General features: G+C 32.6%; 3 protein-coding genes across 6 annotated transcripts in view; 1 reads left to right on the top strand and 2 right to left on the bottom strand.

Annotated features, from left to right (window-relative positions):
* LOC143047161 (uncharacterized) overlaps positions 1 to 4,689 on the top strand; it is an 18,947-nt gene extending 14,258 nt beyond the window's left edge. Inside the window, exons 7-9 of the mRNA XM_076220129.1 lie at positions 313 to 372; positions 1,064 to 1,948; positions 3,018 to 4,689. Of these exons, the coding sequence (XP_076076244.1) occupies positions 313 to 372; positions 1,064 to 1,092 (89 nt within the window). The 3' untranslated portion in view covers positions 1,093 to 1,948; positions 3,018 to 4,689. The remainder of the gene's footprint in view (positions 1 to 312; positions 373 to 1,063; positions 1,949 to 3,017) is intronic.
* A 6,731-nt stretch (positions 4,690 to 11,420) lies between these two features.
* LOC143047163 (uncharacterized) lies at positions 11,421 to 18,452 on the bottom strand. The gene is made up of 4 exons (XM_076220133.1): positions 18,366 to 18,452; positions 16,277 to 16,339; positions 15,298 to 15,482; positions 11,421 to 14,803 (listed from the first exon to the last, which is right to left on the bottom strand). Exons 2-4 carry the CDS (start codon positions 16,294 to 16,296, stop codon positions 14,505 to 14,507), a joined length of 504 nt encoding a protein of 167 aa, XP_076076248.1. The 5' UTR covers positions 16,297 to 16,339; positions 18,366 to 18,452; the 3' UTR covers positions 11,421 to 14,504.
* Positions 18,453 to 18,771: 319 nt separating this feature from the next.
* On the bottom strand, positions 18,772 to 51,985 carry LOC143047159 (uncharacterized). Of its 4 annotated transcripts, none has more exons than XM_076220125.1 (13): positions 51,859 to 51,985; positions 47,560 to 47,640; positions 44,245 to 44,309; positions 43,659 to 43,776; positions 42,589 to 42,729; positions 33,862 to 34,066; positions 33,046 to 33,314; positions 22,835 to 22,930; positions 22,395 to 22,630; positions 21,612 to 21,740; positions 20,063 to 20,168; positions 19,471 to 19,554; positions 18,772 to 18,824 (listed from the first exon to the last, which is right to left on the bottom strand). In XM_076220125.1, the coding sequence occupies exons 1-10, from the start codon at positions 51,940 to 51,942 to the stop codon at positions 21,671 to 21,673; spliced, it is 1,365 nt and encodes a 454-aa protein (XP_076076240.1). In that variant the 5' UTR covers positions 51,943 to 51,985; the 3' UTR covers positions 18,772 to 18,824; positions 19,471 to 19,554; positions 20,063 to 20,168; positions 21,612 to 21,670. The 4 variants fall into 4 exon arrangements, with proteins under 4 accessions (XP_076076240.1, XP_076076239.1, XP_076076243.1 ...); XM_076220124.1 differs by having other exon boundaries at positions 22,829 to 22,930; XM_076220128.1 differs by lacking the exon at positions 22,835 to 22,930.
* Positions 51,986 to 72,089: the final 20,104 nt, after the last annotated feature.

A 72,089-nucleotide genomic window follows, 5' to 3' on the forward strand; every position in this document is an offset into this window, starting at 1 on the left:
TATTATGAAACCTATACACAATGCTTATTACCACAAAATACAGATCAAGTTTGAATTTTGGAAGCGTCACTTTAACCATTCTACAATTATGCCTCTTTATAAATGGAAAAATTACAAAAATGTGAGTTTCCATTCTCTCATTTAAGTAACTTCCAAAATGTTTTCAGATGAAAATGCAACCACCTGTTAATTGTTAATGTCAGAGATTTGATTGAAACAATTATGACAGGTTGTCATGGGCATTATTTGTGTGCATGCAGTTTTATTGGAATTAAAACTTCTAGTTTATGTCTATTATCAATTATCTTTCAGCTATAGAAACAGAATTGAATGTGAAGGTGCAGAAGGCTGTTGAGGAGGATAACTTGATTGGTAGTAATTTTATTTAATTTAGTAATTAGTTAATACAATATGTTGAACATCTGTAAACATTAAAAATATTGAAGCAAATTTACAAAAAAATCTGCTAATCGGTTTTACATAATGGTGTTTTTATCAAATTTCATTCATTGCTATATATGTACCAAAATATATACATATTTTCCACAAAAATATATTTATTTCTTCATAAAACTGTTGTTAGATTATCAGAAGGTCAGTTTCTTTTTAAGTTAACAAAAAATAGCAGGACCTTAAGTTATAAATGTAATGAGTTTCTGGTCAAAAATTATGTTCATTCAGTTATCCAATGATGATACTTACCTATATACACTAACCTTATATGATCATATTTTAACCTTTTGATATCTTAACATACATCTATAAAGTGAAATTAACTTTTCTGATAAGCTCTGATCTAGTCTGATCCGTTTACATTGCTGAATAATTGACCTAAGTGTGTATGGAAAACACTCTTCACAAGTGTGATGATTGGGCTGTGTAATTTTATGATGTTTCTTGCACATTCCTGTTTGTTAACATTATAACCGTTTTCAACAATTTTGTGTATAAAAAAGTTGTCTTTCAGCATCCATAAATAGATAAGATTTAGAATTGATTTTGTTTTCCACATATATCACACAAGGTAAAAAATGTAATATATCATTAATTCTTTCATTTTCAGAAAGCACAGCAGATATTTTACAAGCATAATTTTTCCATCAAATACTACACCATTGACACACGCACTGACGAAACCTGTTACAGACGAACTGATAAGACCTTTCAGATACATATTGACAGCACCTGTGACAGACACTCTTACTGTTCTGATGACACATACAGAAACACACACAGTGACACAGACAGTACCTAAGACACACACAGTGACACAGACAGTACCTAAGACGCACACAGTGACCCAGACAGTACCTTAGACACACACAGTGACCCAGACAGTACCTAAGACACACACAGTGACCCAGACAGTACCTACGACACACACAGTGACCCAGACAGTACCTACGACACACACAGTGACACAGACAGTACCTAAGACACATACAGTGACCCAGACAGTACCTACGACACACACAGTGACCCAGACAGTACCTACGACACACACAGTGACACAGACAGTACCTAAGACACATACAGTGACCCAGACATTACCTACGACACACACAGTGACACAGACAGTACCTACGACACACACAGTGACACAGACAGTACCTAAGACACATACAGTGACCCAGACAGTACCTACGACACACACAGTGACACAGACAGTACCTACGACACACACAGTGACACAGACAGTACCTAAGACACACACAGTGACAGGACCTATGACACAGACAGAGACACACTCAGTGACACAGACAGTACCTAAGACACACACAGTGACAGTACCTTTTACACAGACAGAGACACACACAGTGACATAGACAGTAGCTAAGACATACACAGAGACATTACCTTTGACAAAGACACAGGCTGACTTATACTCACAAACAAACCTAAAAAGAAAGATTAACCAGCAGGCCAAGAAAACAAAAAGTATAAAAAGGTACTGTAGCTGAACTTTAATTTAATTTATGTGAACTTTAAACTACCGGTAGCAAGAAATTAACTAAAAATTAATTCAAACTTATGACCATTAGAATTATTAGAATGTAACCTCGTTTATTAATGGACTCGGGACATTTTAGCTAAAAAAAAAAAAGAACTACAAAGGGACATTTTAGCACCGACATAGCCCATTTTAGCGAAAACGTACAGGGTTGAATAATACACACCCTACTAGAACCAGTAATTTATACTGGTTTAATCTTTAAGTTATTTATATGTTCATCATGGAAATACAAGTTCTTGAAACAAACAGAGGGGGGGGAGTGTAATTTGTGACAGATACCGATATAGGATAGACAAAATACAGTATTGTACAGTGATTATATTAAGAGCCCATTATGTGCCTTTTCTAGGATATAAATTCAAGGGTAGAACGGACTTTTCTCATTTGATTTAACCTTTTAGACTTTTAGTCCTGTATTTTATCTAGGATAGAAACAATAACAGATGTTTTACATTTGATTGAATCTTTTAGACTTTTAATACTGTATTTTAATGGATAATATATGCTTTATATTGTGCTGTCTTGAGTCTATTAAAGTTTTTTTTTATTTTATATTATCCATGATAATGGGTTAAAAATATTTTGCTGAAATGGGCATTAATAGTTTGAAATTTCGCTAAAATGGGTTCTACTTTGACTTGGCTAAAACCACGAAATTAAATATACACGGATATGTAAGTTTTCCTGAAACCATGAAAATTGGTACCCACGAAAAAAAATTGAATCCACAGTATCTGTATTTTACATTATAAGTAATAGTTGAATAATAGATTTGCTATTAAAATTTACTACAAATATTTTATACTGTGATCTTTGTTAAAGTTTTATTTAAACATAGGTTTTTCTTATTTATTAGATTTAATATGTTGTAAACTATAGTCTGTATATCAAATAGGAGTTTTGAGCCTAAATCATGTTTGACTGTTTTTTTAATATAGTTGAAATATAATTTCATTTTTTTTTTTAATTCTGCAGCATAAATGTATAACTTGTATTTTTGTAGAGTTTAAAGAAGAAGAAACATGCTAAGAAGATGAAGAAGACATTTTTAAAGGATTTTCACAAGATTACTATTCTTGGGAATATGAAATCTATACCATCAAATTTATTAGTTCGACTATTTTTTGGCTAAGAAAATGAAAAATATTTAGTTTCTCTGTTGTCTTGCTCTAACTGAACTTTGCCTCATCTGAATGTAGTAAAAAAGTAACCAAAAGTTAGCGTGCATAACAATGATCTTAACGTAGATTCTACTAATGTCATAAATATGTTGTACTAGTATACCAAATAACCAGGCTGATTTAATTAATTTTGGCATATTATGAAATAACTATAATAGATGGAGAAAACATGTATGTAGCAAAATGGATCAGACAAACTTCTACAAATAAGTGAAAACTCACAAAATTCACAGTTTACTGTCCATGATGAAAAACTTTACCCTTTTTATATGATAGCCAAAAGCTTTTGAATATATTTTTTTAACAGTAAAAATTATCAGCTTGACAAGATATACAAATTACGCAGCAAAGCTAAGTTTAAGACTACACATCTTCAAGTTATTGACCTTGGATTGATTTGTAACTCCCTTTTTTAAATTTTGCCTCACTACAATAGGTAGAGAAAAGGGGACATAAAAAATATGAACTGCAAAACAAGATAAACAAGTAGATCTTGGTAATGAATTATTTTTTTACTGGGATAATTATTTATATTTTTGCATTTTAACTTTCTGTTTATACATATAGATGAAGTATCTTAAAATTCAACTTGTTTATTTTATTAGTGAGATGCTCATATTAAGGGCATTTGTGTCTTTGTCAAAGGTAAAAAGCTTTTACTAGGTTATGGTGTCTTATTATGTTAAAATTGAGAGTGAAGAGTATGTTTATTTGAAAACAGGAAATATATTTTTGCAACTAAAAATTAAACCATATTAAAACAAAATAGTTCGGTCACTACTCAATTAAGTTTGTCGATAACGTAGCTAATTTTGACGGTAAAGAAACACCAATTCGATCACTTCTCTGTTACGGGCTGTATCTTATGATCATAAATAAGCTTCTGTCCAAGTTTGGTACAAACCCAGGATAGTTTAAGAAAGTTATCAAAATTTTTTTAAACTTTAACCACAGAGTGAATGTAAATAATGTTTCCCCGCAGAAAAACTAAGTCCATTTAAAAGTAAAATACAGAAAAAATGGATTTATTTTTTTACAAAATTTACTTCTGGATACTATCTTATGATCATAAACAAGCTTCTGTCCAAGTTTGGTACAAAACCAGGATAGTTTAAGAAAGTTATTAAAATTCTAAAAACTTTAACCACAGAGTGAATGTTATGTTTCCCCGCAGAAAAAATTAAGTCCATTTATGAGTAAAATACGGAAAAAATGGAATTTTATTTTTACAAAATTTACTTCTGGATACTATCTTATGATCATAAACAAGCTTCTGTCCAAGTTTGGTAGAAATCCAGTATAGTTATTAAAATTTCAAAAGCTATAACCACAGAGTGAATATTTGTGGACGCCGCCGACGACGACGGAATGTAGAATCGCTTAGTCTCGCTTTTTCGACTAAAGTCGAAGGCTCGACAAAAATCAAAGAAGGAAAAATACTGGGGTGAACAATTATAAGAAATACAATGTAATGGACGTAAAAAAAATATCAAAGAAAATTACCAGCTTAGAATCATTAAAGAATACAGAAATACTTCACAACCAGACATCTATATCAGAGCAAACTTAGCATTAACTTTATTATTAACTCAGTTGGACATTTCTGCAAAACAGTTTATCCTACCTGTTTATATGTTTAAACCTGATGCATTTTATATGCATCTTTTGCAAGTCAAGAGCCTGTTGTTCAGTGAATATTGTTTGTTAGTGAATCTAATAGGTGTTTTTGGATTACCGTTTTGCAGTTTGCATATGGAATCAGAGGGTCTGTTTTTCGTTCTTGTATTGTTTTACACTGGTAGTTTTTTTGGTCCCTTTATAACAAAATAAACTAGAGTCTGTAAGTATTGTCTGTGGTTCTGAGAAACAGTTTGTAAGTATACTAGTCTGTGGTTCTTATATACAGTTTGTAAGTATTGTCTGAGGTTAAAACTAAAGAATAAACAACACTAACCCCACCAAAACCTAGGGGTGATCGCAGGTGCTCCGGAAGGGTAAGCAGATCCTGCTCCACTTGTGGCACCCGTTAGTATTGTCTGTAGTTCTTAAATACAGTCTGTAAGTATTGTCTGTAGTTCTTAAATACAGTCTGTAAGTATTGTCTGTAGTTCTTAAATAGTCTGTAAGTATTGTTTGCGGTTCTTAAATAGTCTGTAAGTATTGTCTGTAGTGCTTAGATACAGTCTGTAAGTATTGTCTGTAGTTCTTAGATACAGTCTGTAAGTATTGTCTGTAATTCTTAGATACAGTCTGTAAGTATTGTCTGTAGTGCTTAGATACAGTCTGTAAGTATTGTCTGTAGTTCTTAGATACAGTCTGTAAGTATTGTCTAAGGTTCTTAAATAGTCTGTAAGTATTGTCTGTAGTTCTAATAGATACAGTCTGTAAGTATTGTCTGTAGTTCTTAGATACAGTCTGTAAGTATTGTCTGCGGTTCTTAAATAGTCTGTAAGTATTGTCTGTAGTTCTTATATACAGTTTGTAAGTATTGTCTGAGGTTCTATATACAGTTGTAAGTTTTGTCTCAGATAATTAGATTCAGTCTGTAAGTATAGTCTGTGGTTCTTAGATAGTCTGTAAGTATTGTCTGTAGTTCTTAGATACAGTCTGTAAGTATTGTCTGAGGTTTTTATATACAATTGTAAAGTTTGTCCGAGGTTCTTTAGAGTTAGTCTGTAAGTAGTGTATGTAGTTCTTAGATACAGTCTGTAAGTATTGTCTGGGGTTCTTATATACAGTTTTTAAGTATTGTCTGAGGTTCCTATATACAGTTGTAAGTTTTGTCTCAGATAATTCGATTCAGTCTGTAAGTATAGTCTGCGGTTCTTAGATAGTCTGTAAGTATTGTCTGTAGTGCTTAGATACAGTATGTAAGTATCGTCTGGGGTTCTTATATATAATTGTAAGTTTTGTCCGAGGTTCTTAGAGTTAGTCTGTAGTTCTTAGATACAGTCTGTAAATATTGTCGAGGTTCTTATATAAAGTTTATAAATATAGTCTGCGGTTCTTAGATAGTCTGTAAGTATTGTCTGTAATTCTTAGATAGTCTGTAAGTATTGTCTGTAATTCTTAGATACAGTCTGTTAGTATTGTCTGAGGTTTTTATATACAATTGTAAAGTTTGTCCGAGGTTCTTTAGAGTAAGTCTGTAAGTAGTGTCTGTAGTTCTTAGATACGGTCTGTAAGTATTGTCTGGGGTTCTTATATACAGTTTGTAAGTATTGTCTGAGGTTCCTATATACAGTTGTAAGTTTTGTCTCAGATAATTAGATTCAGTGTGTAAGTACGTATAGTCTGCGGTTCTTAGATAGTCTGTAAGTATTGTCTGTAGTTCTTAGATACAGTCTGTAAGTATTGTCTGAGGTTCTTGTATACAATTGTAAGTTTTGTCCGAGGTTCTTAGAGTTAGTCTGTAAGTAGTGTCTGTAGTTCTTAGATACAGTCTGTAAGTATTGTCGAGGTTCTTATGCAAAGTTTATAAATATAGTCTGCGGTTCTTAGATAGTCTGTAAGTATTGTCTGTAATTCTTAGATACAGTTTGTAAGTATTGTGTGAGGTTCTTATATACAATTGTAAGTTTTGTCCGAGGTTCTTAGAGTTAGTCTGTAATTAGTGTCTGTAGTTCTTAAATACAGTCTGTAAGTATTGTCTGTAGTTCTTAGATACAGTCTGTAAGTATTGTCTGTGAGTCTTAAATACAGTCTGTAAGTATAGTCTGCGGTTCTTAGATAGTCTGTAAGCATTGTCTGTAATTCTTAGATACAGTTTGTAAGTATTGTGTGAGGTTCTTATATACAATTGTAAGTTTTGTCCGAGGTTCTTAGAGTTAGTCTGCAAGTAGTGTCTGTAGTTCTTAAATACAGTCTGTAAGTATTGTCTGTAGTTCTTAAATACAGTCTGTAAGTATAGTCTGCGGTTCTTAGATAGTCTGTAAGTATTGTCTGTAGTTCTTAGATACGGTCTGTAAGTATTGTCTAAGGTTCTTATATACAATTATAATTTTTGACCGAGGTTCTTAGAGTTAGTCTGTAAGTAGTGTCTGCAGTTCTTAGATACAGTCTGTACGTATACTAGTCTGTGGTTCTTATATACAGTTTGTAAGTATTGTCTGAGGTTCCTATATACAGTTGTACGTTTTTTTCTCAGATAATTAGATTCAGTCTTTACGTATATTCTGCGGTTCTTAGATAGTCTGTAAGTATTGTCTGTTATTCATCTTTAATATTATCTCGTCTTGAACATGAATGAAATATTTGCCACTGGACGTAAATAAATTGCTGGACAGACGTCTAGTGGTTACATGACCGAACTATTGTATTCATCATTAATATGATATCCGACGTCCTGAACATGAATGAAATATTTGTCGCTGGACGTACAACCAACATCAATCGATCAGTCTAGCGGTGATATTACCTAACTATTGTATTTATCTTTAATATGATCTCTTCCTGAACATGAATGAAATATTTGCTACTTGACGTAAATAGTTTGCTGGACAGGCGTCTAGTGGTTTCATGACCTAACTATTTTATTTATCTGTAATATGATATCTTTCCGCTGACCATGAATAAAATATTTGAACTCGGGACGTAAATAGTTTGCTGGACTGACGTCTAACGGTTACATGACTTCACTTTAGTTTACATCTTTGATATGGTCTCTTCCTGAACATGAATGAAATAGTTGCCACTGGACGTAAAGCCAACACCAATCAATCAGTCTAGCAGTAACATGACCTTACTATTGTATTCATCTTTAATATGATCTCTTCCTGAACATGAATGAAATATTTGCTACTTGACGTAAATAGTTTGCTGGACAGGCGTCTAGTGGTTACATGACCTAACTACTGTTTTCATCTTTAATATGGTCTCTTCCTGAACATGAATGAAATATTTGCCACTGGACGTAAATAAATTGCTGGACAGACGTCTAGCGGTTACATGACCGAACTATTGTATTCATCATTAATATGATATCCGACGTCCTGAACATGAATGAAATATTTGCTACTTGACGTAAATAGTTTGCTGGACAGGCGTCTAGCGGTTACATGACCTAACTATTGTATTTATCTTTAATATGGTGTCTTCCTGAACATGAATGAAATAGTTGTCACTGGAAGTACAGCAAACATCAAGCAATAAATCTAGCGGTTACAAGACCGGTAGAAAATCTGGTAATACGACACACTAAAAGACAACTGCAATTGAAATGCCAAATGAAATTCCCTTTTTCTACAGAGTTATTCGATTCGTATATGCTATATATAAAGTTCATACACCATTAACACCAATGAGACATATACTATTCCATGGATATAGACGCTATATATCGTCCATACACCAACAGACCAATGAGACATACAACAATGGAACATAATTATTTCAGAGCCACCGCGTTTGTTGTTTTTATTGAACCACTTGGACGATTGTAAAAAAAAATCACTTGGACGATTGTAAAAAAAATCACTTGGCTGATTGTTACTTTCTGGACGACCTTAATGATTTGTTACTTATGTGCTATACTTTGTCGACGTCCGTTTTTTTTAAAGAAATTTATTGCACAGTTCTACATAACATAAAATTATTTTGCTGAACAGTTGGGACAAATTCAAACTCAATCCCAGTCTTTCTTTTGTAATATGGAACCTTGTACAATTTTAGAGAGACCCATGCCATACACAAGTTATTGTCTGGAAACTAGAAAACTTGAAATGCTTGTTTTCGGACTTTTTTGCACCGAAATCCTGGCATGTTTGGGCCAATAATCCTCAAACTCAATCCCATTCTTCCCTTTGTGATAAGGAACCTTGTCGTACGATGTTAGCGAGATCCATACACACAAGTTATTTTTCGGAAACTACAAAAATGCTTGTTTTTGGTTCTTAATTTTTAATCTTTTGGCACCCTAACCACACAAAAAATCCCAACATTCCTTTTGTGGTCAAATTTCAGAGCAGTCAAATTACTTATTCCTAAAAGGTTAGGACCACAATCCAAACTTTTGTTGTATTGAACCTTCCTAAAAAAAATCAAAGATCAATTCACATAAAATAAAGTTATTGTCCGAGAAAATTTTGGCAGTTGCATAAAAATGCATGTATCAAGTCAGGAATGTGACGGTCAGTCGTGACAGTTGTTATCCATTCTTTTGATTAAGGACTTACCGTTTCAATTTTTCCTCGGACGGTTCACTATTTTTGAGTTATTTCTGTTTTTATGGATATTGTATATACAAGTACAATCTAAATATCATCATGCTATGCTGACAAAGACGAGTTATAAAAGATTAGAATTTGAATCAGATTTATATGGGAAACGACTTCTTTCTAGTGTGCTGGATAGGTGAAGCCAACTGCTGATGTTTTCAGATATAGTTCATGATATTATCTCTGGTTACTTATATAAATTTAAATTTTTAATTCTACTTTCCCTGTTCTTCTCATGTACAAGTCCCAGTTATTAATAGTAAGGTTTGTTTGATTGTTGTTATTAATCGAAAGAGTGAGTTTAAGAAGACAACTAAATTTTGCTGTCCTACACATACTTGATTCTACATTAATTGGACAATTACTTGTAAAAGAATTGTCTCCCTAGTAACATGAGGTACTGTTTAGATGGCGTGCAAGAAATGAAGTGATTTTTCAGGTTTTATTACAGTAATGTGGTTATGTTCCGGACCATATGAGTATTTGGACCATACGCGTATGGTCATGACCATATGCGTATACTCATATGGTCCGACCGTACGCGTATGGTCGGACCATATGAGTATGATACTCGTTTGGTTATTAACGGGCCCGACCATATGAGTAATTGGACCATATAGGTATTTGTTTTTCAATAATATGCATTAGAAAACTTTATATAAAACAATGATTTCTACATGCAATTGTATTATTTACAATTCAAATAGCATTAAATAGTTATGCCAAAGCTACTTTTCATCGCTAATGGTATTCTTGCTTGTATGCGTAGGGTGACATTTACTTCCATACGGTACCATAGCTTTCCTTGGGTCCTTGGTCATTCCAATTTGTCTACGATGTTTTTTAAAAAGCTCTAGATCTCCAATATAGTAACAAGGCTTAAGTGCATCATATCACCAGACAACTTAGAAAATTAAACTCGGGTCCTTGCCGGTTACATCATTCATTTTTAACAACCAAGCACGTATTAGTATAAAAATTCGGAATATTGCACTGCTAAATACATGCTAATTATATAAAGTTTCAAAAATAAGCAAATTATTAGACTCTTTATCCTGTCGACTTTTTTGTCAGTTTATAGTAAAACAATTGATTTCTTGTGTATCAGAGTTCATTAAGATATTTTTGGAAGTCATCTTCCCAGGTTGACGTTTTGCCATTCACTCGTAATAACATATCGAAAAATGAAAAAAAAAAAATGTTTTTACTGTAGTTTTGACTAGTGATGAAATTTACTGTGTGAAACTGCTTATTTCATTTTGTTAATCTTGTTATATTTTTTTTTTTATAGATCTATAATAAAGTTACCTTTGGTAGTGTCTTTTTAATGACGCGACAACTAGAAGTAAACCTGTTAATTACCCCGACCATATGAGTATCTACCCATATGGTCATGACCATACGCGTATGGTCCAATTACTCATATTGTCCGGAACAGTTATATCATATTGATTTAGATATACACATATTGTTAGGTGTAGGTCCAAGTCGTCGATTATGGAAATGAGATCTTAAGACTGGTTTCTTGAGTGATAATTATGGTATTTTAACTTTGGGTGTCCTTTTCCTTGTATTTACACCAATATTCAATATTCCAATTTATTACACATATATGAATGATAAACTATGCTGGTCTCTGCAAGTGGAGTCATGTGAGAGTTAAGCATGTTATTTCATGCTGGTTTCAGTTCATGAATTGGAAGATAAGTACATTATGTCTTTGACGAAGAGTTGCCTCAATATCACCCACACTTCATATTATTTTTATAGTCATTTATTGTGGTTCCATATTTTTCTCTTCCAAGATACCATAAGCAATTGTTGACATATTATATGTAGGAAATAATTGTATGGTGTCAGCTGTCGGAATTAGACCTTGACTCAAGATTCAAGTAACATTAGTCACTGGAACAATTTTCTTTGATATACACTAAAAGACGGGCAAAAAAAAATTTACCATCCTGTCTCAAGTCTGCATAATTACTATTCAATGTAAAGAACAACATTGGGTATAGGTTACATAAATTTATTTATAAAGATATTTAGGTTCCTTAAAGTTGTTAAACATCTGTACAATATCATTAAATCAAAAACAATCAAGCAATAAAAGTGTTAAAAAGCAGTTTGATTTGCAGCAGGCCAAGTTTACAGGCTTATTCCATCCATGCCAGGAACTTACAACCTTACGACCTTTCACATTGCGCCAGGGGGTTATATCCTGTTCTGCAAATCATTACATGCAATCCCCCTCCCAACTTTCATTAAATTTCTACCTGAAATATATTAACAGCAAGTTTTTTTACCAAAACAAACATCTCTATAGTCAAGAATGTTATTAGTTCTATATTAAACCAGATGCTCCGCAGGGCGCAGCTTTATACGACCGCAGAGGTTGAACCCTGAACAGTTGAGGAAAGTATGGACACAACATTCAAGCTGGATTCAGCTCTAAATTTGGATTGTGATTAAATAGTTGACACAGCATAGGTTTCTGTCACAGAATGAATGTGGTCTAATGAACTTAAAAAAAAAAAATTGCCTTTGAGCAATTCACTATGCTGTTGAATAATAATCCTCTCAAAAAATATTTGAAGAAATTTTATTTTTATTTATGAAATCTGAAATGAGAAAAACTTTCCCTTATTCCAAAACTGATCTCAATTCAAATTTCTAATGGAGTTTGCAACAATAACTGCTCATTTAAATACATCATACAATATTAAAATGTAAAAAAAAGTGCTTGTTATCACTGAATGGTAAAGATTGTTTTAATTTATGAGTTGGTAGTAATGGTGAAAATACATTGATTATTGTATAAAACAATGATTTAAGTTGATTCAACTACTATTCTGGACAAAGAAAGATAACTCAAATTTACAAAGAATATTGAAAATATCTTGTTATTGCACAAATATCTATTCTGGACAAAGAAAGATAACTCCAATTGAAAATTGCTTGCTATTGCACAATATTGTGAAATTAGATATTTCTTGCTATTGCGCAATACTGTCAATTGAAGATTTCTTGCTATTGAACAATACTGTGCAATTGAAAATTTCTTGCTATTGCACAATACTGTACAATTGAAGATTTCTTGCTACTGCTGAATACTGTGCAATTGAAAATTTCTTGCTATTGCACAATACTTAATAATTTTGAATCCTGATTTGGACCAACTTGAAAACTTTGCCCATAATCAAAAATCTAAGTACATATTTAGATTCAGCATATCAAAGAAGCCCAAGAATTTAATTTTTGTTAAAATCAAACTTAGTTTAATTTTGGACCCTTTGGACCTTAATGAAAACCAATTTGAAAACAGGACCAAAAATTAAGAATCTACTAACACAGTTAGATTTGGCATATCAAAGAACCCCAATTATTCAATTTTTGATGAAATCAAACAAAGTTTAATTTTGGACCCCGATTTGGACCAACTTGAAAACTGGGCCAATAATAAAAAATCTAAGTACATTTTTTAGATTCAGCATATCAAAGAACCCCAAAGATTAAATTTTTGTTAAAATTAAACTAAGTTTAATTTTGGACCCTTTAGACCTTAATGTAGACCAATTTGAAAACGGGACCAAAAATTAAAAATCTACATACACAGTTAGATTCGGCATATCAAAGAACCCCAATTATTCAATTTTTGATGAAATCAAACAAAGTTTAGTTTTGGACCCTTTGGGCCCCTTATTCCCAAACTGTTGGGACCAAAACTCCCAAAATCAATCCCAACCTTCCTTTTGTGTTCATAAACCTTGTGTTTAAATTTCATTGATTTCTATTCACTTATACTAAAGTTATTGTGTAAAAACCAAGAATAATGCTTATTTGGGCCCTTTTTTGGCCCCTTATTCCTAAACAGTTAGAACAAAAACTCCCAAAATCAATCCCAACCTTCCTTTTGTGGTAATAAACCTTGTGTCAAAATTTCATAGATTTCTATTTACTTAAACTAAAGTTATAGTGCGAAAACCAAGAAAATGCTTATTTGGGCCCTTTTTGGCCCCTTATTCCTAAAATATTGGGACCAAAACTCCCAAAATCAATCCCAGCCTTCCTTTTGTGGTCATAAACCTTGTGTTATAATTTCATAGATTTCTATTCACTTTTACTTAAGTTAGAGTGCGAAAACTAAAAGTATTCGGACGACGACGACGACGACGACGCAGACGACGACACCAACGTGATAGCAATATACGACGAAAATTTTTTCAAATTTTGCGGTCGTATAAAAATTAAAACAATAATGTTTAGGGTTACTTTTAATTTATCATCATCAAGCAACACAAGTATTTTGTGATTACAACCAATTCACATGATCTATTCAGACATATTTAAACTGCATATAATTCTTTAACATTTGCACATTAACTTGTCCAGATTGTATTAATTCCAAAACAATCAATAAATAAAAGTTTTAAAAAGCATAGTTTGATTTGCAGCAGGCCAAGTTTACAGGCTTGTTCCATCCATGCCAGGGACTTATAACCTTACGACCTTTCACAGTGCACCAGGGGGTTATATCCTGTTCTGCAAATCATTTTATGCACCCACTCCTAAAATTTCAACCTGATTAATCTCAACAGCAAGTTCCTCTAAATAGTAAAATCAACAACTCATTTGTTTTAATAACCTTTCTATATTGCAAAATTTATGAATAAAAAATAATTTTAACTTTAGACGGCACACCAATAAGAACAAAAGGCATGAAAATTAAAGAATATTAATAAACTTTTTAAAAAAAATCATCTTTTTTTAACCAGGTACATTTTCTGACATGATTTATTTTAAAAGCTTCTTCTGTTGAAATTGATCTAATCTAACACTAAAAAATTATTGTTCTCAATTTCCTAAAAAAATATTGTTATTTCTTCTTCGGTTGGTAAATTTAAGGATCTTGACAATTCAGTATTCAATTTATCATGAACTATTCTTGGTACAATAGAAACATCTGTAACAGTGTGTTCAAATAATGTGAAACATGAATGAAAAAGAGTTTCAATATTAAAATGTTTTACAAACAGGTAATTAATTTTGCCTAAATGGAACCGGTTTTCTTCTAAAGGTAAAAGATTGTTGATTGTGTCAATAATTTTCCTTACTCTGTTTACTTAAATAAAGTAAATATTTTTTTATTTCAATGTCAATATTATTCCTTTCTTCTTCTGCATGGTCAATCAAACATTTGGACTGAACAGCCTTTTGTTGGTTTTCAGATATCTTTCTCGATTCCAACTGATTATATATTTCTGATTCTAGTGACAAAAATTGTTTAGAATCCAAATTTGTGTTGTTAATAGCATTCAGTTTGTCCACTTCTTTTTTTATCTTTAGAAAGTTGCTCGAGAACTGTTTGCTTATACGGATTCCAATGGCTTGACCCTCTGAAAAATTGAAATAACAAATTATATATTGGCTCTCAGAAAAAAGGACATAACACTGAAAAAATAATGTTAACATGTGATTTTTGTGTCAAGTAAAACAGTAAATAGAGAGTTGTACAGAAAATATTTGAGAACAATTCGCAATGAAAAGCATGGTTATATGACACTTGATTCTGAATTTTGAAGAACTCATTTGTTGTTTGAGAAAAATGCAATAAAAAATTCCTATATGGCTATTTACAAATAGTTACCGAGAGGTAAACCTTAAAATTTAACACATTGTTTAGCTTGACGTATAAAGCTTGAATCACAAACTCTTAGAAAGCCATACATAATTACAGAAAAAAAAATGTTAATTCATTGAAAATTGAATTGAAATTATAAATTTGACTCTATGGGTGATTAATTAAGTTTTGAATTGTCTACCATTGGTACCATGTAAGTTTAAATGGAACAGCTCTTATGAATATAATACTTGTTATACATTTTCATACCTGCATATTTCTTCATCAAGCTAGACAAATATTGCCGGTCAGTTGCAAGTTCCTTTAATTTGACTAAACATGCGCTTTTTCTCTTTGTCTGAGCTGATTCTAAAAGCAGTTGTCCTTGATCTGAAGTAAGCTGAAGCTGGGTGAAATTTGTTTTTTTCTTCAACTTTGAACAATCTGATATTAGCCTAGAAAAGAAGACATTATAATAGAACAAATGAATTTTGTTTTTAAGTGGGGTTAAAATTTCACTCCATAATGTAAAATTGAAAACTTATAACATTTTTAATTATTGCACAACTAAACTGTAATCACAAGTGTATTTAGTGTAAGATCTAATGATCAACAGATAAAGTATCATCACATGTTTTAAGTGCAACCCTTACAAATAAAAAAAAATAAACCATTTTTTTTTTTTAAGTTGAAATTAAAAGTTGAAGTGTCCATCCATTTGCAGTTGAGTTTTTTATGTTTTTTTTTTAAAGTTTGAAGGTTAAATACATTTCTTCAGTTGTATAGGTTATATGTCCATGAGCTGATATTTGAAAAGTTCACAGATTTAAGGACGACATCAAAAGTTCAATGAAGATAAAAAAAACTTTATTCACATAGTTTTTTCACTGAACCCCCTCCCCCTCTCTAAACTTGATTTGGAAAAAATTGATTGACCCATATGGATATCTTGCAGCAGTTCAACCCCCACCCCCAAACTATTTAAATTAAGTTTTTTTTTTTATCTTGCATTGATCTTTTGATGCCATCCCTTAATGAATGTAATGATATCCATATTCACATTAATGCATGTACACATTTTTTCCCAAAGCATGTTTCATCTATGACAAACAATCATCAACAAATGCCAGAAAACTTTGTAATGTCTCTGTATGATTGCAGAAAAGGTGAAGGTGCTAGTGCTTACAAAATAATAAGGAATATAACAATAATATTTTAAAAATGTTACATATATATGTGTCAAATTCACCTTTCAATGTGTCTTTCCATTTCCACCTTTTCATCATCTGCTTCAGTTACATCTAATAGTTGCCTGTAAAAAAAACCACAATAGTGTCACAACAATGCACAAGCCATGGTCCTTTTTTGCAAAATACTCAGATATACCACTAATGTCCAACAATTTCAATAAGTTACTTCCTAAATAACAGAAATAAAATGATGTAGTCAGCTAGTTCTACAATAAGAGTTGGTTGGCTTACTGTAACATACATATATTCTGTTTTGGGTTTGATTTAAGACTTATTCTAACGCTGATTTTGGGCATTTTAAGGCAGCCAGTCATTTAAGATAGGAGTCAAGTGGAGCAGCAAAAATGGGCTTAAACTCCTGACCTCCATGTTGACTCACTAGTGATTATAGTAATAACTTAAATCACTCAGCCATCAAAGTTCCAATTTTGTTTTGGCCTTCAGGAAAAAGTTCTAGATAACATTATATTCTGTCATAAGATCATGTTAGTTTTTAAAAATAGCTTTTAAGAACATAAACCCTCAATCCACTTTTGTTTTGTTTATTTCACAATGGGTTCTAAATGTTTTAAAAGGATGAGCCGCATGATTTGTTTTTCATTCAAGTTCTCAATTCAACTGCTTGAAACTCACTTTTTGGATTCGATCTGATGCAGGAGTTCAGCATACTACTCATCTGTAGTCAAAGGCAGAGCTAAATGAATAAATTTAAAGAACTAGTATAATATATTTAAAAATAAATAATATAAAGTTGCCTGCATTTTTCCAAAAATTGAAAAGATTGTGAGGTAATAGTATTAAGTGTATTTTGTGTTACTGTACTAATTTTCAACCAATATCTTAGATCATTCTTCATAGAAAGTAAATTAACCTGTCAAGGCTTTTACTTTGAATGAGTGGCAAATGTGTAGTAGGTGCAGGATGTTGCTGCACAACAAATCTAAACATTAATTACACCCTACAACTCAAAATTATAAAATCTTTCTTATAGAAGGCTACCAATGAAAACTATTATAAAGTTTACTTCCCAAAGTCTTTCCTGTAAACTGCATATTGAATCACGCTTAGGCAAATATCTATGCAGAGGACTATGCATTATACCAGCCGTACCACAAAAAGCATTCATAATATTCCTCACCTTTCCTTTCTTTTCTGTTCAATTGTGTTTTCCATTCTTCCTTCCAGGTTTGAATCACATCTTTAGATTCTGTAATAGAGAAATAAGTTTTAAGTTCTGTCTACTCTTGAATAAATATGTTGGCCATGACGACTTGAAATTAAATCTCAGTCAAAAGTCTGGAACTGTTTAAAAACCGAGTTGTTCTTAAGAACCCTATAACAAAGAACAAAATTCATCTTATTTTGTACTTGAACATGATCAATTTTCCTAAAACTAAGCAAAGTTATATACATGTATAAGTGCACTTTGCATAAGGTCTATTTCTATCTGACGAAGCTCATATATTATCAATCAGCTTTTTTATGAGTAATTCTTTTACAAATTAATTTGACTATTATACTGCATTTTTAAAATTGGTAAAGATTCTGTCAATAAATATTACTCAATAAAATAACAAAAAAAGCATGTTATTATATGACTATAAAACAATAGTTAACTTTTGATTTTAGTTGAATATCATATCTCGGGTTAATAAATATGGATTCTTACATTGATCTGTTAGCATATTTTGATTCATCAAGTTAGCTAAAAATTTATGACCCTTAAAATCATCCAACAATCTCTGAGATCACCGTCATCAAAAGTCAATAATTGTATATTATCAATATAAATATATTGTTTGAGTGCCAGTGAGAAAAATACCTATGTATGTACTTCTTGAGAACTATATCTTGTATAATTTCATCAACAGGGTATCAAATTACTTGATATTAATTAAATAAAATGGGTTAACTTGCATTAAAATTAAACATTGCCTATAAAAGGCAAAATAATTCAGGCCAGCATGATAAAGGGGTAGGTTATTTTTTTTAATCTGAACTGATATGAACCAGCATGCATTTATGGATACCCATTTTATATTTCAAAATAATACAAATTTCAATAAATTGTTTTAAAGGTCATCCTACCTTTCATATCAACAAGAATTCCAGATATAATGGCCTCATTTTCTTTCAATATCTGCTCACATCGTTTCTTCTCTACCATTTTTTTTCCTGAAAAAAAAAAGAAAGTATATCTATGTTAAGAACCCTATTTTGAATTATAATATTGAGTCAAGGTAAAGGTGAAGAATGGAAACAAATTTTGGGACATGCTTACAGACAGGCATGGGTATATTTTTGGCTAGCATAAAGATGATTTTCATGTATATGAATTAAATGAAAATCTAATATTAGCTACATACCTAGATTCCATATTTGTTTTTCTGTTTGGTGCAACATGGCTTCCGTTAGTAGATCTTGCCTGTTATTGATAGTCATTTCTTTGGTTATTTTTCTAAAACCCCTCAGATAGGACCACAGCCTTTCAATTCCCTCTCCGTCTGTCAAACCTGTTCCGTCTGCAAATCTCTGACCATACATCAACTAATAAAAACATTCCAAAAGTTCCTAAAATTAACCTTACAACAACAACAGTATACAAGAAAGACTAAAATACATTAAAAAATATAACACCCAAAAAGTAACTCAATTGAATAAATCTGGAATCAAAAGCTAAAAATGTAATTGTCCCATTTTATTTGAATCAAGTTGTACCGGCACATTAAAACTAAAATCAACAAAATTTCTGAATTTTCTATTCAATTGCAGTTAGGGGAACAATTTTAACTTTTGAACAGCCTTTAAAATTTAAAATAGCACTAAAGAAATGCCCAAACAATTGTCTTGTTATCTTAGAACACAAAAATTTGGGAACGAAATTTGGGACACCAAACATGTCTGTGTAACATAAAATATTGTCCTCCATGAAATATTGTCTGTTGGACAAAATTGCATATGAAATATTGTCTGTTGGACAAAATTGCATATGAAATATTGTCTTAAGACATCATTGCATAATGAAATATTGTCAAGGACACTATTTCATTATAAAATATTGTGCTTGTCCATGAAATTTTGTCTATGCTCGGGTTGTTGTCTCTTTGGCACATTCCCCATTTTCATACAGATAAAAAAATTTGCTACCATCATCATATGACTAGGACATAATTCATAAAATTGATAAGTTTACCTGACATTCTGTATTGTGTGCAAAACTGTGAAAAACAGGGACAGCAAAGGAACATCTCTCTAAAACATCAATGTTATTAGTTTTCTGAAATGGAAAGAGTGTAAATTATGCAATTTATGTATACAAACAGCATAATATATATATATATACAAGTACGTCTAAACCAATGACAAACTCTATAACAGATTTTATCCATCAGGTCACCAGCAGGGATGGTGATATAAGGCTGACAATACATTCTGTATAGATAATTCGTTTAAAATCAGCCCAACAATGTCAGACATCCTTAAAAGAACAAAATATTTGCTTTCACAAATGTACAGATCTAGCATTGTTGGGCTGATGTTTAGACGATTTATATATATATGTGTGGGTTAAGTGTTTCCTTTCTTAGAAATATAGGCAGTATATACAGTTAATCAGTCAGAATCTTTCGTGTATATTTTATTTTGGAATCCAGAATACATGTAACTGATGTTGTTTTCAAAAGAAATAAATCACTTACTAATCCCATGAAGAATACTAAATAGGAAAAAAACTTTAAACAGTATATTTTTTTCAAACATCCATTAAACAAATTTTTAAAGATTACCTTCAAATGTTTATGCAACATACAGGCAATGTCATACATGACAACCAAATTATCTGATGACCTATTTTCCAATATACACTTTAACATATAGACTGGATAACTCAATCTGAAAAGAGAAAGAATTTAAAGAAGTTCTACATATAAACATACACAAAGATGGAAAATTTCACAATATTTATGGAAATATTTATTTACACCTTTAAGGTTAATTGTTAATTGTTTGAAAATCATATTTTTACAGTAAACAATCATACTGACTCTTACTTGCCCAAGGAAAGACTTGAAGACAAAAAAAGTATATGAATCAACTTGCACAAGCATTAGATACTAATAAAAAATGAACAATTATTTCAAATTTGCACATAATGTACGAAAATGCATAGAGAAAAAAAATATGGAGGAGAAACGAGAAACATGATGACGTCTCAATAATGCATTAAACAGAGTTCACGAAAATGGTCGGTCCTATCGGTCAAAATGAGGCTCGGACCAGTAATTTGAAACCTAGTGCCGATCCTGTTGACAGGTGTAAAAAACGGCCGTTGTAGTTTCTTTTTTATCGGTAATTAGTTGTACCGCAACTAATTCCAATATGGGTTTACATCGGTCTTCAGATGTACCTGCTGCTTATTTCCGGTACTGGTTTTCTGTTATAAACAAACTGAAACCTACGGAAAACTTAGTGCCGATCTACATGTGGCCTGCTAAATTTGTTCTTGGCAAACAATCGGCGATTGAAATCTTAGATGGAGATAACAAATACTGAGAAAATAATTCAGTTGATGAAATAGATAGCGAAGAGGACTTAAATAACAATCAGAAGAACAGAACTTGTCCTTCATTATTAATTTGTCTGTGGCTGTGAAAAATAAAACTAAAAATTTTAATAAAGATATTTTTGGATAAAATATGTTATAACTTTTATTTTATGATCAAATTGACAGATTTTTTAGGACTGGCAAAAAATTTTGTAGGACTGACAAATAATCTTGCTTTGTCGGTCCCATGACCGACGGGTCAAACGAAGTTTTCGCAAACTCTGATTAAATGCAAAGTTTTCATTTAAACAATGAAAATTAATATCCGCAAATGTGAATTAATGTGTTGTTCAGTCACTTAATTAATATTCATATCTATTAAAGTTCTTTGATTAGTTATTGTATAATTCTTGGGTGTGCACATAATTTGAAAATCTAAAATACACTTAAATTAGTTAAAAAAACCAGCTATAGAACTTTCGTCATATTTTGTTTTCATGATTACACGTTAAATGTGAATTTGGTTCTTATTTTCTGAATACCTTTTACCCAAGTCTAGTTAATAAAAAATGTATTATTCCACTGATGGATCATAACTACCATACACTGTCACAAGAAATTAAGATAACTTATTCTATTTGGTGCTTTACTGTCAAGAGCGTAATCATTGATAAATCTTCTGAGATCCCCATGATCAAGAAAATATAGGTCCAAAATGATATGATAAGTTAAAGTTTGTTCAAACAAATCAATTCAAAAAGAAATAATATAAATATATATTGGAAACTTACCTTAACACATATCGGACATTCTGTGGCAAAAGAAGATTCTGTTATGTTTGCTCGGGTATTCAGTGAATACCTATGGTAATTGTACTCAGTGAGGCAATCACCAACCACAGCTCTATATATGTTTTTTTCCTAAAAAAAAGAAGAGAAGAGAATTTTATTAAAACAGATTCAAATGAAGTAACCTGCTACACACTGTAAAGTCAATGCTGTAACCTCTTTTCTTAAGAAAATGAATTGTTTATGTTTGAATTTCTTTGATTATCAATAAAAAAAATAAGGTTTTAACAAATGTCTGATGGTGTAAGCTACTGAAAGCGAGTATTGTAAACAACAGGGCGACTTGTTTTCGCTTTGAGGGTCAGGCAAAGGGAACTGACGGTAGCGTGAGCCCTAAAACTAAACCAATGATCGCAAGAAGTTATATTGATATAATAATTTGGGTGTTATATTTGAAAGATGTTATTCTTATGTTTTATACCAAGTATTTACAATATACATTGATGAGGTTGAAAACAAATCTTAAAGTACCCACAATACACAGGGTATACCAGCATTTTTTTACAAACTTAATTTGCAAGATGTGAACCAAATATCCTTTCATTCTAGTCCAAAACCACAATTCCAATCTTTTTTCTTATTTTGTCTACATCTAGACAGCACATTGTGACAATAAATAATTTTAAAATATATCAACATTTTTATTGTCTATATTGATGCATTTCTAACAAATGAGTAATGTCAGAGACAAAACACTTTCCAACATCAGAAAACTGTTAAAATTACCTTACAACGTTGGAGATTAATTTGATGTAGTTGGAGTGCATAGCATCTAAAGCATCACAAAAAGATTTTGCAGGTAAACAGCACTCAAGTTGCAGAACAGACAATAGCTCCATAAATCTGAGATCAAAGCCAATTTTAGGGCTTGTAGGTGTAGCTGGCCATAAGCTGTAACGCAAAAAAAGTGACAGCAGGATCTTCACATCTGCATAGTTGGATTTTACATGTATGTTGTAAACCTGCAAAATGAGAAAAAATTATTAAATAAAGAAAAACTAGAGGCTCTAAAGAGTAATAAATTCAGTTTCTTCCCTTTCAAAATTATTATTTCAACTTTATAAAGTTAATTTCAATCAAGAAAAAGAGGATACTAAAGTAACCATACAAAACCCATTATTTGGAACTTTTATTTTGGGGCAGCATAAAAAAATATTTACCCTTACATCAACAGCATATATGGAAGTAGAGTATGATGATTCACAAATGTGGTCTTTCCTGGCAAGTTCATTAGTCATTTGAATAGGTACATACATGGTTTGCTGTAATAGAGGTAAAGTATGTAACTTACAAAACCTTTGAATAGACTTATTAAGAAGGGATATAATTACGATACTGTTGTCAAGTCATTAAAGATTGCATATTTTGGCGTTAATATTGAGTCACTGATAAGGTCTTTGCGTCGGAACTAAACACATTTATTCTAAAAACAGTTGTTGGCATGACACGGGTTATGTTCTTCTCATATATGTTATGATACTAAACCCCTAACGGGAAGGATTGTGCCTGATGTTCATATGATGAAATCATAATCTTTCAGTCAGTTTAATTGAAGTCTGGAACTGGCATGTCAGTTAACTGTTAGTAGTCTGTTGTTATTTATGTATTATTGTCATTTTGTTTATTTTCTTTTGTTACATCTTCTGACATCAGACTCGGACTTCTCTTGAACTGAATTTTAATGTGCGTATTGTTATGCGTTTACTTTTCTACATTGGTTAGAGCTATAGGGGGAGGGTTGAGATTTCACAAACATGTTTAACCCCGCCGCATTTTTGCGCCTGTCCCAAGTCAGGAGCCTCTGGCCTTTGTTAGTCTTGTATTATTTTAATTTTAGTTTCTTGTGTACAATTTGGAAATTAGTATGGCGTTCATTATCACTGTACTAGTATATATTTGTTTAGGGGCCAGCTGAAGGACGCCTCCGGGTGCGGGAATTTCTCGCTACATTGAAGACCTGTTGGTGACCTTCTGCTGTTGTTTTTTTATTTGGTCAGGTTGTTGTCTCTTTGACACATTCCCCATTTCCATTCTCAATTTTATATAAATTATAGTATTATTGTATGAGGTTAATACGATCAAATATAAACCTGAAAAAGATATATTAACACAAGACAAAGTCACAATCAAAATTTTTTGGGTTTGCCCAAACCCTACCCAAAGGTTGAGACAGTGGGTAGGTAGGTAGGCATTTTCTTTTTTTTTTCAAAAAGAGAAATTGAAGTATCTGGTGTTTATTAGTCTTCCATGTCTATCTGATTAAAAAAAAACTTCTTCAGATCAGGACAATAAAAGAATTTGAGTAGGCAGCTTTTTTCTGGGTAGGTAGCGTTTGGACAAACAAAACTATTCTTTTTTATGGAATAAAAAATCTTTAGATCAATATACATTGTATCTTGTAGGCTATTAGAACAATTAGTCCAGCAGCTGAGTCCAATATTTTGGGACAATTGATCACTTAATGGTAAAAGCATGAAATTTTGCACAGTGTTAGTTATGATGCTTATAAACATTTTTGGATATGGAGCCATACAAAAAAAATCCACAATGGCCGCCAATTTCAAAATGGCTGCCAACAGTGATGAAGCTGAGTCCAAAAATATAGTATTATTTATCATTAGAAAATAAAAGCACAAAACTTCGCATATTGCTGGTTATGATGGTAATTAATATTTTCTGAATATGGAAAAATAAAAAAATAATTCTATAATGGCCGCCAATTCAAAATGGCCGCCCACAGTCATGAGACAGAGTCCAAAAATAAAGTATAATTTATCAATTGAAAATAAAAGCACACCACTTTGCATATTGCTAGTAATGATGCTTATTAATCTTAACGAAGATTGAACAATCAAAAATAATCTCAAAATGGCCGACAAATTCAAAGTGGCGGCCAACAGTCATTAGGCAGAATAAAAAAAAATTGGTTTAATTGAACATTTGAAAATAAAAGCACAAAACTTTGTATATTGCATATGATGCTAATTTATCTTTTCCGAATATGGAAAACAATTCGATAATGGCCGACAAATTCAAAATGGCCGCCAAAAGTCTTATTTTCAAACATTATATCGTGTATATCTAGAAAGCCATTAACAATCAACAAATAGTTGTGTTTTGCGAAAATTTCAAGATTTCAGGTTATCATCTTGAATTACATACATTTTGTTTGTCTTTTTGACTTTTGTTATTCAAGCGTCACTGATACGTCATTTGTAGACGAAACACGCGTCTGGCATACAGAAGTTATCCACAAGGAATATATAAACAAATTTACGATCATAGTTCTTACAACATGGCTACTGAAAAGACATTCAGGGTATCAAGTGTAGAATATGACAAACCAACTAAATCAAATAATATTGATTGGGCAAATTGCATCCTATGCCAAGAAATTATAGATGAAAAACTGATATGCCCATTTGGTTCTAAACGTCTCAATGTTGGGGCTGGTTATCAATCTTTAGCTGACAATATTAAGAAGTTTCATGCATTGCGATTAATGCCTGAAGGCATTAATGTGTGCATTGAAAACTTAGATGAGGGATCTGGAATAGCACAGTCTTTCATTGACCACAAGGCATGTTGGCATAAATCTTGCAACTTAAAACTGAACAGGACAAAGTTAAATAGAGCAGAAAAACGAACATCACGTGAGAGTATAGATGAAGCCACCACATCTCAAAAAAAAACTAGACATAGCTTTTCCGTTCAGTCCACCAGTAACCCGTCTGTGTGCTTTTTCTGTAATGAAAATGGCCAAGAAGCCCTTCACGAGTCCTCAACATTTGGACAAGATACACGTGTGAGAGAATGTGCAGTAAAATTAAATGACACATTGTTGCTTGCAAAGTTAAGTGCTGGTGATCTAATTGCACAGGAGGCAAAGTACCACTCTAAATGTTTAGTTTCCCTATATAATCCTGCATCTCGAATTGAAATGAAAAATGATAATGTCGAATCTAAGAAAGAAAGGCAAATCCATGGCATTGCATTTTCAGAACTAGTCTCTTACATAAATGAAACAAGGTCATGCGATGAGACCATAAGTGTTTACAAATTGTCAGATCTATGTAAACTGTATACGGAAAGAATAACATGTCTAGGTGCAGATGTTTCATCTAGGGTTAATAGTTCACGACTAAAAGACAGAATTGTATCTAATTTCCCAGACTTAGATGCTTACAAACAAGGCCGTGAAAACATTCTTGCTTTCAAAGATGACATTGGTCCTGCATTGAAGAGAGTCTGCTTAGAAGACTTTGATAATGAGTTTGTCAACATATCAAAAGCAGCTACGTTTGTTCGTAAAGATATTTTCGCATCAAATTCAGAATTCAAAGGAACCTTCCCACAGGGATGTCAGGAAGCTTCTGTACCCCAGTCATTGCTTTCTTTAATCAGTATGATTCAGTTTGGACCCAACATTCAGGACCGTTCCTATTCTCAGTCGACATTAACAATAGCACAGCTTCTGATGTATAGTTGTACAAAGAAACAATCCAACCGTCACATGAAAGATCATGAACCTCCAGTTTGTGCTTATTTGGGAGTCATGATCCACTGTAAGACTAGAAAACGTGATCTAGTAGATACTTTCTTCAAACTTGGACTGTCTGTCTCCTACGATCGAGTGTTAGAAATTTCTACTTCAATGGCCAATGATGCTTGACGTCGTTTAATATGTTCAAGAAGGTATTGTTTGCCCTACCAATCTATTTCAAAATGTATTCACTTCATCTGCTGTAGACAACATTGATCACAATCCAAGCAGTATATCGTCAAAAGATTCATTCCATGGTACAGGTATATCTTTATTCCAACATATTTCAGAGGATGCTCAAGGCGTTGTTCAAGCATTGGACCAATCTGAAACTATGTTGAAATGTCAGTCAAAGAGAGTTTCTCTTTTACCAGAGAGTTATTCAAATCTTCCACCAGCTGTACTAAGATTCAACGAACCAGATATTCCATTAGTTGAAGGAGAACTTTCAATTGATATGTTCTCATTCCCAGCTGCATTAAAAGGGGAATTCAAATGGCTGAAACATGTTGCAGAAAATTCAAGTGTTAGGGCTACAGTGGGTACAAATATTTCATGGTCCGCCTATCATGCTGCAGTCCTGCCAGATGGGAATAAATTACCAGCAGTGTCTGCCCTTTTACCTCTGTTTCATGAGCAAGCAAAATCTGTTGCAATGATACGACACTCATTGAACATAATTCGTAGCGCTGTTAGAAAGCTAAATCCAGGCCAAACTCCAGTTGTTGCTTTTGACCAACCCCTTTTCACTGTAGCAAAACTAATACAGTGGTGAGGATCACTTTGTTATGATGTTCGGTGGCCTACACATAGAAATGGCTGCGTTCAAAGCACTTTGAAGTTGGCTTGAAGATAGTGGATGGACTAGTGTGTTAGTAAATGCACAGGTTACATCACCAGGTACAGCTGATTCATTCCTAAAGGCATCTCATGTTACAACCAGATGCTCCGCAGGGCGTAGCTTTATACGACCGCAGAGGTTGAACCCTGAACGGTTGGGGCAAGTATGGACACAACATTCAAGCTGGATTCAGCTCTAAATTTGGATTGTGATTAAATAGTTGACACAGCATAGGTTTCTGACACAGAATGAATGTGTTTTAATGAACCTAAAATTTTTGTTTTCTCTTAGAGCAATTCACTATGCTGTTGAATATTAATCCTCTCAAAAAAATGTTTGAAGAAATTTTCTTTTTTATCTATGAAATTTCAAATGAGAAAAATTGAACCCAATTTTTTTAATCACATCCCCCTTTCCCTTATTCCAAAACTAATCTCAATTAAAATTTCTAATGGAGTTTGCAACAATAACTACTCATTTAAATACATCATAAAATATTAAGATGTAAAAAAACTGCTTGTTATCACTGAATGGTAAAGATTATTTTAATTTATCAGTTGGTAGTAAAAAGTGAATATACATTGTATATTGTATATAACAAAGATTTAAGTTGATTCTGGACAAAGAAAGATAACTCCAATTAAAAAAAAATCTTGCTATTGCAGAATATTTTGCAATTAGATATTTCTTGCTTACTATTCTGGACAAAGAAAGATAACTCTAATTAAAAAAAAATTTGCTATTTCACAATATTGTGCAATTAGATATTTCTTGCCATTGCGCAATACTGTGCAATTGAAAAGACTTGCTATTGCACAATACTTAATATAATAATTTTAGATCCTGATTTGGACCAACTTGAAAACTGGGCCCATAATAAAAAATCTAAGTACATTTTTGGATTCAGCATATCAAAGAACCCCAAGATTTCAATTTTTGTTAAAATCAGACTAAGTTTAATTTTGGACCCTTTGGACTTTAGTGTAGACCAATTTGAAAACAGGACCAAAAATGAAGAATCTACATACACAGTTAGATTTGGTATATCAAAGAACCCCATTTATTCAATTTTAATTTTGGACCCCGATTTATACCAACTTGAAAACTGGGCCAATAATCAAGAATCTAAGTACATTTTTAGATTCAGCATATCAAAGAACCTAACTGATTCATTTTTTGTCAAAATCAAACTAAGTTTAATTTTGGACCCTTTGGACCTTAATGTAGACCAATTTGAAAACGGGACCAAAAGATAAGAATCTACATACACAGTCATGACAGTTAGATTCGGCATATCAAAGAACCCCAATTATTCAATTTTGATGAAATCAAACAAAGTTTAATTTTGGACCCTTTGGGCCCCTTATTCTGTTGGAACCAAAACTCCCAAAATCAATACCAACCTTCCTTTTATGGTCATAAACCTTGTGTTTAAATTTCATAGATTTCTATTTACTTATACTAACGTTATGGTGCGAAAACCAAGAAAAATGCTTATTTGGGTCCCTTTTTTGCCCCTAATTCCTAAACTGTTGGGACCTAAACTCCCAAAATCAATACCAACCTTCCTTTTGTAGTCATTAACATTGTATTTAAATTTCATTGATTTCTATTTACTTAAACTAAAGTTATTGTGCGAAAACCAAGAATAATGCTTATTTGGGCCCTTTTTTGGCCCCTAATTCCTAAACTGTTGAAACCAAAACTCCCAAAATCAATCCCAACCGTTCTTTTGTGGTCATAAACCTTGTGTCAAAATTTCATAGATTTCTATTGACTTAAACTAAAGTTATAGTGCGAAAACCAAGAAAATGCTTATTTGGGCCCTTTTTGGCCCCTAATTCCTAAAATATTGGGACCAAAACTCCCAAAATCAATACCAACCTCCCTTTTGTGGTCATAAACCTTGTGTTAAAATTTCATAGATTTCCATTCACTTTTACTAAAGTTAGAGTGCGAAAACTAAAAGTATTCGGACGACGACGACGACGACGATGACGCCAACGTGATAGCAATATACGACGAAAAATTTTTCAAATTTTGCGGTCATATAAAAACACGTAGAGTACACCAAGTTACAGCATGCACACTTTACCGTCTATTGTCAAATGCTTACTGTCAATACAAAGATGTTTTGAGGGATGATGAGGTTACCTTAGAATTTGAAGACTGGTGTTTGGAACGATCTAAAGAATCTCCTCATTTTAAATTTTGGTATACAACTCTCCGATTTGAATTGACAGTATTAATATTTATAAGGTCTATACGTGAGGCTAACTTTTCATTATATATTGAAGCTCTCTCAAAGATCATTCCTTGGTTTTTTGCCTTGGATCACACCAACTATTCACGATGGCTACCAATTCATCTGTGTGATATGGTTCAGTTACCAAAAACGAACCCAGAAACCCACAGAGCATTCCTTGAGGGCAACTTTGTTGTCAACAAGACCAAGAAGAAATTTTCCTGTATGGCTATTGATCAAGCCCACGAACAAAATAATGCTTGTGTTAAAGCAAATGGTGGTGCTGTTGGGTTGACGGAAAATCTAGGGGCGCTTCGTAGATGGATGGTTGCAGGGCCTGAAATGGCTAGGTTGGTAAATGAATTTGAAAATGTCACTGAATGCTTTGTGAACACTAACGCATCTAATAAACTTCATCATGAACAAACATTATCCTTTCAAGAATCTTTCCGAAATGACATTGTGTCTTTGTATGATGTAATTGATGATCTTGGAAATCCGTTTTTAGAGACAAGTAAGGATTTGCTTGTATTAGATTCGAAGAACATTGTTGACATATCAGTTGTTAAAACTGTTAACACAATAGAATCATTGGGACAAGAACAGTTTGAAAAGTATATGAAAGAACGCCTTGTTGATCGAACAACGTCTGTCTTTGATACCATCAAGAGGAATAAGTTACCACTTTTTCAAACACCACCTCCTGCAAAGAAAACGTCTACGACAGATCACAAGCTAATGGCTTTGAAAAGTAATTGTTCTTTATTTTCAAGATTGTATATTGCTTGTCAATCAAGAGATGGAAACCTTGACGATTTCTTCAGACATGAGAATCATGCTTTCCCTCCATTGCTTAGTCAAAATGGTACTATACGTCTAGGAACAAAAGCTGACCTTCTTTCAAAATGTCTGGAGAGGTTAACCCCTCCAACAGATGTTAAACCTGTAGTGTCGTCTGTTATTCTTGATGGATCTGCAGTTGTTAATATGCTTAAGCCTGTCAATATCAAATCATTTAATGAATACGCTTTAAAAGTGTTTATACCGTATATTCAGAATATTGGAAAAGATGTACAAAGAATTGACATTGTATTTGACACATACATTGACAATAGCTTAAAGGCATCTACTCGAGGAAAACGTGGGAAGGGTATTCGAAGACGAGTTCAAGATGAAACAAATGTACCAGGAAATTGGCAGGAATTCTTGCGCCTAGATGAAAATAAAATTGAGTTGTTTCATTTTCTCGCTGATAAAATAACCAGTGCTGGTATCGACAATGAGATCGTAGTAACTGACAAGATCAACGCCCTTGGAAATACTGCAGAACACAGCTATGAATTGTTAAGCCAATGTTCACACGAGGAAGCTGATACTAGAATGTTGTTGCATGCCTTAGATGCTTCCCTGAAAGGCCACAACAGAATACTGATCAGAACAGTTGACACAGATGTTGTTGTCTTGTCTGTCTCTTGTTTCAACAGACTGCAAATTGAACAGCTGTGGATAGGTTTTGGCACTGGAAAGAACTTCCGATATATTTCAGTTCATAGATTGTGCCTTGCTCTAGGACCATTGAAATCGAAAGTCTTTCCACTGTTCCATGCTTTTACCGGTTGTGACACAGTCTCAGCTTTTTCTGGGAAAGGTAAGAAATTAGCATGGGACACATGGTCCGTATATGAGGAGTTGTCAGATGCATTTCTGCAGATTATTGAGAATCCAAATGAAGTGGAAATTTTAAAAGTGTTGAAAGTAATAGAACGGTATGTTGTTCTTTTGTATGATCGGTCTAGTACAGCTCAAACGGTGAATGAGTTAAGAAAACAGTTATTCACACAAAAGACAAGAACAATTGACAATATTCCTCCAACAAGAGATGCACTTCTTCAACATACGAAACGTGCAGTTTACCAAGGTAGTGTTATTTGGGGAAATTGTCTAGTTGCAAATCCAGGTATGCCATCACCAGATTTATTTGGTTGGCAAAAACTTGATGGTACTTGGGTACCATTCTGGTCTGTGCTTGCTGAAGCTTCAATGTCATGCCAAGAGCTCATCCACTGTGGCTGTAAGAAAGGATGTCGAGGAGCATGTAAATGCTTGAAAGCAGCACTAAAATGCACAGCATTATGCAAATGCTCACCGGACTGTGAAAGAGAAACCGATTGAGACTGAGCTTTATTTTGATTTCCCTGCATTTGGATCCATTATTTTTTAATCATTTTATACCATATTCAAAAACAAACGTCAAATTTTTAAGTGTTAAACGGCGCCATTTTGAATATTGCCGCCATTTTGAAAATATTGTCTTTGTACCCAGGTAAAAGTGATACATTGTAAGCCTTTGTCGATATCAAATGATCAGTTTCACTGCTTTGGTAACTTTCTGCTATCACACAATGATGGTGTATACATTCGAATACGGTAAAACTTAGACATTTTGACGCGCCATTTTGAATTTGGACTCCATTTTGATGATTTCTGTACCATAAGGTTTAACAACATAATAAATAACATATCTGAATTGTATTTCCTTAAGTTTCTGACATCTTTGGAACTCATTAGAATTGGAAGACTTCATCAAGTGAATGATGTTATACTTATGTCGGCCATCTTGAATTTGGCGGCCATATTGGATTTTTTTTTCGTGGCTCCATTTCTGAATTTTGTCTATACCCTTTAATCTTTCATTTTGCCAAGTTTCATGCTTTTACCATAAAGTGATCAATTATTCTGATATCCGCTGTACTAAATCTCGTCTTAACAATTTTTCAATGAATTTCATGGGTTTTTTTTGTGTGTACATTTTAAGCATTTGAACATTCTTATTGAAAATAGTGAGTAATAACTTCTCAATTTTTAAAACTTTTTCTTATTGAAAATAGTGAGTAATAACTTCTCAATTTTTAAAACTTATTTACGGTTTATGATATTCATTAGATAACCTCAAAAAGCATTGTAAAGTATATCAATTTTTAAACATTTCTAAAAGCTGCAATATTGCTTTTCTATCCTAGTTTTCAGTTAACATGGTTAAGTTTTTAAACTACATTTAAACACATGAAAAAATGACATTAGCCTTAGATGCATGATTCTTTTATTTGAACTAGCTGTCAGCAACTGAGAGTACTCTCAAATCTGTACTAACTAAAATTAATAAAATTGAGAATGGAAATTGGGAATGTGTCAAAGAGATTACAACCCAACCATAGAAAAAACAACAGCAGAAGGTCACCGACAGGTCTTCAATGTAGCGAGAAATTCCCGCACCGGGATGTACAAGTACCCGGCCACGTCCACTTGTACTAGTAACATTTGTATTTTTATCCATCTGATGAGTTAAGCCTTTTTCAACTGATTTTTATAGTTCGTTCATATGTTAAACTATCAAAACATGTCCCAGGTTAGGGAGAGGGTTGGGATAATATTGCTAACATGTTAACCCCACCACATTCTGTATGTATGTGCCTGATCCAAGTCATGAGCCTGTAATTCCATGGTTGTCGTTTGCTTATGTGTTACATATGTTTTTCGTTCATTTTCTTTACAAAAATTAGGCTGTTAGTTTTCTCATTTAAATTGTTTTACATTGTCATTTCAGGGCTTTGCTCATTGTTGAAGGCTGTACAGCGACCTATAGTTAATAATTTCTTTGTCATTTGGTCTCTTGTATGCTTGTGGAGAGTTGTTTCATTAACAATTATACCACATCTTTTTTTATTTATATATTATGGCCATATTTTACCTTCCACTGGTGTGGTTTATGGAACAGAATGTTCTGGTGAATCCTCTTACAGCAAGTATCACAGTAATATGCAGAGGGACCACAATCCTGACAAAAAATAACATCATCAACAGATGATTCACAAAAGCAACAACAATGAGTTGCTGGGGACTGTTCCTCCAACCTGGTGTCAATGAGCTTGTCTCTCAGCAAGTCCCATGCTCCCATTACCCTTTTCCTTTTTTCTGCGTACGTAAGATTGATTCTTCCAGGATTACTGTTCACATTATCTGCAAAAACAGTCAATTTATCATAATCATTGTAATTCGATCAGTTACAAAGCAGGCAAATTAACAAGACAAATAAACACTCATACAGCCGCAGGTTTTTAATTTGTGGTTTTCAATTTGTTGGTTTAACATGATCAAGTAGACACACGAGGCACAGAATATCATAATACGTACATCCTGTAAACTGGTGTATAAAAGTAAAATACAAAATGTGTGGTCAGACAATTTTACCGTTGTTGTTATTCAACACTTTTAATTACTTTAAAAAGTAGCCATCTTTCTTGAGTCAGAGTGTATTGCGTTTTATGACTAATTTCAAGAAATCTATACAAGATATCATGATTGTCCACAGATGCAATAATCAAAAATATAGTGAAAATGGTGTAAAGTACAATAAATTTTTACATTGTACTAGAAAATCCGGTTATAAATTCATAAGTATAACTGTACTACCTTAAATATTTTATGTAAATAGAACATTTATTTGAATACTTCTTCAAGAATACAAATTCTTAATGTCAGACAATTATATTAAATACGAAAATACCTTCACATTGAAAATCAAATTGGTCAGCTGGATAATCTATTTGGGCAAGTTGGTTAGTCACTTCTTGGTTGATATTGTTGCTATTACTAACATCAGAACCATTATAGGTCATCCTGACATGTTTTGTTTTGAATTTGGAAGATGCCCCATCAAAAACAGTCCTCTTTATTTTGGATGGTTTTGTTGTTAAATGAATCCTTTTCATCTGAAAAAGTAATAAATGTGAAGTAAAACAAGTGGTTGATCACTCTTTGTTAAAAGTTGTGGTTTTTAAAATAATTCATGGTTTGCACTGCATCCTTAAAATATCATTCAATACATGATGTTCAAATGTTACAATCATCATGATCATGGGCTATTTTAATTGTGCAGTGTTATTACAGAGCCATTAGTTAATGTTAAATAAATATTATGTAAGAAGTCTTTAATTAAATGTTCATAAAACTATTAAGTGTATTCTCCTGTGTGTTTTTAATAGATCTGCAATATTTTGAAAATGTCTTTGAATTGAAAGAAATTAAATAAAAAAGAATTCTCAAATCTGGAAATCCATAACTTATAAACACCCGATACCAGAGTCCTTGTAAAGGTCAGACCCCCCTCTTAGGCCCATCTATTATTTTTTTACTATTTGAAACCATGGTCTTTATCGCTATTTGTCCGCCATTACTGGATATCACAGGTTCCCGTAAAATTTTGACTTCATAAAGCAAAATATCTGACACCACAATGGAAAAGTGATTGTTGTATGCGTCAAAAGTTCAAGCAGCCTGGTTAGCCGGCCGACAAGGCAAATAGCGATAAGGTGTATAGTCCGCAAATATAGTCAAATAATAACACAAGAACCTACATGTACCTAAAAGCTACATGTACAGTTCCGCAGCTATGTCATTCCCGGAATTATAGATTATCATTAATAATCTCAAAGACATTGATTTTCAAGCTTGAGCCTGAGTGTGAAAAGTCAAAAAAGCACTCAAGTTGAGAATTAAAGGACAACATTATAGAAAAAGAATTGGGTCAATTTCAAAGTTTACCAAGGTCACAATTAATCATCAAATATATGATGCAATAACAAACTTGAGAACCGGAAGTCGTAGAGACATGGGACTATCACCATTCAACTCAGGACCACTTGACCTTTCAAATATCACAAGGTCAAGGTCATAGTATAATGTGAAGGTCAAGGTGAAATTTCATCATGACCTGACATTGACCTCAAATTGAAGGTCTTGCATTACTGATCATCTTTGCAGTTTATAGTAGGTTGATATCTGTTACCTTTAAAAAGATATACACAAAATACTATACTTTAAAGAATCATCCCGTTGTAACTTTTGAACAGACGGTCGGACATTTTTATGTAGAGCTCGTCGAGAGGAACATGTTATATGATGTATGTATGCAGCAAAGTCTTATCGTTTTCCTAATATATAAGCTCGAAATTGCAGTGTAATTTTATTTTGCACTCTGTGACCTTTGACCTTGGGTGCATATTAAAGGTCACATGAATTAAAGATTATTGGTGAAAGTTCCAAGTCTCTATGACTTCTGGTTCCCGAAATAGAACTTTTCAAAAAATATTTATAATTTTTAAAGGGAAATAACTCCTTATAAGGCTTAGTAACAAATTAATTGTTTATGTTTATAAACATTGCCATCTGTTCTTGTACATGCTGCCATTTTCAAATCGATTCTATCTCTAATACTTTTTGAGAACAATGCAAATAAAAGAAATTGCTTCAAGGGGATACAACTCTCAAAGGAGATGATGAAACCCTATGCAGCCTCATATGGTAATACATGATTAGATCCACATATTGTCTAAATAAAGCCATGATATCTTTTAACACATTTTGGGGGGACCATGTTGAAAAAAATCAATAAAAGGGAGATAACTTCTAAAGGGGATGGTGAAATCCTACAAAAGTTCATCTGGTAAAAGTTCATGTTGAGGTCTATCTATGGTACAATTTTGGTATTAATAAGTCCAATAGAAGCGGTAGGAGGGCGCGCCAAAAAATGCTGGAAGAAAAAAAAGAAAAAAAAACATTAGAAAAACAATAAGGTCTTTCCTCGCGTAGAGGAAAGACCTTAATAACTAATAATAATCCCTATTTTTGTGAGCCAAAAAAATGTCCCATGAAATTGTGTCCTCTATAACATTATTTCACAGTTCATCTGTGAAATTTTGTTCATGGGACAGCTAGAATATCACATTTGTAAACTATAAAATAGTGTCTCCCTTAGTGAAAAATTGTCCCTAATACTTGCACATAATTTCATAGTGTAGCTATTTTTTTCTGTCCCTAAAGAAGGGAAATAATTTAGAAATCATTGAAATGTTTTAATCAATTAGTTATTAAATTCTTATTGAAATTTAAATAAAGACAACACAGATGTGTCTCGATACTAATATTATTTCTGACATTATTGATCTTGTTAAAAAGGACAATTCAAAGATGTTAAGGTAACACGATACCGAATGACGTTACGCCATGAGTTATCGTTCCTGACGTTATCGAATAACGTTCACACATATAAGCCAATGCAGCGGGTATTGTGTAGCATTTTTAACGGTAACTTTCCCTAGATGCAGAGTGACGAGAGTTTCGATGCAATACGTAGCGGTTATTTGACATAGATTGTTTTATCGTTTTCCGGCAATCATTCTGCTCATTGTTAATCATTAAAAAGTATTACTTTACTTTTTAAATATTCTGTTTCTTTGATATTTAAGCATCTGCACGCTTTATCTATATATGTTCTTATGCATAACAGGCACAGTTTTGTCAATTTATTTTTATTCTTGGTATAGATATAGGAAGATGTGGTGTGAGTGCCAATGAGACAACTCTCCATCCAAATAACAATTTATAAAAGTAAACCTTGGTTTTTTTTTGCAATAAGTACTTTTTCATGATTCACGCCGTATCTCCATGAAATTTTGTTTTGAAAGTAGAAATCTAATTCATAGAAGCTTAGGATAATGTGTGAAAAAAACGGGGAATTTTACAACTATTAATTCGTTTTAAAATGGTCATCAAAAACACCGCTCGGACAAAATTGAAATTTATTTGGATGAGAATACGGATATAATTAGGGGGAAAAGCACAATACAAGCAGACGTTGAAAATCATACAGACAATAGTTTGTTTGTATGGAATGTAAAAAAGTGGTTATTTAGCCGAATAACTTTTCCTGTGTTCCATGTGTAAACAGTCTCTGAAATTCATTGGTCTGTACAGAGTAAATTCGATATAGTTTTGGAAATATTTTAAAATACAGTGCCAGCTTTGTAATCGTATAAACCACGTCTACTCAGGACGGACAGCAACATCGGAATGAAGCATTAGAAAGTTAACGAAGGCTGAGAAATACATGGGCACTTGATTCGGCAGAAATAAAATAACAAAATTCTGGTTCCGTTACAGTCTGAATAAAGCCAGCCCCGAGTATCCACTTGCGTCTACAAACGCAAGTTGATAGTTGGGGCTGGCTGTAGTCAGACCGGTTCCGTGTTCCCTGATTCCGTTATAATTTTTTTCTCGAAATTTACATGCAAACGGCTGACTTTTTATTATTCAAACGGCAAGAGACTGTAAAAAAGCTAGATCTTGAAATCATTTAGATTTTATATTCGTGTTAATTTACGCTTGCATGGGTATTCGGTGTTTTTTTAGTTTTGAGTTGGAAATAATGTACATGTACAAGTTGGGAGACAAAACGACTGAAAAAAATTTAACAAAGTTACCTTTTAGGGCTCTGAGGGCCATATTGCTCGCATAATAGGTGTCGGAAAAGGCCCGGAAAGTTTCTTACTTAAAATTAGTTTTTAGAACAAGTATACAAGTATATATATACATGTATAGCGTCAGTTTAAATTTTCCCGACCATCATCGCGGATGCCCTGCCTCTATTGCAAAACCTACCTATTGTATTTATTGTTAACTTGTTCTCGTCCTGAACATGCATGAACTATTTCCCACTGGACGTTAACCAACCAATAATCAAAGCAATCAATCCTACAATTTACCCCCGTCACTTGTAACTTTAGTTGTTAAAATTTAAATCATTGCCTCTAATTTTTTCAAAAAATTCGACAAAGTTTAAACGCAGACCGCGAGGAAGACCAAAATTGAACAGTTACGCAAAACTAAATATCTACGTTACCGCTTGCTCATTTTGGAAGTGGGGTAACATGAGACTTTATTTGTAAAAGTACAAGTACGAATAAAAAAAAATTTGTGTACATGTACATGTTATTTGTACAAAAGTTGGCTGATAGAATGATAAATGGAGATATGTGATATGCAATTTATAAGATAGCAACAGCTGGGCATTAATTAACTGACATCAACACCTTGAAGACATCAAGAAAATCGTGACTAATGCTTATGGAATAGTATCTTTACACTTCTTATTTGTAGTTTTACTAAACGTTGGAAAATTTTGAGTATGTGTAGTATAATTGTCACAGTAACATTTCAGTCTCTTGGTAAATATTAGTTTAAGTCTTAAAACTTTTGCTCTTCTCTAGAAAATTCAAACCATTATGAAATATAAGGAGATGCGGTAAAATTTCCAATTAGTCAAGTTTCCACCAAAGACGAAATGACGGAAATGCTATCCTTCTTACATTGCTACTACATTTCAGATCTCCAAATTACCATTCCATTATATGAACTGCATAAAAAATATGCATTGTCACCAACATCTGATACAGGTTGAATTTCAAGCTGGAACCTTTAAATTTCGCAGTTGTTTTACTTATATAAAGAATGCATATATGATCTCAAGATTTGTTATGTAAATAATTTTTCACAAATGACAGAATGTTGAAATTTGTGAAATTTTGCATACAGTTTGCTAACCCGAATAATTCAGTCCCTCCCCGTAATCGATCTCTCCTACTTACTTAATGTAGTAAGCGGAATATAACGACTGAATTATTCGGGTTAACAGTTTGCAAGGTTTGTCCGACTTGCTGAGCAAACAAGTAACACATTTACACAACGCAGAGTACACTATACTACATGTATTGTATGCACCAAGTCAAGAATATGACAGCTGTTTATCATTCTTTTGATGTTTTTCAGCTTTTGATTTCGTCCTTTGATAAGGGATTTTTTCATTTTGATTTTTTCTTGGAGTTTTGTTATTTTATTTTTTGGAATGTGTATTTTATCATGATCATTATTTTTCCTCATAATTTTCACAAAATCTTTTTTGACTGGTGCATCAAATGTGTCTTTTATAAACAACTGTTTTCAAAATTGTATTGTATCGTCCCGAACATGCATGAACTATTTGCCACTGAACGTTAAACAACCATCAAACCGAGCAATTAAAAAACTGTTAAATGAATCAATTTTTTTTAAAATACTATATTTCTGCATCACGGGATGCAGTGATGATACCACCATTGTCTAATATGATGGAGTTAAAAATCAGTAATTCGGACGAATCTCACGTGAAATGTTTCATTTAATTTTCACGTAAACTTAACAAAAATCTGAAGGTATTTTTAATGGTTTTAATCAAATTTTAGAACAAAGATATTATTTAAAAAAATTTATTTCAAATATTTACGTGACTTTAACGTGTACAAAATTCCGGTGATTTATGCATGAACTATTATCATAAGATTCACATGGAACCTGTTCACGCAAGTTTCAAGTCATGATATGCTCGTTTGATGTGAAAATCGGACGATATTGATATTAATTCATATGAGAGTCATATGAGTGAAATTCCATGTGCAGGACGAAATAAAATTATATCTGATTCAGTAGAATTTTATATTGCATTACTAGGAACTTTACGACAGTCGACAGGGGAAATGAAAATAAAATATACTCATTCAGATCCCGACACATATTTTTGTCTCAATTTCTCTGAGAAGGAATAACGTTATATTCCGTACACCATAACGTCACACGTTTTTGGTCAAATTCCAGTGGCGGATCCAGGGGGGGGGGGGGGGGGGGTTCATTGCGTAAAGACAAAGTGGAAAGCTAGTTGAAAACTAACAACAACTGATTAAAAAACTCATGTGTCTAAGTTGAGGTTCATGCAAGTTTTGTTCATAGAAGTGAAATGATCTGAACCAAAGTTCTAGTTTGTAGTTTCTTCATATCTTAAGGTAAAATCATAAAACCATTCAATTCTATCCAATATTCCATTCACTAAGAACGAGAGACTTGTATACACATGACACTCGATAATCAAAGAATTTTGACCACTTCACTGGCCTTCATCTACAGATAACGTTGTTCATTATTTTTTCAATAAAAAAAAATATTTGTGAAAAAATTATGTGTAGGCACGTGCCTACGCTCCTGAATTTGGTCCATGAGACATCATTTCATGCGGGACATTATTTAATCCTACATTTTTACCTATGATGATGTTGTTAATTTCATTGATCCAATATCCCTGTAATTTTAACCACACTTGCATAGGCACTTGTTTCTTTCCATGGGAAGATCCACTAACAACATATATTTCGTATTAATACATGTAATATACGTTGATAGTTTCTTTAGTCCAAATAATTTTTTGACGTCTTGGAAGGCTATTTTAAAAATTTTCCTTTCACACCCTACTGCGACAAAGGCGTCCAAGAAAAAAAATATAATACTCGTTCAAAATGTCATAATTTGCAGAGGCGGATTTAGGGAGAGGGGAGCCCATTTCAGATTTTTCTTATTGTTGCTTATATAGGATTTCACTGAAGCGTTAAGTGACCAGCCCCCTCTTAGGCAGCCAGTGGGCCCCCATTTATGAAAATTTTTGTATCCGCCTCCGATTTGGACTATTTCCATGGACACTGATGGATAGAAACAAGTGCCTGTGGCAATCACCCTTATAAATTGGTCTAGGAAGGCTAATATTGTAATTGTTTGCTTTGACGCCTTTCTTGTCAATGTGGGATAAAAAAAACAAAAACAAAATAAAAAAATACCAGCAGCAGACGGCATGATAAGCTGGACACCTTGTAACGTCTTGTTGGAAGGATATTTTCTATTTTTGCTATTAAAGTTATAACGCTTTCCGTCGATGTAAGGCGTCAAAGAAAGAAAAAAATAACAGCCTTTCAACATATCATAAATATTTAGACTATCTTACAGATAAAAAGGTGTTTTTATAAATATGGGCACTTACTTTTTATCTTTTTTCAGTCTTTAGTCTTAATCTACAAATGGCCGCCAAAACAGTGATGCTGAATGCAGCGTGCTTAGCTAAATGGAATTGCGCATGCTCGAAAAGACCTTATAGATAGTTACTCTAAGTTATTCTATTCAACAGGATAACCCGATACTATATAGTAACATAGTATACTATGTTATCGGCTGAACAGCATAACCCCACATAACCTAATATCTATTGAATAGGAAAACCTGAGTCGTATCGGGTGATACCACATACGAAACAGAAACATTGGACAACTTTATATCAAAAGAAACTGATTATCTTGTTCTAGAGAAAATTCATACTAAGCTTTGTCAAGGTTCACCCCTACACTTTATTCAAGAAATAATTGATGCAAGCTATACTTTATTTAAGTTTTAACATGGTAAGCATTATATTTGTGATTATTTTGCTCAAATGATAGTGAGGGCTTAAATAACACAAATATAATGCCTATCCATGTAAAAACTACAATAAAGCTATATTTTGTTGTAGTTTTGACATGGGTAGGCATTATAATCATGATTATTTTTGCCTGAGCAATAGTGACCAGGATACTTGAATAGGAAACATGAAACATATATTCAAATTTCATGACTTCGAGTATCGATTTGTTAACCAGTCAAACTTTAAACAAAACCATATACTAAAAAAAGTTTAAAAAAATCTGTAACTATTAAATTTAAAGAAAGATGGTTACCTAGTTTAGAAAGCAATACTGGGAAATTTACCATTATACAATCTGGCAATAAATGAAGAACTTATAGAAATTTTTTAAATATTTTTATGTTTGAACCATATTTAACAGTGAAGTCACAAAAAGACAGGCAAATAATTACAAGATTTAGAACTAGCTGTCATGATCTTGAAACCAAAAGAGGGAGGTATATTGGAATTAAAGCTGAAGACAGAAAGTGAAACCTATGTAAGAATGCAGTTGAAGATGAACTACAATTTCTTTTAAAATGTCCTGTTCTAAAAGATACTAGATCTCAACATCTGTCTAATTTAAATTCCAAAATTTTTAGAAATTATCTGATGAATGAAATTTGTTTGGAATCTTTCATCTGAAGATTGGTTTGTTACTTCTAACTTATCTTATTTATTGCACTCCCTTTTTGAAGAACAAAAGAAAATCATAGAAAATATCATCGTTGTTTGAAAAAAAAAATAGAAGAAAAATAAATATAGATATATATGTAATAAAATCGACCAGGAGTTGTCTCCCATAGACATAGAACTATAAATTATTATGCAATTTCTCCAGGTTACAGTGGCACTCATAACAACTACATTTTGTCAATAACTTGGTTTATATCAGGTTACTTAGTGTGAATGTGTTTTCATGTTGTTGTTTTTTTAGTTTAAATGTACTTTAATCATGCTAATCATTTTCTGTGCTTTATTTTGTAATTCATCTGATTGTATAGCTCAAATTTTGGGCACCATAATTGGATGATTAAACTATGTTATCTATCTTATCTTTATTATGAAAAATTAAATAATTAAAATAGTGATAAATTAAATACAAACCAGATAAAATGACCTAAAGAACTGAGGTAACTCTAATGACAGTATATCTCTGTCTAGTGGTATCAGATCCATCTGTAACTCATGTATTGTTATATATCCCATAACACCCTCATGTTCAAGTATCATCTCACATACATGTAACTGAAATATAAACACATCATAGATAATTTATTGTCTTATCTTTTACAATACATGTAAATGTCAACTACTTTTCAAATTAATAAAGTTTGTGATTTTTTTCAATATTGCACTAAGAACAGAAAAATGCGTGAAAAAGTGTTGATTTGTTTATTGACCGAGGTGATAAATTCATTCTTGGATTGCTCTTTCATCAATTAAAAAAACATGCAGAATGAGTTGATTCTTCATACAGTTGATAAAAATCCATATGTTCACCTACTGCAAATATTTATAGGTTTCATAACGAGTGATATCAACTTGACTTCAATATAACTAATACTAAACTAGTTTCATGAAGTTTATTATTACCATTTCAATTAAATTACTGGTAAATTACTGCTATGAGAGTTTATAGCAAGCAATATCCAATTTTCACAAGTTCTTGAACCTATTTTTCTAATGGTCAACACTCTCAATGTGTAAAATTAAAAACAATTGTGAAATACTGATCTTGTAATTGGCACATTACATTATGACATCATATGTCCTTTCATTAGCTGGGAATACGCAGCTCTTAATGTCCTTTTGATGATTTTGATATTTACGGACCATAGATGCAAATACATGTACCGATATGTAGCTCTTAAGGTCCTTTTGATTGTTGACTTTTTTGTATCACACTAGTACGCAATGAGTAGTCAGAAAAGAAATATCTATTAAGCATGCAAGAAATAGATAACAGGCTACAACCATAGGAGAATTTAAGGAAATATGTATCTTGACCTCTAGATGTCTTTAATTAGTTGTGTGTGAGGTTACTCAGTCTGATTTACATATATACCAACATTTCCTTTTATTCATAAGTATTTTTATGGAGGTCCTATTCTGACAAAGTCATTTTGAATAAAGACTTTCATGGTTCCATCAAATGGAAGAAATTCAAAACTGACCTTCCGTGGCACCATAATGATTCTGTACTCTCTTTTGATATTGCTGCTTCTATCTGAGTTGACATGGTCAGCTATGACCTTCATGGTGGTCATTTGTGGCCGTACTAAATACACCCTCCTGTACAAAATAATATATTCTACATAAATGAGTAAGCTATTTACATGATACTGTGGGTTCATTATTATTCATTAGAAACCAATATTCGTGGATTTCTTGGGTATAGGTGAACAGCGAAATTCAGTTTTCAATAAATAGCTAATTTCTGACAAGCATGTACATGAATGCAGACTGTTTGTGGCAAAGAACAAGTAAATTCAGGTACTGTAAATGGTAGCAGTCACAAGTATTAAAAAGCACTATTGTTTACCTGTCCTGTCAAAGATTTTTCAATAGACTGAAAGTATTCAAGGGAGAAACAAATTTTCCTTCTTTCTACTCCTAAGTTATAATATTTCTACTTTCACTAATTTGAATCTTGCTTGTGCAAAAAAAAAAGAAACTAGGAATTCTTGTGAAATGGCATGTTTTGTTTCACTTTGAAATGAAAAACTTAACAGCACTTCAGGATATACATGATATACATACTGTTCACACCCATGTATTGACTTCTGTGTTGGGTCTAGCTTGAAAATTTTATCTACATGTCTTTGCTGAAATCAGAAATAAGTAAATTTTATAGTCAATTATATAGGCAATAACTGTATAGTGTATTCAAATATCAGCTGTTTTTGTACCAGGTTAAGAAACAGGTGTAACTCGAGCTTTAGCTTGTAGACGAAACATGCGTCTGGCGTATTAAGTTATAATCTTGGTACCTTTAATAACTATATTTATCCTGCAATTGGGTGTCCTACTAGACAGATACAGCCCTACAGATATCGCTATGATGTATCTGTATACTTTACAGATATCGCTTTAAAGCTCCGCCCACTGTCGGACTGAGTATTGTTTGAACCTGTGTGACATCAGAATGTGTATTCCAGTTGCATTCCAATGACGATGCCAATTGTCGATTTCAAAACTTGAATGTGTATGCATGATTGTGTTACAAAATCAACCATGTCAATTTCAGCATGCATGTTTAGTTAATGTCAAGTCTGAAGCATAGGACAACTTGTACACTTCTGTTTCAAATTTGACAATGTTTTGTTATTTGTTTTTACTGTTGAAATTAGTTGTTATGTTAAAATAGATAATTATTCACCTTGAGCGATGTATTATTGTTGACCATTCAAGATTCTTTTTTGTGAACCCGTCTTCAGCGTAATGTGTGATTTTGATATTACTATGCCAACCTCAAGAGATTACAAATCAAATATATGCTAAATATGTTACTTTTTGTGTCTTTCAAAAAAACAAACAATATACAGAATTAATTGCAGGATAAAGACAATAACTGTTTAGTGTCTTTAAATATCAGCTCGTCTTGAAACAGGTGTAGTAGCTCGCTAAAAGCTCGAATACACCTTGTTTCCTAGCCTCGTACAAATGCAGCTGATATTTAAAGAACCTAACAGTTATTGTCTACATAACATAAAAAGTGGACAAATTAATCATGATCATAGTACATTTCTTTGCTGAAATCATAAAAGTGTAAATATCATTCCATAAAATGTATACATATTGTGGACCAATTACTCATACTTTGGATTCATCAATATTTATTGAATACCAATTTTTGTGGATTCTATGGGTACAGATGAATCACATTTTAAAGATTATAAAACCAGATGCTCCGCAGGGCATAGCTTTATACGACCGCAGAGGTTGAACCCTGAACGGTTGGGGCAAGTATGGACACAACATTCAAGCTGGATTCAGCTCTAAATTTGGATTGTGATTAAATAGTTGACACAGCATAGGTTTCTGACACAGAATGAGTGTGTTCTAATGAACTTAAAATTTTTGTTTTCTCTTAGAGCAATTCACTATGCTGTTGAATATTAATCCTCTCAAAAAAATGTTTGAAGAAATTTTCTTTTTTATTTATGAAATTTCAAATGAGAAAAATTGAACCCAATTTTTTTAATCACATCCCCCTTTCCCTTATTCCAAAACTAATCTCAATTAAAATTTCTAATGGAGTTTGCAACAATAACTACTCATTTAAATACATCATAAAATATTAAGATGTAAAAAAACTGCTTGTTATCACTGAATGGTAAAGATTATTTTAATTTATCAGTTGGTAGTAAAAAGTGAATATACATTGTATATTGTATATAACAAAGATTTAAGTTGATTCTGGACAAAGAAAGATAACTCCAATTAAAAAAAAATCTTGCTATTGCACAATATTTTGCAATTAGATATTTCTTGCTTACTATTCTGGACAAAGAAAGATAACTCTAATTAAAAAAAAAATTGCTATTTCACAATATTGTGCAATTAGATATTTCTTGCCATTGCGCAATACTGTGCAATTGAAAAGACTTGCTATTGCACAATACTTAATATAATAATTTTAGATCCTGATTTGGACCAACTTGAAAACTGGGCCCATAATAAAAAATCTAAGTACATTTTTGGATTCAGCATATCAAAGAACCCCAAGATTTCAATTTTTGTTAAAATCAGACTAAGTTTAATTTTGGACCCTTTGGACTTTAGTGTAGACCAATTTGAAAACAGGACCAAAAATGAAGAATCTACATACACAGTTAGATTTGGTATATCAAAGAACCCCATTTATTCAATTTTTGATGAAATCAAACAAAGTTTAATTTTGGACCCCGATTTGGACCAACTTGAAAACTGGGCCAATAATCAAGAATCTAAGTACATTTTTAGATTCAGCATATCAAAGAACCTAACTGATTCATTTTTTGTCAAAATCAAACTAAGTTTAATTTTGGACCCTTTGGACCTTAATGTAGACAAATTTGAAAACGGGACCAAAAGTTAAGAATCTACATACACAGTCATGACAGTTAGATTCGGCATATCAAAGAACCCCAATTATTCAATTTGGATGAAATCAAACAAAGTTTAATTTTGGACCCTTTGGGCCCCTTATTCTGCTGGGACCTAAACTCCCAAAATCAATACCAACCTTCCTTTTGTAGTCATTAACATTGTGTTTAAATTTCATTGATTTCTATTTACTTAAACTAAAGTTATTGTGCGAAAACCAAGAATAATGCTTATTTGGGCCCTTTTTTGGCCCCTAATTCCTAAACTGTTGAAACCAAAACTCCCAAAATCAATCCCAACCGTTCTTTTGTGGTCATAAACCTTGTGTCAAAATTTCATAGATTTCTATTAACTTAAACTAAAGTTATAGTGCGAAAACCAAGAAAATGCTTATTTGGGCCCTTTTTGGCCCCTAATTCCTAAAATGTTGGGACCAAAATTCCCAAAATCTTTACCAACCTTCCTTTTGTGGTCATAAACCTTGTGTTAAAATTTCATAGATTTCCATTCACTTTTACTAAAGTTAGAGTGCGAAAACTAAAAGTATTCGGACGACGACGACGACGACGCAGACGACGATGCCAACGTGATAGCAATATACGACGAAAATTTTTTCAAATTTTGCGGTCATATAAAAAAGTAACTTGCTATATCTTTGTATGAGGACTAGGGAATATGGTCAGGAGCCTATAATTCAGTAATTGTCGATTGTTTATGTGATACATTTTTGTTTTTGTTTCATTTCTTATATAAATAAGGCAGTGAGTTTTCTCATTTGAATTGTTTTACATTGTCATTTCGGGGCCTTTTATAGCTGACTATGTGGTATGGGCTTTGCTCAGTGATGAAGTCTGTACGATAACCTATATTTGTTAATTTCTGTGTCAATTTGGTCTCTTGGGGAGAGTAGTCTAAATGTCAATCATACCACATTTTCCTTTTTATAAGTATATAGTTTCGAGAATAATATATCCATTATAATAATACCTTAAGCATTGTAGCTCCAGCCACTCTGTCTAATGGTTTCATAAGCTCTGTATCCAGTACTAAATCTTTCTTTCCTTTGAACTGTTCAAAAGATAATAATTCTATCTATAATTTCTTTTCACTAAGTAAAAGTCTATACATATTGAAATAATTAAAATATGAAATTGAATGTAAATTAACATCTTAGAGATACATTTTTGTAATCATTATTGTTTTCATTTATACCTAAAAATGTGAATATTTAAAAGGTGTAGGTCCAGTAAGGGCCGATTTTAGCCACAAATTTTAGGTTCATCTAACAAAAGTTTTTGGACACTTTTTAAACATCTAAGTGTCTATTTCAATTGATTCTATTAGTATATGTGAAGATTTTAACTGACTAAGTCATTAAAAATACTCTGATTCAAGCTTAAATATGAAAAATCTATCAAATATGCCAATAAACATCCCTTTTCAGATGGTTTTTGTCCAAAATGAAAGTGGCCGCATCCGTGTTCATCCTCAACCTTTATACATGTTTTGTATTATCACCAAATACAACTTACGTTTCAATATTATGAATTAACATGAATGCGGCCACTTTCATTTTAGACGGAAACTAAAATTTTGAAGATTTCAGTAATTTAGCATGACTTAATGATGCTAGTACGTGATATTTGTGCATTGTATTGTCTAAAATAGTTCATATTTATGTAGCAGAAGCATTTTACTTTCCAAAATATAGCTTAAACATGTTAAAGATTACATTTTCACAATTTTGTAAAACTCCTATATTTTGGGGCCAAAAAGGGGTCTTACTGAACCTACTCCTTTGGGAAAGCTTCAATCTATGTCTAACAGGCAAAGGAATGACTTATATTTTTTCTTAAAATTTTAATATGAATATAAGGTGTTGTTTTAAACATACTATGTTTGTGGGTAGTGACATCAAGGCAAGCAAATGTAAACTTTTATTGGTTTTTAACTAGCTGTCAGTATCTGTGAGTGCTCTCAGATCAGTACTTAGAGTCAATTTGATGTTGGGAGATACAAGTACCTGACTACGTCCACTCTGTGTTTTTATACATCCGTCAAAGACGGGACGTACTCATCTTCGCTAGCCAAGGGTTACTATATACTCCCGCTCTCTTCACCCTTGGCGGATTGAGCCAACATTTCGGAGACACAAGGTAAAGATTTTTATTGGTTGCAGTCAAAACTCGCTGCATCCAATCAAAAAGCGCCTATAACATGATCACGTGTAAATGTATAAAGTGTTTGTAAACAATTACCACGTGTTTATTGTGCATCAAGTCCTTACATCCCTAAAAAGAAGACTATATTTAGTGACAACTAGAATGTTTTTTATCAACCAATAGAAGTTCCTGTGTATTTTTCATGCACAAATGCATGAATGTTGGCTTATATTTTCATTTCCGGCTTTATCAAGTGTGTAGAATCTAGACGCTACCATGTTTTTACCTCCTAATTTAAGAGTTCCAGTGCTACCATTTGTCAAGAATAATGTATTCGGAATGGGCGTGATTTTTATCTTCCGATAGATGGCGCAACATTGTTATCACAAATGTTGGCTCAATCCGCCAAGGGTGAAAAGAGCGAGAGTGTATCGTAACCCTTGGCTAGCGAAGATGGGACGTACTATGGTATACAAATGTCCAGTGTCAGTCAGTCCGTCCGTCCGTCTGTCCGTCTGTCTGTCCGGCGTAAACATGTCGCACCGTAACTTGAGAAGGACTTATCCAAATTTCATGAAACTTAATATAGTTGTTTCTTATGATGGTCAAATGATCTGTATACTTTTTGGTGAAAATAAGATTAAAACTTTTTGAGTTACGGCACACTGTAACTTAACCAGGGGGTGTGGTTTTTTCACATGTCGCACCGTATCTCAAAAACAATTCTTGATTATGGCTTAAAACTTTAAACACTTCTTAGTTATATTAATCTTAATATCTGTATACTTTTTGGTGATGATTCAAAATTTCATATTTGAGTTATTGAGTATTTTGGAAAAAAGGGGGAGGGGTTTTTTACATGTCGCGCCATATCTCAAAAACGATTCATGATTATTGCTTAAAACTTTACACATGTCTTTGTTATATTAATCTAAAGATCTGTATACTTTTTGGTGATGACTCATAATTTCATTTTTGAGTTATTGAGTATTTTGTAAAAAAAGGGGGAGTTTGTTTTTTTTTACATCTTGTGCCGTATCTCATAAACAATTTATGATTATTGCTTAAAACTTTACACACTTCTTTGTTATATTAATCTAAAGATCTGTATACTTTTTGGTGATGATTCAAAATTCTATTTTATGGAAATTTTCAATTTATGTATTGACATGCAAAATTATATAAAACAATTTTGTTGTGAGCAAATTTTTTTCTTTCTCTTATATTAACTTCCTATATATGGATCAGGAATAAGGAATGAGTCAGGATATACTTAGCATGACTTCCTGTACAATCCCTATGTTATTCAAAAAACATTTATGTTTTTTTCCTTAAGACAATGGGCGTATCATGTGCTCGTGGCGCAGCTGTTTATTGGTTTTGATTCAAAATTTTATTTTTGTGATATTTAGTTTTTTGTAAAAAAAAAACAGGGTTGGGGGTTCCACATGTCCCGCCGTGTCTCAAAAACAATATATGGTTATTGCTTAAAACTTTCTCAGAAACTATTTATGTTTATTGCATAAAACTTCCACACAAGACGTCGGGCGTATCATGCGCTCATGGCGCAGCTGTTTATTGTAATATGTATTTCTATTTGTATCCTGCATGATCAATCAGATGAGTGGAGCCTTTTTCAACTGATTTTATAGTTCATATGTTGTACTTTTCCCCACTGTCCCAAGTTAGGGGAGGATTGGGATCCTGCTAACTTGTTAAACCCTGCCACATTCTGTATGTACATGTATGTGTCTGTCCCAAGTCAGGAGTCTGTAATTCAGTGGTTGTTCTTTGTTGATAAGTTACATATCATGCATATATTTGTTTTTCATTCATTTTTTTTAATTATATTCTTAAGTCTTATTAACTCAAAAATGGATTAAGAAAAAGTTTGATTCTAGAAAATTTTAGTATATGTAACGTGTTGGTACCCAAATTGCACCTTTTTTGACAGTTTTTTCAACTACGTTTTTTTATGATAAAAACAAACATTTCCATTTTGTGTTTATTTTGTAGCCGTATCCTTCTTTATTACATGTATTATATAGGTACACCAATTAGATTTTCAATTCATATTGAATCATAGAAAAATTGGTCTGAACTAACCTCCAAACCATCAATGATTCTATAATGAAGAGTACCCAAATTGCATCCATGCTTAAATTTGCATTGTCAAAAGTCGAATAACGGAGCTTTTGTTTATTTTTTTCAAATATTTTGGATATTTGTCCATGCTTACTCTTCTTTTTTTAAGAAATGGATACTTGAAACATATTATATTTGCCAATTTTAAAAAGATGACATTTTTATGATGTCACATGGCAACGTTTCAGTACATTTTGCTTTTTCAGTAAACACTTCATCTGTTAATAAATACTGTAAAGGTTTTGTGTATATCTAAATAAATTTACCTATGTTGAAAGACATGCATACTATCCGATCATAAAAATACAACTTGTTTAGTCTCTAGGGAATCTTGTAAGATTTCCACTGCTATTTTTGCTAAATAGGTGCAATTTGGGTACTCGTTGCAATTTGGGTACAGTTACGTTACATCACAGGGGCTTGTTACAATTGCCGGGTTTACTATTCATACGAACCCCTAAAAAAACACTTTTTAGGGGTTTGTATGGATAGTAAACCCGGCAATTGTAACAAGCCCCTGTGGTTACATCCTTAAGTTATAGAGGCTTATTTTTTTTCCTTCATTTTCTTAGACTATAACAAAACATCCCCTTATCTAGCAGTCTTTGTCCAATATTTTTGTGATGCCCCTCATTTGGAGTGGTTCTCAACCTGCTACATGTACATGTTGTCAACAGAAATATTAACAAGATTTCATGCCCAACATGGATTTCCAAGTTATCTAGACTTGGTTTTCTAAAAGGGGTCTCAATTAAACAGTGTGAATGCAGAGTTTCAAGTTATTTCTAATTAGCATTCGACAGGAAATCAGATAAGAAAACAGAGCTCTCTGAACTCCGAATCCACAAAATCATTTAGGGCCAAAAAGTAGAATATCCTAAAATTTCACTCCAGATTTGTTATGATTTTTCGTTTTCAATGCCATAAAACTTGTGGTACAATGTATCTAATTAACACTTTTAAATCTGATATTTCGTACAGAATCAAGCAGGGATGCAAGGTCATTTCGAACCATATCTCGTATTCTTTGAACATTTGGAAAATTTGTTGTTGATCCAGCCATTTTCTTGAAAATGAAAGCAGAACTAATTGTAATCCAACTTCCGTATACCATTGAAGTTCCGTCTTTTTGATTTTAAATATGGTATATATTTGTTTCAGTCGTGTTTTAAAATATAGCTAAGTGTTTATAGTTTCCGGAAGAAAAACACACCAATATCTATTATCGGTGCATAAAATTATAATTTCAATGATTTAAGTCTTGGTTTCAGTTGTCATGGTTTTGAAATTGGCACTGGCTACGGTTACATGAAAATGTAACAATAATAAAAATATTATTGTTACAATGGAGACTAATTGCCGGAATGCAAAGTTGGGTAAGGAACTGATTAATTACGAATGTAACAATAATTATTGAGACTACAGTTACATTGGGTTATTGTTACATGAAAAACAGCAATGTACGCTAGATTTATTAAACTTTAATCTTCTATAGTTTTGTCGTTTAATTCTTTCATATGTAATAAATAATACTTGTTATAATGATAAATAATAAATATCATTATCATATACTTAGACTAAATAACATATGATTTTTACTGTATGATAATACCATTAAATTAACGTAAATTCCATATTTTTCGAATTGGTCCTTAGCGGGCTGATATGAAAAGTTTATCACATGCTTCGATTGTTATCCCATACCGTAACGTTATCACATGGCATTCCGGTGATACTCGGTAAATTCCGGAAAATACACCTCAATGCTACGTTTTCAGTGAAAACCATTACAAAGTAGTGTACAAAACAATCATTTGGATACTGGAAAGTATTTTTTGTAAAATAATAAAAAAACAAAAAACAAAAAAAAACAAAAAAAAAAACAAACAAATAATTAAACAAATGAATTGTTCAAAAGTTTCAAACATAATTAAGAAAGTTAGTTTAAAAAGTTGCCAAACAGTCTTCATTATGTGTATTGTTAATTCTTGTTTGTTTTTGTCGATTCGTTCATATTAAAATATGTTTCTTCTCTGTTGAGGCAAATGATAGAAAAATTTCATATCGAATGTACTAAATTTGGGGTCCGACGTCCGTGAACTTTTCAATCTTTGAACTTCTATTACAGAACCACGTAAAAGGATCAATATACGAATCAGTTATTTTTCTCCATTGTTGAAGCATATGATAAAAAGATCATAACATGTTATTTTTCATATCGCATGTATTATTAGCCCTCGGGCAATATCAGCCCTCGAGCCATGCGGCTCTTGGGCTGATATTGAACCTAGGGCTGATAATACATGCGATATGAAAAATGCCATGTAATAATCTGATATTATTCAACGAATAGTGTTTTAACAGTTTTATGTATTAATGGTTTTGATGTCCTTAAAGATACTACTTCAGATAAGTAGTGCCCAAGGCGAAAAATATAGTTCAATGGTTTGTTGTTGAGAACTCGGGCTGAGAAAAGTGTTCCCTTCTAAGTATTCAACTGCACACTACTTTTATAACTGTCATTGTACTTTGAACAATGGACGAAGATATTCCTATTACTAATTTAGTATTGGATGAAAACATTAAAACTTAGGATGCGTTTAAGACGAAACTGGAACAATATCAAAACACAAACCTACAGCTTTATATATACAAAAAAAATTTGATACATCAAAAGCAAAGTTTGCTAACTATGAACTTCTGTATACATGTTACGATTTGTATCCATCCTCAATCTCGTCCATGGAGGACGTAATTTTGTTTCAAAAACAGATGGAGCTCACCCAAACCAAATATATTTTCCCCCTTTTTTTAACCCGTATCCCTATATACGAATATTGCTTGGAGTTGTTTCATCAAAAATATTTGTATTATTGTTACATTTCCATGTAACCGTAGCCAGTGCCTTCTTTTTTTGTTGGAATACTGGTTATTTCACAACACTACTAGAGGCTGCCCAAATCAAAATTTGATTAAAAATTCTTGCTTAAAGAATAATAATAATAATAAGAATTTTATTAGTCTAAAATCCAAACAAAAGGATTGTTACTAAGATACAAAACAAAACTGTGACAAACAAACAAGCAGGCATATCTTATCGGGGCCTTTTATACCAGTGAGTTGACTATGCGGTATGGGCTTTGCTCATTGTTGAAAGCAGTACGATGACCTATAGTTGTTAATGTTTGTGTCATTTTGGTTTTTTGTGGATAGTTGTCTCATTGGCAATCATACCACATCTTTATACATTAAACACTACTAGACAGCAAGGACGTATATTAGACGTCCTTATGGACATGTAGCATTGAAAGAAAAACAAAAAAATTATAATACTATTTTTGACATCATGCCTCCTCTTTATAATAATCAATTCAAATATTATGCTTATATATATGATATTATAAGTTGAGCCATCAATTACACAGTTCATATATTTACATTATAAATTGTTTCTCTCGTTATTCATTTCAATTATGAATTTCGCTGTATAGAACATTAATTTAAGATGAAAAGGGGGTAGTTATCGCTCGAAAAAAGCAGCACGCCTAGACGCAATCGCCTGTCTTATTATAAGAGGGTTCTGATTCCGCAAATCCCGGTTTTAAAACATGAAATTCCGTGGTCCAAGACATTTTAAACCCGACATTCCGAAATTAGAAACAAGAATTCCTGGATCCCAAAAGGATTAATCCCAAAATCCCGAGCCGTAAGTTAAAAACACCCGAACCCGAAGTTCCGAAAAAAGGCCCGGCCCCCTCTTATACTAGCCCTGTTCCTGGTAAAATGATGACGGGCATAAATTGGTAATAACTGGAAAATAGACGATTAAGATAGGTTGGGGGGGGGGGGTGGACGATCTATGCAATTAAATGGGGAAATGTAGTTTGAACTTCCCCCTTTTTCTGTCCTTGGTTAGGACCCCCCCTTTTTTTTAATGTCTTGATCCGCCTCTGCAGGAAATGGATAAATAAAATTCTTCTTAGAAAACAGGAAACAACTGCATGGGCAGAATGATTAATATATTTTTATATAAGTTTATATTTTATTATATTCCCTTTTTACCTGAGTTTACCTGTAAGATAAATGCGCGCAAATGTAATCGAAAGTTGCGCGCAAACGTAAAACATTTTAATCCCCAAATGCGCGCAAACGTAATGCGCCCCACCTCACAATACCTCTTGGAGTAATACATGTGGCCATGCTGATGATCAGATAAGGGCAGGTCCGAATATATTTGAATAAAAAAGTGTTGTTACCAAATATCTTGAAAAGTATAACCGATAGCTGAGCACCTATTGAAATAAAAATGGTCAGCAAGACAAACAAGTTAATATTTCCGTTATAGTAAGTAGAATTTTCAAAGTAATGATTGACCTTAAATGACGTACGACTTTTCATCCTCTCTTGTATTTTTGGTAAACACTGAAGAAGATAGATAGATTTTTTTAATGAACTATTCAAGGTTATAATGTTCGAGAGTTTCTATTGTTTAAGATCCACATAAACCTTAATGAACGGCACATGTTCTTTCTAGCATCTTGATTTTTGTTAAGCTATCAATGTTATGTATTCCAAAACGGTTTGCTATTTTCTTTGCTATCTAAATCATATTCTATTGTCAACATATAATTAATTGTTGTTTAATACATTTATACTCAGTCGTTATTTTTTCGTAGTTCTTTCTATTTCTCACCTTTAATATATTCCGTCCATATAAATATTTCTTTTCGCCGCGATATAGCCTTTTTGTTCTAATGCGGCGTAAAGCAACCAACAATCAATCAATATTGAATGTTTTTTTCCGTTTCCATTTCCGTTCCGTTTTCCGTTTCCGCCATTTAGCAACACCCGAAAAATATTTTTTTCAAATTGTATTTTTAAGTTAATAATAATTAATAAACATTGCAAATTTAATACACACTGATTCAAAATTAAACTTTACAGTCCATGTAAACTAGTCCTATATTATATATAAACTCGGGGGCATTATTTTATAGTTCTGTTTTCTTTTTACTAATTTTGCTATTTTCCCTTTTTTTCTAATCACTTTGCGTCCGATGTAGTCCGTCGTCGTCGCCGGTCGTCGTTAACTTTTACATGCCAAGAAATCCTCGCTAAAAATTCCGATCGACCCCCTACGGCAGTCATTAGTAGATAAAGATTTGATTTCATTCAAGAAATTAATTTATGACATTCATGTACGAGTCGCTTAGAACACGGCCATATACCAAATGGTCAATATTAAACATCCATGTAATTTGCTTTATGGGGTGTTTGCAGAATTTCAACGGAGGCAATTTCTTGGCATGAAAATCTTCTCTTCTGAAACTACTGAGCCAAATTAAATCAAACTTGGCCACAACCATCATTGGGGTATCTTGTTTAAAAATGTGTGGCGTGACCTGGCCAGCCTACCAAGATGGCCGCCATGGCTAAAAATAGAAAATAGGGGTAAAATGTAGATTTTGGCTTATAACTCTGAAACCAAAGCATTTAGAGCAAATCTGACGGGGTAAAATTGTTTATCAAGTAAAAATCTATCTGCCCTGAAATTTTCAAATGAATCGGACAACCGGTTGTTGGGTTGCTGCCCCTGAATTGGTAATTTTAAGGAAATTTTGCTGTTTTTGGTTATTACCTTGAAAATTATCATAGAAAGAGATAAACTGTAAACAGCAACAATGTTCAGCAAAGTAAGATCTACAAATAAGTCAACATGTTCAAATAGTCAGTTGACCCCTGAAGGAGTTATTAATTTTTACCAATTTTTCGTTAGTAATCTTTTACAAAAATCTTCTCTTCTGAAACTACTAGACCAAACTTAACCAAACTTAGCCACAATCATTATTAGGGTATCTAGTTTAAAAAAAATTAACCAAGATGGCCACCATGGCTATAAATTGAACATCGGGGTAAAATGTAGATTTTGGCTTATAACTTTGAAACCAAAGCATTTAGAGCAAATCTGACAAGGAGTTAAATTGTCTATCAAGACAATATCTAAGCCCTGAAACTTTCAGATGAATTTGACAACCGGTTGTTGTGTTGCTGCCCCCCCCCCCCCCCCCCCCGCCCCCATTGTTTTTTTAGGGAAATTTTGCCGTTTTTGATTACTATCTTGAATACTATTATAGATAGAGATAAACTGTTACCTGCAATAATGTTCAGCAAAGTAAGATCTACAATTAAGTCAACATGACCAAAATGGTCAGTTGACCTCTTCAGGAGTTATTGCCCTTTATAGCCAATTTTTAACAATTTCGTTAGTTTTTACAAAATATTTTCCTCTGAAACTAAATGACTAAGTTCCTTATAGATAGACAAAATTGTAAGTAGCAAGAATGTTCAGTAAAGCAAGATCTCCAAACACATCACCATCATCAAAACACAATGTTTTCATGACTCCATCTGACGATCTGTTTTCTTTGTTTGATATGCATATAGACCAAGGTGAGCGACACAGGCTTTTAAGAGCCTCTAGTTGTATATTATTATCAATGTGCCATAAAAAAATATATGAAAATATCAGCATGGAAACTTTAAATAGTGAATATATCATGAATGCGAAGGCATATATTATAGGACTACCTGAAATCATTATTTTTTTTTACAACTATTATTAGTTATTATCAGAGACATATAACACAGTGTAGATACTATTCTGTACGCTATCCGGAAGTCGAGATTTTCGAAGCGAGAACTTTTTGGATCACATTTTAAATTTGTTTGATATGCTATATTAAACGGTAAAATGTTCATCTGTACATTGCTTAATGATTAATTCAGCTGACATCTATATTCACAAATGGTTTAAAATTAAATTTAGCACATTCATTATTCGTATCTTTGCCTTAATCAAGAGATTTTCAAGTGCATCACTAAGAAAAATCAGTCGGTGAACCTAAAAACAATCTTTTTGCACCCTTACTGTACAAATTAACGTAAGAACCAGACTTAATTTACTAAATAAAGTATATTTAAAGTTGTGGTAAAAGATTCAGCCAGATCTTTGAAGCCAGAAATAAGAAAATTACACTTGTTTGAATTTCTCACTGTACGATCAGTCTCGCTTGTATATTTTGAAACTGTATGATCAGTCTTTATTTCACTGTATTCTAGTGGTGATTTCAAAGTTATTTACGATACATTAGAAGATGGCATTTTTCTAAATAACACAAATATATTTTAATAAATTCACATCCTGAAAACTTATCAAACATGTTTTAGCTTGATAGCGTGTACTCGACTTACTACATTAAGTATAAGGATGTTTGAAACTAGTCAAAACATTTACTAAATTTTATCATCGGTATAAAGACATCATTCGTAAATATAGCTCAACATGCAGACTTCTAATACGTTCAGGTATTTCACATCCAATTTTTTATGGAAATATTCTTTATAAAGCACAAAGGTGTCAGTATTCACCTCAGAAACTTACAAAACCTTTGAATAGACTTATTAAGAAGGGATATAATTACGATACTGTTGTCAAGTCATTAAAGATTGCATATTTTGGCGTTAATATTGAGTCACTGATAAGGTCTTTGCATCGGAACTAAACACATTTATTCTAAAAACAGTTGTTGGCATGACTCGGGTTATGTTCTTCTCATATATGTTATGATGGTATGATACTAAACCCCTAACGGGAAGGATTGTGCCTGATGTTCATATGATGAAATCATAATCTTTCAGTCAGTTTAATTGAAGTCTGGAGCTGGCATGTCAGTTAACTGCTAGTAGTCTGTTGTTATTTATGTATTATTGTCATTTTGTTTATTTTCTTTGGTTACATCTTCTGACATCAGACTCGGACTTCTCTTGAACTGAATTTTAATGTGCGTATTGTTATGCGTTTACTTTTCTACATTGGTTAGAGGTATAGGGGAGGGTTGAGATCTCACAAACATGTTTAACCCCGCCGCATTTTTGCGCCTGTCCCAAGTCAGGAGCCTCTAGCCTTTGATAGTCTTGTATTATTTTAATTTTAGTTTCTTGTGTACAATTTGGAAATTAGTATGGCGTTCATTATCACTGGACTAGTATATATTTGTTTAGGGGCCAGCTGAAGGACGCCTCCGGGTGCGGGAATTTCTCGCTACATTGAAGACCTGTTGGTGACCCTCTGCTGTTGTATTTTATTTGGTCGGGTTGTTGTCTCTTTGACACATTCCCCATTTCCATTCTCAATTTTATTGAATGTTGCTGAAATAAGAGAAAGGTTTTTTTGTTTATATAAAATTCAAAAATGTCCTCCGTTATACTTAAAATTGTATTTTTATTTAATTGTTATATAAAAATGCATGTATTTACAAACAATCGAGGCCGTACTGTAGCCTATAATTGATCACAGTTCTTTCACTTTGTTTTGGATGTAGATCTGTCTCTTTCACACTCAATTGTACACCACTTTGTAAAGCGGTGGTTTATAGTGGTAATGAAGTCCGTCTTTCCGTTCGTCCGTTGGACCGGTACAACATGTTTCGCCGGTTTTGTAAGCGCATCTCCTCATAAACCACTTAATTTACATTGGGGTTTCCAAACATTTTTAAATAGAGAGGAGGTCCAATCCAGGAGAAAAGTCATTAACAAATATAGGTCACACATGATAAGCAAAGCCAATACCACAAAGTCAGCAATAAAAGGCCCCGAAATGACAATGTAAAACAATTCAAACGAGAAAATTAACGGTCTTATTTATATAAAAAAACGGAATGTATTTCGAATTTTATTAAAAATCTTTTATGGGTTTTCAAGATACGGTCTTGAACATTGCATTATATGGGGGCACCCATCAGGTATTTCCAACCTTGACCTCCAAAACCAACTGTTAAACTTTTGTAAAATTGCTTCATTTTTAATCAATTAACGTATTATGGACCTTCTATTTCGAATTTTTGGTAAAAATGTTTTTGATATTTTTATATCTAAAATACGGACTTTGTCATAACCTTATATTGGGCGAACCTATTTTATATCCTACACTTCCTTCAGACACTTGTCATAACTTAATGAATCTTTTTTTTTCCAGATTCCTTATCATTAAATTCAATTGTGAACCTCTTATTTTGATTTTTCGAAAATTCACCAGTTTTCTATTTCCATGATAAGGACTTTTCCACTACCTTATTGGGTGGTACCCGTTTACTATACGCAAATTTCAAAAACTTACCATATATTAATAAAACTTCCTCATATTCGTTATTAAATGATGCCCCTGTGCACCTATAATTTAGTTTTTTTTGGTGGTTTATTTTTTTTTCCAAAACATGGACTATAGAAGTGGCGGGGTATAATTTCGTTAATTCTTTCCTCAATACCGAAAGTTTTTAAACAAAGCTTTCTCTATTTATTTTTTTGTCATTTTAAAAGAGACAGGCTTGATGTATGTTATCACCAATTTGTCAACAGCAGACGGTGTAAATAGTCTTTAAAAATGTAATCGTTAAACAGATAACTGCAACGACACAAAGGTCCACAAGCGAATCATGTAATGCTTTTTAGGCATTTGATTTTAAGTAAGACTGACAGGAAAAAAATATAATTATTTTGCCGTCTACAAAAATCATCAGAAATATATTTGTAATTGTCTGATGAAAGAATTTACACGTTATAGTTCCATGGACACAATCATAATATCACTTAGACACGTATATACCTTCAAATTGCCGGTTTTTTTTTTCTTCAAAATCACGACTGGTCATACAGACAAAAAATCTGAAATCGCTTCTAGAATACAGTCAGTTTTAGACTGATCGTACAGTAATTTATTTTGGGATCCTCAAGGAAAGCATATTTTTTATTTGAAATACGAACATTCTCAGTACTTAAATACGGTAAGAATATTGAAACAGTATATATTTAACTGTAAACTGATGCAAATATTTGCAATAAAAGATTAGTTGCTTTGTACTACGAGAGCAAAATTGTCAATCGATTTCACTTTTTTCTATGAAGTTGGCGTGATGCACACGTATATTTCATATTCTACTGCATGTTTTTGTTACAGTTACTCATATTTATGATGCTATACATACTTTTAAGATGTGCAAAGCACTTAATAGATATAGGAGTAAACAAATGATGAAAAAAAGCACCAAAACAAAACCGTTCTGTTAGCCAGTTTGAAATCCTCGCTTCGAAAATCGCGACTTCCGGATAGCGTACAGAATAGTATCTACACTGTGCTATATGTATCTGCTATTTTCAAATGTAAATACAAATTTTACTAAATTTGAAAAATACCTGTATGCTATTTAAAAATAATCTTAGAGTAAAAAGTAAAAAAGAAACTGCATGAAATTTTAAAATATCTTAACGAGTAAAATTAAAATTTGCAATGGGTGTCTTTATAAAAATTAAAGAAGCAAGTTATAAAGGCGTCAAATTAAACCAATTCTAAAACGATTCATATAAGTAAATTAAGTTTTTGGAACAAATTTTACATATATCCAATAGGATTGTTTTACCACATATTTCAAATGTTGCTAGTCCTAACAACAGTCACAGCCCAAAGAGTCCTGATTGTGTAGGTTTTTTGACATTTGTTACATGTCAATTCGCATGATTCTCTCCCAATTGTAAGTTGCTACCACTCTTCAGAGGTTAAATATTTTTTTATGCACTGAAGGTTTACATTTTCGTGAAATATTTTGTTATTTATTAAAGAAGCTTCTAGAAGATTATTGGCATCGGCCTTTGTTTTTCAGAAATTATATATGATCATGTATTAGGCCTTTTCCCTGTCGAACTTATTAGTTAGAACTTTTTAGAAGTTTTTCTTTTCTCTGCAGCTGCAATTGACTCCAAGTTAATACAATTGTGTAAAATTAATATCGACTGATAGTTTTGAACAAATTGTTCCAATTCATGATAACTTTGAAATATGGGTCATTTTCAAAAAATGTCGAATTTTCAGTACACCCATGCTAAAATTTTTATTTCTAATGAAAATTTCAGTTGTAATGGTTTAAATGAAAGCTTGTCGGATTTGTGATTCAGAACATTAATAATAAACACACCTTACATCTATTTTGATAAGATTAAACTGCATTTAAGTCCGATTTTGGGGGTATTTGTGTGCGTACATTGTCAGAAAAACACATTTCAAATGATTTTTTTCCGATTTTCTGATCGCCTTGATATCTGCAAACGGGACTTTTTAAGAACGTTAATTATAATTCTAACGAAAAATCGTAGATTCTTTATCATTGTATGTAACAGATTATCTACAAACTAAATTCAATCAGCGTACAGGAGGTTCATGTCTATCCTGTTACCGCTACTTAAATCAGTCGTTAAATTATTCTCCCTATGAATATTGAACCAGTCAGTGTTGATTTCAAAAATGCAAAGTAATCTTTACATTTAAAACGTCTCGTTTCTTGAACGACAGTGTAGAGAAAAGAAATTTCAAGACATTTAGTGAAAAAAATAGAGTGTACTTTTTTTCATGTCTGTGCTGTTACCAACCATTTTGATTAATTACACTAACAGTATGGTTGTAAAAAGTGCAATAACGTGTTGGAAACCAAATTCACAATAGAAAACCATAATCACTTCACCAAAGGGAGTAGTTATTTCACAACAGCAATCAAAAACGAAGAAATTTGTCTATCCTGTTATGTCTATCCTGTTACTATGGTTGCTATGGTTACAGTAACAGGATAGACAATTATAGACAAAAACGTCGTTAATTTTTTTATCTTAACATGTAGGTGGAAAACGAATGAAATATTTCATTGTTTGAACTCATCTTAAGGTTATAACGTCTTAATCTTCCAAATTAAGCATTTGCAGGTGCAATACTGATATCGGTAACAGGATAGACAAAAAGGTAACAGGATAGACTTTTATATAGTGATATATCAAAAACGTACGTTCCTGTTACCAACGAAATAAAGAGAAAAGTAAATTAACTTATGAGGGATTTACTTGATGTTGGGTTTATTTGAAAGGGTGAAAAAAGGCCGAACAATATAAATTGCTATCTTAGACTTGCATTACTGGTGGTAATTTTTACAACCTTTGAAAACCAATTTTTAGAGCCGTTTTTCAGTACAACCTAGCAAATTGGCAAATAATCTATTATTTTACAGAATGAATATATATAGAAGTTTATTCTCTTGAAAACCATCTAATTGGTAACGTAAAACAAGCTTAACATTTTATCTAAACCTTTTCTTAATAACCCAAAATTTCTTTTGAAAATGGTAACAGGATAGACAAAATATTGTACCACCGATCAAAAAGTGTTTCAAGATATTCTTGTATGACATCATTAAGATTGCATCTTTTAGTATGTTTTTCTTGAAAGTACTGTTTGTTTTGATTTGCTTATGTAGAGGGTTGTTTGAATAAGTAACTTTTAATAAATTTTTCAATTTCAAAATTCGACATTTTTTGAAAATGACCCATATCTTCCCCACTTGTATATCACCCTCTTTCGTTTTAAGAATATTTATATATCATGTATAAATATTTATAAAACTTCTATAAAATCACTAATTGCGATAATTTTCGTATATATTTCGCGTTTCATTCCCGATCCGATGCCATGTAACGTAACGGTACCCAAATTGCACCGAGTACCCAAATTGCACCTATTTATCCAAAATAGCAGCGAAAATCTAACAAGATTTCCTAGAGACTAAAAAAATGGTATTTTTATGATTTGATCTTATGCACGTCTTTCAACATAGGTAAAAATATTTAGACCCTGTTCACACTAGCATTTCTTTTTAACGATCTAATTTGAATCGATCTAAATAAAACCAGTTAGCGTTCACATTATCTTTAATCATATCGATCTCTATCGGTCTAATATGAACCACTGCGTTCACACTACAATTAAAAACGTAATCGATCTAACCTTTTTGCCCGTAAAACTGTAAACACTGTGTATAAATAGAACTGATTTATCAAATTCATGTGCTGATACACTGATACACACACTTGGAAAAAAAAATTGGATAAAGTTATTGTTTCTCTTGAATCACAATTTAAAATTTTGATACTGGTGTTATTGCAGTTTTCTTTAATTTTGAAAAAAAATAACTGTAGCAACGAAGTAACAACACGACGCCGGAAATACTGCGGTTCCTGCAAAGAAAAAAAATCAACATAAGAAAAGAAGACACAGACTTCGCAAATCTATGCTATGGCGAAGACAACATGTTAACAGTTTGTTTTAAAGGTCTTTTAACAGAGAAATATGGGTTAAACAACGAACCTCTGAGATAGTTTTGCCGCTATACATGCGCATACGTTATTTTCGATTCAATCGTTCTAGTTTAAACCGATCTCTGCGTTCACATCTAAAGTAAGATCGGTTTACTTTAGATCGATTCAAACTAAACTACCTCTTTTGGTGTTTTAGTTTAGACCGATTGAAGATCGATTCAATGCGTTCACATCACCCCCGTGGTTCACATTAGCCCTTAAACCGATCTAAAGTGAACCGGTCTAGTTTAAATCGATAAAAATGTCCTAGTGTGAACGGGGTCTTAGATATACACAAAACGTTCACAATATTTATCAACAGATGAAGTGTTTACTGAAAAAGCAAAATGTACTGAAACGTCACCATGCGACGTCATCAAAACGTCATCTTTTTAAAATTAACAAATACAATACGTTTCAAGTATCCATTTCTTAAAAAATGAAGAGTAAGCATGGACAAATATCCAATTGTTCAAAATATTTGAAAAAAATAAACAAAAGCTCTGTTATTCGACTTTTGACGATGCGAATTTAAGCATGGATGCAATTTGGGTTCTCCTCATTACAGAATCTGGGATGGTTTGGAGGTAAGTTCAGACCAATTTTTCTATGATTCCTTATGGATTGAAAATCAAATTGGTGTACCTTTATAATAAAGAAGGATACGGCTACAAAATAAACACAAAATGGAAATTTTTGTCTTGATCATAAAAAAACTTAGTTGAAAAAACTGTCAAAATAGGTGCAATTTGGGTACCGTCACGTTACGTTCCTTCTAAATCCAATTCGTTTCACATGCAATGATACACAAGCCTTGAATGATTAATTCCTCATTCATACGTACCTTTAATTCGAATAGAATTCGAATCGAATGCGAATTCGAATGCGAATCGAATTCACTAATGACTCACTAATCGCGTTGACACACTCTTCTTTTTTAATTCCAATTGATTCGTCATATGATTGTTTATGGATGGAGTACACGACGTCATAGAATGATAACGTAATAGTTTAAGCATTTTTCGGGAAAATACACGCTTCTGATACCGAAAATCATCACCAGAATGAAACGTAAACAAACAATACTAAAATGTGGTATAAGCCCTTTTTTATATACATAGAAGATATATAAGTAAATTATCATTAAAATTCATCCAAATCTATCTAAATATATTATTGTAAATAGTTTGAACATGTCACTAAATCTGTTTGCTCCGTTCTTTACCGCCAATCTTAAAGTGGGTTAATTTATGGGAACGGCCAATATTTGCCTCCATCTAGTGCGCTTTGAACCAAAACAATTGCTATATTTGTCTTATCAGAATCGAAATAATTCATGGGGGCTTGAATATATCTAAATTTTACCACGGGTTGTCCCTTTATGCCGATATTTTACCCCTCGCTATCGCTCAGGGTAAAATATTTGTCATAAAGGGCCAACCCGTGGTAAAATAACGATATATTCAAGCCCCCATGAATTATTTCTTAATTAAAAGTTAACGTCGTAAGGACAGTATGAAAGTGAATTAGACGCGCATTCCAATTCGAAATAGAATTGACGTCGTATTCAGTTTTCCGAAAATAACAGGGGACAACTTATTATTATTAATTATTATTAATATTAAAAAGAATGTTTTTAATTGGTTGCAGTTAATACTGAAACTTAAAATTTCCAAAAAATAAAAAATCGGATTGCTGGTGAAAGAGCCCGCTTGTGTTAATTTCTGGATACGCTACTGAGAAGAACAGCAATGACCACATTTTCAGCTAATTATCTAATACACATTGTAACATGGACATGTAAGAGGGGGATATGACCTTTGATCGGTTGTTTTTAAGCTCGGGATTTCGGGATCGCCGGGAATTTTTTTTCGGGATGTCGGGATTTAAATTTATTTAAATACGGGACCTCGGGATTTCATGTTTTTAAGCCCAGGATTTCGGGATCAGGACCCTCCTCCCCCATATAGAACATACAATAATAATTAATGTATAACGTTTACAAATTGGCATTAATTAGGTCAGTCTTTTTTAGGGAGGTACCATTTGATACTTAGGGAGGCTAGGATGAAAATAAATATGTCCTGCATTTTTTTTACTTGTAGTCTCTGTCATACCTTTTTATTGTTCAATTATACTGTCCTGACTTTTTTATACCCCTGAAAATGTTATTGCCCTTTTTGACCCAAAACTCGTGTTTTTGTTTTGTTTTCAAATTTCATACTACCCCTTAAGAATCAAATGGAAGCTCCCATATTGACAACACAAATGGCGATCGTTTACTGTCTGACTGCTGGGGTAATTATCTTTTAATTGTATAAACATATTATGAATGTTTAACTTTAATGCCGAGGACGACTTTAAAACTCAAGAAGAATTATATTATGTATGTTACGATCACTTCAAAATATATTTATGGTACGACAACTTGTTTTTCTGTTGAGGGAATTTCAGTTTTCACGGACGTTTTTTTTTCGCCTGTTGCTGGGCCTTTTGTTCAAATTGTTTACTACTATGTATTTTGTTCGGCAGAATATACATATCCCTCCTGTTTATGTTAGTGTCTTTTACTATTACAAGTCGACGATATTTATGTTAGCCCAAAATCCTCCTGCCAAAAAAATAATCATTTATGATCGAGTACACCGATATGACTGCTGTTATTTAAAATGTTAATCGATAATTGTGGAAAAAAAACAATTGAAGAACCCAAAATTTGCACCCACTCTGTTGAGAATGTAATATTATTATTTTATTTTATTTTTCTTTATCATGTTTATTTTGAAATTTTATTTTATTTTACATAGCCAGAAACTGTTATAGTAGTCTCAGCCAGAAATTAGTAGTGGTTTTTGCTAATTAATATTCATAATATGTAAATGAGAATTGTACCACGTGATAGTAGTTTGAACTGGACTGGTTTGATAGGCTTGATATCATTAAAATCTTTAAAACACGGATATTATAAGTTGCCCGTCACAGAGTCCTTATTTACAATCACTTTGATATTTCCGTAAAGTTGTCAGGCGGTCAAAATCAAAACAATGAACCCAAATTTAGTGAATTTTCCGTGCTTTCGTGAATTTATTCTTCTTGAAATAGTGACATTTTATTTTACGCGGGAACCTAGAGTTCAACGACTACACATACAAGGTTTGGACTTGCTTATTCTTTAGAAATTCAAGTTTCAAATTTCACCCCGGCAACCTGTTTTTGTAAAGACCTTCTAAGCCAATTTTCCACATGAAGTTTGCAAATTTGACGTTTCAGCCATTTTAGCTTGAATGTTAAACTGCAATGTTAAAGGCCTCTCGCTTCAATTTTTAAATAAGTTCAGGAACCTGTATTTTTGCAACAACAGTCATTATGTTTCGTTTAAATGGTGTATATTGTTGTGTTTATTCATTTTCTGCCCCGGCAACCTGTCTATCACTTAAATTAAAATAAAAACAGACATTTTTTTCAAAATTCCCTATCATTTTAATGTAATACCGTGACCCGTATCCGATTTCTTTAGTATAATATTCAAATAAGCAAAGTGGCGTTGATTTCTGGATATGAATTGAAAATAATTTAGCCTGCATACAGTTATGATCAGTTATTAGTTCTGAAAAATTTTAAAAAATCTAAAGTGATGTCGAAGTTAATTTTTAATAATATATTTTGTGCAATGTGTCTCATAAGCCAAATAGATATGACTGGGTTTTTATTGTTCTATTCTGTCAATGTGCTGCTTACTTTCCACATGGTGACACCTGTACCAAAAAATAATGATTGTGTGGATAGTAAACCACACTTCTATTAGGTTTTAATCTTATTGTATATTATGTATGCCAAGCAAGAGGTTGGGAACAAACCCTCTATATGGTGATTATACCTGTATAGAAATAATCCTTCTATAGAGAGATAAAATTATCCCTCTGTAGAGGGGTATTTTTGTTTAGGCTGGATTCATATCAAAATAGGGCAGAAAGGCATTTTCTACTTATTATGGCAGTAACTGGCAACAGTAGATGCACAAATTGATGTACTTAATTTAATATGCACATGCCCAGTTTGTTGCTTATCTGACTAAATATACAATCTATTGTTCACCATGATTGAAAGCTGTGATGATCCGGTAAATTCCACTCACTTATGCCTCACTGAACAGAATTTCTATTGTTAGATTTAACATGAAATTTAAAGGTCAACTATTCCTTTTGTTGTTGATGATAGGTATACATTGTACAATAGATAGCAAGTTTTTTCACTTCAAAAGAAAACTGGTCATCCCAATTTTTAGTAAAGAGCATATGTTGCCACATATAATGCTAGAGATATGGGTCAATATAACTAGATATGCCATTCTGTCCTAATTTGCTTTTAACCCAGTGTAAACATAGAGAGATAATTTTATCCCTTTAACAAAGGATTATCCCTCTATACATGTATAATCACCATACAGGGGGTTCATATTCCCGACCTGAGCAATATGTGACACTATTATAAAAATAGATTGGGGGCATCAGTGGCAGGTCCAGAAATATTCATAAGTGGGGGCCCACTGGCTGCCTAAGAGGGGGCCCACTGGCTGCCTAAGAGGAGGCCTGGTCGCTTAACGATTCAGTGAATCACTATACAAGCAATCAATTTTTTTTCTTAAAAGGGGTTGCCCTGGCCCCTTGTCCCCCTAAATCCGCCTCTAGGCATTAAGTTTTACCTATGTCTTTCTGTACGTATGTAAGTCTGTCCGTACATCCCAAATTTGGTTTCTGTTCTTTAACTTTAAATTATTAAATTAAATGTCATGACAGTGATATTGTTTGCCTTAAATTAGTGGAGAATAAAGGCTTTTTCCCCTGGAGAAAAATCCCAATTTAACAAAAAAAAATGGCTTAAAATTATTCCCAAAAAGACAACTTTTTTCCCAAACAGTGCAGTCTCAGTAGTAATTGTGAATGAATACATGCTGAAAAACACTCATTTAAACATTTTTCGAGCCTAAAACTAACTATATGTGCACATTTGAGGGTCTGTTTATGTATCATCACTAACAAAATGGGGTCTTATTTTAAAGCAGGGTTTGACTCTTGAAAATGGGTCTGTAAATTGAAGTTTCAATTAAATTCATGGTATATTTTAAATTTCCCAATTTGATGAAAATGACGCATATTTTCCCAATAAAAAAGGGTAGAGGTAGTTTTGAAAAAAGCCAACAATATCACTGCATGAAACTTGTACACATATGGTCTGATTAATCATTTTAAAGTTTTAATTGAAAAAACAAAACAAAAGGGGGGAGGACAGGGGCATATATGCCCTCTATGCTCCCTTCTGGATCTGCCACTGCACAAAATTTTCTAAAAGGGTGTATTTTTTGTTTTGTTTAAAGTCAATTTAGATGTAGACATTCTCAATTTCATTTTGATGATCAAACTTTCTATCACCTTAAATATATGCAGAAGAAAGTTCCGAAAAATTATACCAATACAGAATGAATGACATGTTTTTATAAGGTGTCATACCACCAATTACTCCCTCAAATTTAGAACGTATGTGAAAGTAGGCCTACTCGAACAAAAATAGTGCATTTGATGTCATCATTTGGTCATTGTTCACCTAAACTAACCAATAAATTTGCAGAAATGAAACTTTTGTTCAAAGAGAAATATATCAAGACAATTTTGAGCCAAATTTTATCTGTCTAGGAGTTAGCATTTCAAATTGTGGATTAATACACTCCATGGTATACTAATTTAAGATTTCCAGAAAACCAGCGGTTATTTTTAGTGGTACCTCCTTTCAGGAGCTCTCTTCTTTCTTATATGATTTTGAATGTATGTTGAAAATTGGCATGCAGAATGGTGACACCTGTACAATTCAGGATATACCTAGTTTCTATGAAGTTAAACTTAAGGTAAAATATTTAGAAAGCTGTGAAAATTGCAAATTTTGGTTGAACAGATAGGGACTTTTAATTGGTGGTATGACACCTTTAAGACCGCAAAATTTTTTGTGTTCGTATATAAATGGTACATCACCGTACATGTATGATGTTGTTGTGATCTGCGTCGTCTGGTGACACATTTGTTGTCCAGATAATAACTTTAGTTTAAGTGAATCAATCTCTATGAAATCTTTTAAAAGGTTCATTACCACATAAAGAAGGTTGGGGTTGATGGTCCCAAGTGTTATGGAATTGGGGCCAAGAAGGGGCCCAAAAAAAGCATTTTTTCTACTTTCAGGACATCATCTTGTGTATAAGTATTTCAATTACTCTGAAATTGTTCCACAATATTTCATAACACCGGTAGAAGGTTTAGATTGATGTTGGGGTTAATGGACCCAACAGTTTAGGAATTTAGGGCAAACAAAGGGCCTAAATAAGAATTTTTGTAGTTTCCAGTCTATAACTTGTCTCGACAATAACTTTTGTTTAAGGATGTACTTAGGTGAGGTTAGGTGTAAATGAATAAATTAAGAAGTTAAAATTGATACTATATGCTGGTAGAGCATCAAATTAGGATAATAATAAGTTAAAAATATTGATAGGTCATACCTCCTTTTTGAGATATTTGAGATTTAATATATGGCGGGAAAAGGCTGACTCTGACTTTTACCTATATTTGCATTGGTATTATTAGGTCTCCAAACAAAAGAAAGAAAATTAAGAACCTTCTAAAATTTTGGTAAATGACCTTTCATGAGCTATTAAGTCTTATATGAAAAAATAAATGGGTGTTGTGGGGAAAAATATTTTACATTGTATTGTATGGAAAAACACAAAGGAGTCCGAACATTTGACACAAATTTCAAAAGGAAGGTTTGAATGAATTTGGGGATGATGGTTTAAAGCGTTTTAAAATTAGGGGCCCAACAGGGGCCCAAAAACAAGAATTTTTCTACTTTCAGGATATCAACTTGTGTATAAGTAGTTCAATTGCTTAGAAATTGTACCACGATGTTTAATACCACAGGTAGAAGGTATGGATTGATTTTGGGGGTTATGGTCCCAATGGTGTAGGAATTTTGGGCCAGAAAGGGGCCCAAATAAGCATTTTTGTAGTTTCCAGGATTAACTTGTGTTTAAGTGTATGAACCTCTCTGAGATTATACTACAAGTTTCCATACCACTAAGGCATGGTTATAGGGGGTTATGGCTCAAATCAGTTAGCAATTAGGGGCAAAAAGGAGGAAACGAGGGGTTTTCTGGACAATTTAGACAATTTAAAAGTAGGGAAAGGGAGGTAAGCCAATTCTATTAAGAGAATACTGTTATATATATGTTTGATGAGCTCCCTTACATGTACACTGCTGGAAAATTATGTATTAAGAAATGATGATAGTCTTGAGATGATTTGATGTAAATTTATATTTAGACATATTAGAATTTACTATTAATTAGTATTGATTTTAACCATGTCTGTACGTCATTTTATATTTTGATATTTCATGATATTTTTGCAAACTCTTTTTGAGGGGATTAATATTCAACAGCTGGTTCATTAGACTACATTCATTTCTGTGTCAGAATTACTTATGCTGTGTAAACTATTTGATCACAATTCAAATTCAGAGCTGTATCAAGCTTAAATGTTGTGTCCATACTTGCCCCAACTGTTCAAGGTTCGACATCTGCGGCCGTAGTAAGCTGCGCCCTGCAGAGCATCTGGTTATCAAAGTAAAACAAAACTTTTGGTTTACAAAATTTGGTTCGTGATAGCAAAAAAGTTGACTTGAAATAACTGTAATTTTCTGCCTACCCAGTTAATCACTACATGCCCTATTACTTATTATGATGTGAACCAGTTGAATTGAATCTTACACAATTTGATTGGATTAAGCTATAATAAGTTTACTTTCAAACTTTTAATATTTTTTTTTTTTCACACGCATATATATTGATGAAATTAGAACATGCATGAATCAAACAAAATTTTTCCTATTTAATTAAATGCATGTTTGATAAATTTGAATGCAAATATATTTGCTGCAACTCATTTA

Source organism: Mytilus galloprovincialis, chromosome 10 (genome assembly GCF_965363235.1).
Source record: "Mytilus galloprovincialis chromosome 10, xbMytGall1.hap1.1, whole genome shotgun sequence".
NCBI classification, from domain to species: Eukaryota; Metazoa; Mollusca; class Bivalvia; order Mytilida; family Mytilidae; genus Mytilus; species Mytilus galloprovincialis.

Coding starts and splice junctions, on each gene's coding strand:
- LOC143047159 (XM_076220124.1), bottom strand. CDS start 51,942: ATGGCTGGATCAACAACAAATTTTCCAAATGTTCAAAGAATACGAGAT. Junction 47,641..51,858: donor TTGCATCCCTGCTTGATTCT/GTACGAAATATC, acceptor TCTTTTGAACAG/TTCAAAGGAAAGAAAGATTT. Junction 22,931..33,045: donor ATAAACCACACCAGTGGAAG/GTAAAATATGGC, acceptor CCTCTATTACAG/CAAACCATGTATGTACCTAT.
- LOC143047163 (XM_076220133.1), bottom strand. CDS start 16,296: ATGGAAAGACACATTGAAAG. Junction 15,483..16,276: donor ATGGAAAGACACATTGAAAG/GTGAATTTGACA, acceptor CTTCTTTTCTAG/GCTAATATCAGATTGTTCAA. Junction 14,804..15,297: donor CTTGATGAAGAAATATGCAG/GTATGAAAATGT, acceptor TCAATTTTTCAG/AGGGTCAAGCCATTGGAATC.